At 39.8% G+C, this 72,089-nt stretch overlaps 3 protein-coding genes across 6 annotated transcripts; 2 read left to right on the top strand and 1 right to left on the bottom strand.

Moving 5' to 3' along the window:
* Positions 1 to 24,850: 24,850 nt before the first annotated feature.
* LOC138907767 (uncharacterized) lies at positions 24,851 to 33,316 on the top strand. Its single transcript, XM_070198377.1, has 3 exons — positions 24,851 to 25,103; positions 25,208 to 25,600; positions 33,132 to 33,316. The coding sequence occupies exons 1-3, from the start codon at positions 24,851 to 24,853 to the stop codon at positions 33,314 to 33,316; spliced, it is 831 nt and encodes a 276-aa protein (XP_070054478.1).
* Positions 33,317 to 50,080: 16,764 nt separating this feature from the next.
* On the top strand, positions 50,081 to 60,548 carry LOC104106697 (glutamyl-tRNA reductase-binding protein, chloroplastic). Its single transcript, XM_009615298.4, has 12 exons — positions 50,081 to 50,427; positions 50,571 to 50,627; positions 50,713 to 50,799; positions 56,342 to 56,440; positions 56,779 to 56,874; positions 56,970 to 57,035; positions 57,135 to 57,225; positions 57,580 to 57,647; positions 57,738 to 57,803; positions 58,401 to 58,451; positions 58,759 to 58,823; positions 60,359 to 60,548. Exons 1-12 carry the CDS (start codon positions 50,194 to 50,196, stop codon positions 60,405 to 60,407), a joined length of 1,029 nt encoding a protein of 342 aa, XP_009613593.1. The 5' UTR covers positions 50,081 to 50,193; the 3' UTR covers positions 60,408 to 60,548.
* Positions 60,549 to 65,576: 5,028 nt separating this feature from the next.
* LOC104106696 (uncharacterized) lies at positions 65,577 to 67,916 on the bottom strand. 4 transcript variants are annotated; one of them, XM_009615297.4, is made up of 6 exons: positions 67,621 to 67,916; positions 67,463 to 67,503; positions 67,194 to 67,379; positions 66,287 to 66,563; positions 66,101 to 66,178; positions 65,577 to 65,867 (listed from the first exon to the last, which is right to left on the bottom strand). In XM_009615297.4, exons 3-6 carry the CDS (start codon positions 67,376 to 67,378, stop codon positions 65,817 to 65,819), a joined length of 591 nt encoding a protein of 196 aa, XP_009613592.1. In that variant the 5' UTR covers position 67,379; positions 67,463 to 67,503; positions 67,621 to 67,916; the 3' UTR covers positions 65,577 to 65,816. The 4 variants fall into 4 exon arrangements, with proteins under 4 accessions (XP_009613592.1, XP_009613591.1, XP_018629827.1 ...); XM_009615296.4 differs by having other exon boundaries at positions 67,194 to 67,383; positions 67,621 to 67,880; XM_018774311.3 differs by having other exon boundaries at positions 67,463 to 67,539; positions 67,621 to 67,755.
* Between the last annotated feature and the right edge of the window lie 4,173 nt (positions 67,917 to 72,089).

Raw genomic sequence — 72,089 nt, forward strand, 5'->3', positions numbered from 1 at the left:
AAACTTTTTGAGTAATTACCAAACTGACTTTTGAGAATTTGGGTATTATATGAAGGACTAATTCAACAAATTTTGTTTTAATTTGAAAAAGTCTCTGGGGCTTACTCCTTACTAAAAACTCGTGCCCCGAACGCCCGGACGTACGCCCCAAATTGCGGGGCATACGCCTCTTAAGACTTTCGGCCCACACCATCACCCCGGGGCATTTTTGGTATGCCTCGCCCTAGGGCTCGCCCCAGAAACGCCTTTTAAAACAGAGCTTAAAACTTGAAAATTCACTTTATGACATTTAATACAAAAATCCTCAATAGAGTACTTTATATTCACTGGACGAATCAATGAATCACGATAGTGAAAATACGATCGCGATCGCGAAGAAGAAAAATGTACTACCCCCAAAAATACTCTATGCGATCGCGGATCAACCTTTGCGATCGCGAAGAACGAAAGCCACTGCCACCAAAATGCAATACGCGTTCCGATACTAGCCACACGAACGCGATGGCCACAGACGTCAAAGCTCCGCGAATGTGACCCATATAACACGATCGCGTTGAAAAATTCTTCATCTCTCAACTGCCAACTCTCAACACTACGCGACCGCAATTCCTCATCCGCGAATGCGGACAGTAACCCGCACAGTCCTACATGAACGCGGTCATCCAGTCGCGACTGCGATGAAGAAAGTGCCCAGCTCCATATTTCCTCTACGCGATCGCATCCTCATATTCGCGAAGAACAATCAAGGCAACAGAAATCAGTAGCAATCAGTAGTGAAAACATGAAGAAAAATAGTCCGAAATCAATCTGAAACATGCCCGAGCCCCTCGGGACCCCGTCTGAACATACCAACAAGTCCCATAACCTAACACAAACCTACTCGAGGCCTCAAATCACGCATAACAACATCGAAATGATGAATCGCACCTCAAATCAAACTTAATGAACTTTTGAACTTTTAACTTCCAAAACACGTGCCGAACCATATCAAATCAACTCGGAATGACCTCAAACTTTATACACAAGTCCCAAATGACATAACGAATCTATTCCAATTTCCGGAACCACAATCCGTATCCGATATTATCAAAGTCAACTCTCGGTCAAACTTATGAACATTCCAAATCTCCACATTTCCAACTTTCGCCAATTAGTGCCAAAACCGTCTAGAAATATACAAATGCAAATCAGGGCATACGCCCGAGTCCAAAATCACCATCCGGACCTAATGGAACCATCAAAACTCTTATCCGAGGTCCCCCTTTTTCTTTTCCTTCTAGACAAACATCATAAATCACTCCCCGACATAGCCCACCTTGTCTCGCCATGTGTGCAACAATAAAGTAAATGCCCGCCTTGTCTCGCCGCACGCGCATAATAATATTCCCACCTTGTCTTGCCACATGCGCAAACCCACATATATAGCCCGCCTTGGCGCGACCGCGGAGTTGACCGCGAATTGGACCGCGCACTCGAGGCAGAACATCGACTGAAATCTGCGGCCGGATCCGCGGCCACGGACGGGCGGACGGAGGCCAACAATGTAGGGGCAATTATGTAATTTCTAAGGCGGCTAACCTAAACCTATATGAAGCCTAATTCGCCCAGAAGAGAAGAAGAGCTGTTTTAAGGAGATTTTGGAGGCAAGAACAAGGGAGAAAAGACAGAGAATTTCCTAAGAGTTTTTATCTTCTTTTTCTTACTTTCATTGTTGATTATGAATTGTTATAGTGAATTTTTATCTATTAGTATGAGTAGCTAAACCCATCATCTAGGGATTGATGGAACCAATTATTGGATGAAGTTTTGACTATGTTTAGATAAGGAGGACTGAGTGACTGTTACTCTAAGAGGATGCATTGATTTCATTATTTGCTGCATTTCAGCTGTCATATATCACTATTTTGAAGATTTTGGAAAAAAAATATTATTTTCTGTTTCGGTCAAACTTGATATGAAATTTCAGTGAAATCTTAAATGTTGAACTTGAGAGCATGCCTACTCTTTTATATTGGAAAGTATTGTATTTGGACTTAGCTGAGACGCTCGTCACACGCCACATGTGCAAATATCGATAACAACAATAGCACGGACAACTCATATGTGAACACAGGGGTGAAAATCCTCTCAACAATACCACGTGTTCCAAAACATACCAATACAATAAAATGACTTTCACAACATGTGCCCATATGCCACAATAATTCCTCAAACAGTTTCAATACCACAACTACGCATAGCCCTCGGCTCGGCAACACCGAGTACAACAGCAACAACAACAATAACACGAGAGTATGGCAAGTAAATCAACACAAGAACTTTAGATCACAAAGAAATAGAAGAATGAGCTCACAACGAAAGACACAACAGAGAATAATTGTTATAACAAGAATTTCTCAACAGGGGGAGAGATAGTGTGCAATAATGATTCCACATAAGTACAACTCGATGATAAGAGAGATATCATGAACCAATGGATCCAAATAAGGATAAGTCAACAATGGAAGGGATTACAAAACTTCAGTTAAGGTTAAGCAATTTACGGAAGAGATAATAATAACTTCAATTAAGGTTAAGCAATTATGGAAGAGATAATAATAACTTCAATTAAGATTAAGAAATTACGGAAGAGATAATAATAACTTCAATTAAGGTTAAGCAATTACGGAAGAAATAATAATATCTTCAATTAAGGTTAAGCAATTACAGACAAGATAGCATGGCAATAAAAGAGGCAACAACTTCAGTTAAGGCACATAATAGTTTGATTGGCAATAAGGGTAGAACATGAATCAATTAATTCCAAATATGACACGTAAGGGTGAATTTTGTAAATGAGGGATTTAACATGACAAAAAAACTTCATATCTAATGAATATAAGAACCTAAGATCCCTAAACAATCAAATTTCCACAATTAAGCCCGAGTACGTAGTCGTCACCTCGCGCACACGGCCTTCGCATGACCCAATTAGCACAAATGACTCAAATCCTAAGGGGTAGTTCCCCCACACAAAGTTAGGCAAGATACTTACCTCAAAGAATCTAGACCGATACTCTAAAATGACCTTCTCGAGTGAGACAACCTCCGGACGGCTCAAATCTAGCCAAAATAACTTCAAATCAGAAATAAACCTCATAGGTAACAATTCCGGATAATAAATCTTTGATCTTTAATTAAAACTAAAAAGTCAACCCCGGGCATGCACCTCGGAACCTGATAACATTCAAACACCCATTTCGATACGAGTCCAACCATACCAAAATAATCAAATTCCGATATCGAATCGCCCTTCAAATCTTCATTTTATATTTTTGAAAGATTTTATAAGATTCCCATTTTCTTCTATTTAATTCACTAATTTAATGATGAAAATAATTATGGAATCATAAAATATAATCAATTTCAGATAAAGAACACTTACCCCAATCAAACACGTGAAGAACCCTTTAAACATCGCTCAAATCTGAGGCCTCTAACTCAAAATGTGATAAAAATGGCAAACCCTCGAATATAACCTTTCTGTCCAGGACTTTCCGCATTTGAGACAAATGTTGCGCATCTGCACTTTTTATTTGCGAGAATCACCGCACCTACGGCCTTCACTAATCAGCCCAATCCTCGCACCTGCGATTCCTTTTTCGCAGTTGCGCTTCCGCAGAAGCGGAAGGTCATCTGAAGGTTCATTTTCGCATCTGCGGTCAATATCCTGCAGGTGTGATTGCACACCTGCGATCCCTTACCCGTAGAAGTGAAGCAACTGGACATGCCCCATCTCGCAGAAGAGACCAACAATTTCACAGATGCGGATCCGCACCTGCGCTCCAAAATGTCGCAGGTGCACAGCACCATAACCAGACCTGCCCAAAGCATGAAAATGATCTGAAGCTCGTCCGAAACACACTCGGGGCCCCATCCAAGCATATCAACAAGTTCCATAACATAACATGGACCTACTCGAGGCCTCAAATCACATCAAACAACGTCAAAACTATGAATCACGCCACAAATCGAACTAATGAATTTTCAAAACACGTTTTGAAATATAACAAATCAACAGAAAGGACATTGAATTTTGCATGCATGTCCCAAATGACATAACAGATCTAATCCAACTCTCGGAATTGCAATTCGAGCTCGATATCAACCAAGTCAACTCCCGGTCAAACCTTTCAACCTTCTAAAACTTCAACTTTCTAATTTTTTTCCAAAATACTTCAAATTATCTTACGGACATCCAAATCCAAATTCATACGCACATCTAAGTCCAAAATCACCATACGAAACTATTGGAATCATCAAACACCATTTCAAATTCGTCTACACAAAAGTCAAACTCTAGTCAATTCTTACCGCTTAAGCTTCTAAAACAAGAATCATTCTTCCAAATAATTCTAAATCATCCGAAAACTGAACTAGACCACACATGCAAATTATAATACATAATATAAAGCTGCTCGAGACCTTAAGATGCCGAACTGGATGCTAATTCTCAAAACGACTGAATGGGTCGGTACCGTATCCTCGGTTTTGGTTTTCAGGTTATTTGAAATTGATTTGGAGGAATGATTATCAACTAAGAAGCTTTAAGTTGGAAGAGTTGACCAAGTTTAAATTTTTACTATTTGATCTCTGTTCGGAGTTTTAAAGGTTCTGTTAGGTCCGGATGGTGATTTTGGACTTGGGCATATGTCTGTATTTGCAATTGGATATTTCTAGAAGGTTTTGGCACTAATTGGCGAAAGTTGGAAATTTAAAGTATTGGAATGTTCATAGGTTTGATCGGGAGTTGACTGTGATGATATCATGTTTGGATTGTGGTTTCGGGAATTTGAATAGCTTTGTTATGTCCTTTGGGACTTGTGTGACAAATTTGAGTTCATTCCGGGTTGATTTGATAAGGTTCGGCACGAGTTTTAGAAGTTGAAAGATTCAAAGTTCATTAGGTTTGATTTGAGGTGCGATTCATGGTTTTGATGTTGTTATGCATGATTTGAGGGCTTGAGTAAGTTCGTGTATGTTATGGTACTTGTTGGAATGTTCGGATGGGGTCCCGAGGGGCTCGGGCGTGATTCGGATTGATTTTGGACCATTGTTTTTTCATAATTGCATTGCTGGTTCCTGCTGATGTCTGGTGCACCAACTGTTCTTCACGATCGCGAACTTAGAGGTGTGATCGCGTAGAGGAAAATTGGAGCTGAGTTTCTTCTTCGTGTTCGTGAGTAATTGTCAGCGTTCGCGAAGGTTGGGCGCATGTGTGCTTCACGTTTGCATTGCTAGTGCCACGAACGCATAGAGTTTTTTGGTGGTAGTGGATTTTGTGCTTCGCAATCGCAATGTTTGTTCCGCGATCGCAAATAGTATTTCTGGGGTAGTGTTGTCCATACCTATCTTTGACAGGCTATAGGGCATTTAGGATAAACTTCCCATCTTTCTTTCTTTATTATGTTGCATTGATTCATCTTGAAGCGTATCGCTTGAATTCCTTCCACTCACTCGTATGCGTACGTGAGCGCTCGGAATCAATTGTGCATCGACGGCTTGTGATTCCATGGATGAGATGCTGGGTTTTGACTGTATCTTGAGCACGGTGATTTTGATTGTGTGAGCACGTGCTTTTGGAATTATATTTCTGGTATTGTCCCTATGAGTGGAATTTGTGGCTCGATTAGTGTTTGGATGGCTATATGACGAGTATGATGTGACTGCGGAAAGTGTTCAGATGGTTAGAATGTGACGAGAAAAGTTTGCTTGATATGTGAAAAGGATTATTGGGTGCTCGATTTATGTGGATATGTCATACAATCTTGAGTTATGAAGGTTTTTGAGAGATTCTTTTGTGTTATTTCACTTGTGGAACGAAGTAGATTTTCATGTCTTGTTGATGAGTTCAGACTCAGGAAGATTAAGTGATTGCGTAGTAGTTGTGGTTGTGAAGGGGTATAGAGAGATGTCAGTTTGAGGCTAAGCAGGTGGGTTATCACCTGCGGGGTAATCTACGGATCGTGATCCTTATGATGTTGTGTGGAGGGTTTCTTTTCTACCAATGAGTTTTAAGTGTTGCGATTTGAGTTTGGATTGGTTGAGAAAGTTGACCTGACCGTCACGAGGATGAATGTGAGCTTAGCAGAGGATTTGAGGTATTATATGGTTTGTGTTACATGAGCTTGTGAAGAATTTAGTTAAATCTCACTGCGGTATTATGGTAGTAATAGAGTATGGGCATTGTGAGTTATCGAGTGTTTTGATCTATGGCTTTGAGCCAAGTGGGGGAGTCTACTATCGATGATTTGATCACATGGTTATGTGTTAAATATTAGTTTTGGTCTGAGGCATACTTGTGGATCAGTTATGACTTGCAGAGGCTGGTTTGGAGGGTGACTTAAGCAAGGAAATTTTTGGATGCATGATGTATTACACCTTATGGATATATGGAAGTCTTGGGAGTGGTTAGGGTTACTATTCATGATGGATGTAATGTACTAAGAGAAGGGGATTCACTTGGTTGCTTAGAGTTGTGGATTACTTCTCTTGGGTGTTGTTGTGCTAATGAGGCACAAATCGTTCGGCCCACTTGGGTGGTGTAATTAAGATTTGAGCAGAGTGGATGACTCTCGAGAGGGTTCTAATGCATTCAAGATTTATATGTGGCAACTGAGAGTTTTTTGGATTTGTATATGGCTAGAATTTGAGATTTGCATTGGATGGTGTCAAGACTCTCTATATTTATATATCATTATGGATTCTACATTTGAGTATCAGAAAGGTGAAGGAAACGGCTTTAGATTCACAGAAGGTCTCTTTAGAGTGGGTGTCTCAGTTGTGGTGCTTTTGGGGTTCTTAAGAGGGAATACAACCACGTATGGGCCTTAGGGCAGTGTGGTTTTATGTTAGGATCTCTTGTGGTGGGCTTTGGGTAAGGATCGTGGTGTTTTGGCAAGGAGAAGTGTCAACTCGAGGATAATTCAGAAGGAACTCAGAGAAATAGGGCAGCTTGGTAGCAGGTTGGATCAGTATGGCAATGGTATGCTCGGTTCTTTTGGTTCTTATGATGTGATGAGGCTTTACATGTGTTTTGTGGTAATACTCTTGGGTTTAGCGACCTGTGTGACTTGGTTGAGTTAGAGGAATTCAATTATGTTGGCTTGGTTATGTGCAAATGAGTTTCGTAGAGTTCTCGATGATTTCTACCACAACTTGGGATGGATATTTTCCATAACACGGGGAGTTTGTGGTGCATTGCAATTTTCTCCTGGATGGGATCAGGTGGAAGGTTTCTATCTATTTGAGTATGTATTCTGCTTGTGATTTAGAGTTGGTAATGAGGTCTTCATGTTTTTATATGATGGACTCATAGAGGCGATATGTCGTGTGAGATTGAGATTTGCATGGGCAAGTATACGGTTTAGTTTCAAAAGGAAGGTTATGAATTCTTAGACAACATAGAGGGTTTCAGATGACTAGATGACTGCTATTACTACTTGGGTGAGCATTTCAGAAGGCGCACTGTGTTTTGACTTAAGGATACTTCATTAGTATTGCAGTATTTGCCTGGTTGATCGACTGCTAATGTTCAGATGTCGCTATGTGGCATGGAAGAATTATAGAAGTATTTATCGTAAGGATGATTTTCATATGAAAGGTGTGTTAATCATTCGAGTGGTGGAGTTGGGATTGACTATGGTGATTCATGAGATCTATGGAATTGGAGCTGGGAGTTCTCAGAAGCAGATTGTTTCGGGGTTGCGGACTATGAAGATGTGGCCAAAGATAGCTAGATGGTAGTACGTGCTATGGTTAGGTCATTGTGGATATGTTCTATGTGTTACTCTTCTATGCTACGAGGGGTTGTGATTTGTTGGTCATATGCACACATGATGTGGTTCTATTTAGGCCTCGTAGCGGAAATTGAGCGAGATGGTTATTAGGGTGTGGAATGGTTGATTGTGCCTTGTTTATGGCCTTTTCCAAGCTGTGGTATATTGTGTTATTTTCTTCTCCATAGTTATGGCCATGCACTTCGTGTACTTGATGTCGAATGGCGTGTGATTGTTGATTTTGAGCATTGTGGCTTGAGTTATTTCATAGGACCGGTGTTTGGATGGGGTCACACATTGCAGCGGAGTTATGTTGAGATATGACCTTTTGAGTTAGATTCATGTGTTTCGATTCTACTATGTGTGATGGATTCATAGCATTGCGTTGTGATGGCACTTGTTGAGCTTGCGGGACGTTTCCCTCATTTGAGTCATTTTCCATGTTTGAGTACACTTGAATTGTTGCTGGTTGCACGGTTTGTGGCTTTAGGTCTTTTGGTGTGGCATGTTAATAGAATAGTTGTGTTTGATGAGATAAGGTCATTGGACTTAGAATGGATACTATCGGATTTGATTACGGTATATTTGGATGAATAATATCGGAAGTCAGCTTAGGATTTGGCTTTGGTTCTTGTTGGACGAAAGAGAGAGCTCCATGACTTGTTGATCTGATGAGTGGTTATGAGTTTCTGTATGTTTCTTTCATCATCGGCAGTGTACGAATGTCTTGAATGAGGTTTTATTTAATATGAGGTTCATTATACCGGTATTAGGTTTGTTTGAGCAGCTAATGTGATCGAGAATTGTTGCTACGAGTATGTGAGTTGTGTGGTATATCATGTGATTGTATCTTAGGTTATGGTTATGGATTGATACAGCTTGTTCAGATTTATACAGTATATAAATGCGAGATTCGGGTCTTGTAAGAAATTTCGAATGTTGGAAATTGGGTTCTGAGGCTTAGGGACTAAGGTTAAAGTAGTGATCTTCAGTTATGTTGTGTTCTCATGCTTACATGAATTGGGGTGACAGGGGATCACCCCCCGGGTATGTGCATGGAAAGGTTACACAGTGATTTGACGGCTTCAAAACGACTCTGGGCACATTCGAGGATGAACGTATGTTTAAGTGAGGGAGAATGTAACGACCCGACCGGTTGTTTCAAGAATTTGCATTCCGTTTAGCTATTTGAAATCTTTAGTAGCTCCGTATGATGTTTTATGACTTGTGTGAACCGTCGATTTTGGTTTTCAGGTGATTCGGAATTGATTAGGAAGAATGATTCTCAGCTAGGAAGCTTTAAGTTGGAAGAGTTGATCAAATTTGACTTTTAAGTATTTGACCTCGGATTAGAGTTTTGATGGTTCCATTAGGTCCGGATGGTAATTTTGGACTTGGACGTATACCCGGATTTTCATTTGGATATTTCTAGAAGGTTTCGGCGCTAATTGGCGAAAGTTGAAAATTTGAAGGTTTGGAATATTCATAAGTTTGACCGAGAGTTTGACTTTGATGATATCGGGTTTAGATTGAGGTTCCGGGAATTGTAATAGCTTCGTTATGTTATTCGGGACTTGTGAGCAAAATTTGAGTTCATTCCAGGTTGATTTGATATAGTTCGGCACGAGTTTTGGAAGTTGGAAGTTCAAAAGTTCATTGAGTTCGATTTAGGGCACGATTCATGGTTTTGATGTTGTTATGTGTGATTCGAGGCTGCGAGTAGGTCCGTGTTATATTATAGGACTTGTTGGCATGTTCAGATGGGGTTCCAGGGGGCTCGGGCGTGTTTCGGATTGATTCGGACCATATTTCTTCATGTTTTCATTGCTGGTTTCTGCCGGTTTCTGATGCCTCGATTCTCCTTCGCGATCGCGAAGATGGGGATGCTATCGCATAGAGGAAAAATCTGGTGGTGGGAACTTTCTTCATCGCGATTGGATTACTGCGTTCGCATAGAGCTGTGTTAGTTAATGTTCGCGTTCGCATGAAGGGCACCGCGATCGCGTAGAGCGGAGACGGGGAACTGGGAATTAGTGAGTTCTCCTCCGCGTTCGCATAGGTCAGTCCGCATTCATGGAGAGTTGGCATCTGTGGGCATTGTGTTGGCATGAGTAGGCTCGCGAACGCGTAGTGCATTTTCAGGGACAGTGCATTTTCTTCTTCGCGATCGCGATGGTATTTCTGTGATCGCGATTCATTAATTCGTCCAGTGATTATAAGTACTCTATTTTTGAGGGTTTCAGCCATTTTAACATATTTGGAGCTATAGAGCTCGGATTGAAGTAATTTTTGAGGCGGTTTTCACCACATGGATTGGGGTAAGTATTCTCTACTCTGTTTTGATTATATTTCATGAATCCATACTCATTTTTGGCATTTTGTTGATGATTTTAAAAGAGAAATTGCGGGGATTTTTGTCTAAATTTCATAAAGTGAATTTTTGAGTTTTTAGCATCGATTCGGAGTTGGATTTGAGTGAAACTAGTATGGTTGGACTCGTAGTTAAATGGGTTGTCAGATATTTTGAGTTTTAACGGGTTCTGAGGTGCGGTCCGGGTTTGACCTTTTGGTTGACTTTGGGCTATTAATTAAAGATTCCACCTTTATCGATTCGGTTTGTTTCCTTTGTCATTTGATGTTCTTATGTTGCTTTTGGCTAGTTTTGAGCCGTTCGGAGGTTGGTACGCATGGGATGGTGTTTTGAGAGTATTGTTTAGCTTGATCGGTATTAGATTCGACTTGTTCGAGGTAAGTAATACTTCTAAACTTGGTGCTGAGGGTATGAACTCTTGAATATATGTGCTATGTGTTTTGTGTTGAGGTGACGCACATGCTAGGTGACGGGCGTGTGGGCGTGCACCGTGTGAATTATGACTCGGTTGATTATGTGGTACTGTATAGTTACCTAATCTTGTTTTTATCCATGAAATTCCTACATTTTAGAGTAATTGAGTTGTGATCCATGTTAGAAATCATGTTTAGGTCATATACATATTCTGTTGGGACCCACTGAGGTCATTTCTGCTGTTGAGTGATTTGCTTAAATTGCAATTACATACTCAGTCATATTCATTCATTTGCATATCATATCTCAATCTTTGTTATCATTTGTTTTCACATCATATAATCATTGTTTTGGGTTGATTGGCATGAGGTTTGTGAGCCCGAGAGACTGGAGAGATTTATGACTGAGTGGTGCATGAGGGCCGGAGTGTGAGTGATATTGATGGGATCGGGCTATATGCGGCAGTAGGTATTATTGAGTCATGATGGGATCAGGATGCATGCCGCAACAGGTATTATTGATTCATGATGGGATCGAGTTGCACGCCGCATCAGGTATTATTAATTCATGATGGGATCGGGTTGCGCTCCACAGCAGGTTTTATTAGCGCTTGGGCAGGATACTCCTATCTGGAGTCTGACATACTAGCAGTGATCGTGGTATTTATTAATTCATGATGGGATCGGGTTGCACGCCGCAGCAGGTACCTTGCAGTACTGAGTGACTAGGTGTGCTGAGTGATTGAGCTTAATGAGTGGGAGTGTGAGACAATGATATTGAGTACTCTGAGAGTGTGAGTGCATGAGGTCATCACTATGACGCATTGCATTTGGCATGCATACTTGACATACATGCATAGAGATGCATTTCCTCATGTTACACGATTTTGTGACATTTATGACTTCACATGCACAGTGACATGTAGGCATAGAGATGTACTTTCCTCATATTATCTGAGATTGAAACATCTTATCTGTTGTGGAGAGTTTTTGGGGAAAAAATCACATATTTCTAACTTACTCACATTTTGGTGATTTCGGTGAAAGATTTGGGTTTTACTATTGTACCTAAAAAGCATGCCTATTTCCGTAACCGTGAACAAGCTGAGCATCATATCTTGGAGTTATTTCTTGTACTATTTTTATTATATTGTTATGAACTATCATTGGCTATTGGTGTTGGACTTTGATCGTTGTCCAAGCTCGTCACTACTTTCAACCTAAGGTTAGGTTTGTAACGTATTGAGTACATGGGGTCGGTTGTACTCATACTACACTTCTGCACCTTGCGTGTAGATTTTGGAGCTGAAATTGTTGTATATGGCGGGAGCTGGCATTGAAGATATACCTGCGTTCCGGTCATAGCTGCCTCTTGTTCTTGGTAACTTTAGAATTATTAATTTGTTCATGTATATTTCAAGCAGATATTTATTTCATACCAACTTTGTAAACTCTAAATCTTAGAAGCTCATGATTTGTACCACCAGTCCTTGCGAATTCTTTGTATAAAAGTTTAGTTATATTATCATTATTTCTCTGAGTAAATCTCATTTGAATTGTTTAATTGTTAACTGGCTTACCTAGTGGGATGGGTTAGGTGCCATCACGACTAGTTGGATTTTTGAGTCGTGACAACTTCGGAACCCATTTGTACATAACCAAGCCATCAGAATTGAATCCCTTTATCTCAACCAAGCCACGTAGGTCGCCAAACCTAAGAGTATTTCCATAAAATACCCGTAAAGCCTCACCACATCTCAAGGACCAAAAGAACCGATCATTTCCATTACCATGCCGATCCGATCTACCTCCAAGTTGTCCTATTTCCCCGAGTTCCTTTCGAATTGCCTTCAGGTTAATACTTCTATTTGCCATAACACAACGATCTTTAACCAAAGCTCACCTCAAGAGATCCTAGCATGAAACCACGTCACCCTGAAGCCCATAAACTATTGTATTCCCTCATAAGCACCTAAAATGCCGCATCCGAGTCACCCACTCTGAAAAGACCTTATGTGAATCTAAAGTTGTTTCTTTAACCTCGCAAATGCTAAAATGTAGAATCAATAATGATACAGAAATACCGCAAGTCTCAGCACTATCCAATGCAACTCATATCTTAGCCATTTACAAATCCTGAAATTCCTCAAATACTATATGTGAATCATGAACTTATTAGAACTTTCTTGAGAGTCATCCACTTTACATAAATCTCTAATGTTCCACCAAAACGGGCCGATCGACTTGTGATCCATTAGCACACACATACCTTAGGAAGTAACCCACACCCCTAAGCTACTGAGTAAATCCCTACTCCATGCATACTACCTCCACCATGAATAGCAAACTCAAATCATTCCAAGATTTCCAATGTTCCCATAAAGTATAATACATCATGCATCCAGAAATTTCCTTACTCAAGCCATCCTCAAAATCAAACTCTTCAAGCCATAACCGATCCACAAATATTCCTTAGACCAAAACTAACATAACATATGACCATACAATCTAATCGTCGATAGCAAACTCTCCCACTTGGCTCCAAGCCATAGATCATAACACCTGATAACCCACAATGGCTTTACTTCATAAATGCTAAGATCGCACACCGTAATTCAGCAAAATCCTTCATAAAATCTGGTAGCATTAGTCATACAATACCTCAAATCATCTACGAAACTCACATTCATCCTCGCGACAGTCAAGCCAATTTCCTCAAGTGATTCAAACTCGAATTGCATCACACATAACCTACTGATAAAAGGAAACTCTTCGTAGAGACATCATAAAAATGGCACATCCGTAGACTACCCCGTAGGTGACAACCCATTGCTCAGCCTCAAACCAGTATCCCGTTATGACCTCATCCTGGTCGGAACCACCATGCAATCACTAAATCTACCCGAGTCTGATCTCATGAACAAGACATAAGAACAAACTTCATTTCACATACGAACGACTGAAAAATTCTTAACACACTCGTAACTCAAGACCGAACAATACATCAAAACGAAAGTCAAGCACCCAGTAGTCCTTTCCACATCCCAGGCAAACGCTTCTCGTCATACTTGAGCCATATGAACATATCCTGAAGTCACATCATACTCATCATATAAACATCCAACCACTCATTGAGCCATCAGTCTCACTCCTAGTGACACTACCGAACATATGAGTCCAAAGTACATACTCACACAACCAAAACCATCGAGCCCAAGCTGTGGTAAAAACTCGGCCTCAAGTCCTCCAGACTAGCCCAACTCCAAAACATAAAAAACACGTTTCACACCTCATCCATGGAAACACAAGCAGTCGATGCACAACTGATACCAAGCGCTAACATACACATATGAGTGAGTGGAAGGAATTTAAAGAGATACGCTTCAAGCTTAATTAATGACACACGATAAGGAAAGAAAGATGGGAAGTTTATCCTAAATGCCATGTAGCCTCTCGAAGATAGGTATGGACATCATCATACCGATCCGCAAGACTCTACTAGAAACTTGCTCATGACTCGTAGAACCTATGAACCTAGAGCTCTGATACCAACTTATCACGACCAAATATCCAGCCAGTCGTAAGGGCACCTAACCTAACCCTCTAGGTAAGCCAAATGATAGACAACACAACTAAAATAGGATAACATGAATCAATAAATAAAATAACTGAGTTTTCTATGCAAAATCTCAAGGATTGGTAGTACAAGTCATGAGCTTCTGAGACATAGAATTTACAAAGTTGGTACTAAATAAATAAATCATCTATTTGAATTATACATAAATAGATTTATAAATCTAAATCTACCAAAAACAAAAGGCAACTATATCCAAAACTCAGGTACCTCTTCAATGCCAGCTCCCGCCATATACAACAACTTCAGCTACAAAATCTGCACGCAAGGTGCAGAAGTGTAGTATGAGTACAACCGACCCCATGTACTCAATAAGTAACAAACCTAACCTTAGGTTGAAAGCAGTGATGATCTCGAAAAATGGTCACAGTCCAACACCAATAGCCAAAACCAACCCGTAATACTATAATGCAAGCAGTACAAGTGATAACTCAAAAGATATTATGCTCAGCTCGTTCACAAATACGAAAAAATAGATATGCTTTTCAGGTATATAGTTAAAATCCAAATCTTTCACCGGAATCACCAAAATATAAGTATATAAAAAAACTGTGATTTTTCCCATACTTTCAACAACATATAAGATATTTCATTATCAGATAGCATGAGGAAAGTACATCTCTATGCCTACATGTCAATTATGCATGTCAAATAAATGATTTCACGGTGATATTCCCGGGTTCCCTCACCCTCAACATACTCAAGTTGTCTGACTCATTTTCCCACTTCATGACACACACACACAATCATTCAGCACTGGACGGGTGCCTGGCTCATAAGCCCCTCACCAAAGCACGTGTATATATATCAATGTGTCTGCGCTCACTATTGGTATGTCAAACTCCGGCGGGGCAGATCCTACCCAAGTGCTAATCAAAAGCCTATAAGGCCTGCTTCAGCATGCAACCCGATCCACAATAATAATAGTAATAAAGCCAATATGGCCTGCTGCGACGTGCAACCCGATCCACAATAACACTCATAACACGGCTCTCAAGACCACATCAGTCATCCATCTCTCAAGTCTCGAGAGCACACAATCTCGTACCACTCAACCCCAACAATAACAACATGTGATGTAACAACGAATGATGAACAAAGACAGAGATATGATATGAAACTGAAAAATCTTGACTGAGTATATAATTACAGTTAGAGAAGATAACTCAAAACAATAGATATAACCTCATTAGGTCTCAATCGAATAAGCACATAGCCTAAACATAATTTATAACATGAATCACAGCTCAATTACTCTAACAAGCAGGAATTACATGGATAGAACAAGATATAACAGCAAAACAAGTCCGGTTATAGTCCAATAGTCAACTTGAATCATGATTACCTTGTTGCACGCCCACATACTCGTCACCTATCATGTGCGTCACCCCAATACGAACTCTTATAACATAGTTCCCAAGGTTAAGTAACCCTCAAATCCAAGTTTAGATATGTTACTTACCTCGAACAAGCCAAATCCAATACCGAGCAAGCCAAACAATACTCTAGAAATACAATCCCATCCGTATCAACCTTCGAACAACTCGATACTAACCAAAAGAAACTCAAAAACATCAAATAATGCCTAAGAAAACAATTCCAAATGATAAAGTTCGAGACTTTACGCATTTACTCAAAGTCAACCAAAAGGTCAAACCTAACCCCGCACCTTGGAACCCAACAAAACTCACAAAATCCAAAAACCCAGTCAATTACGAGTCCAACCAAACTAATTTCACTCAAATCCGACTCTGAATCGATGTTCAAAACTCAAAAGTTCACTTTTGGAAAGTGTAGAAGAAAAAACCCAATTTCTCTTTAAAACTCACAATCCAAATGCCAAAATCGAAGATAGATTCATGAAATATAATCAAAACTGAGTAGAGAACACCTACCCCAATCCATGTGGTCAAATTCCTCTCCAACATTTCCCATAACCGAGCTCCAAATCCCAAAAGGGGGATAAAATGAACAACCCTCGAATTATATACAGTCTGCCCAGCATTTTCGCATCTGCAAAATATCGGCCACTTCTACGGTATCACTTTTGTGACCAAACTTCGATTTTGCAGACTCCACTTACCAACTGACATGTCGCACCTGCGAAAAAATGTATGTTTCTACGGCATCACAGGTGCGCCCCTTTGCCCTGCTTTTGCGCTTCCTCTCGCGTTTGTGCACCATCAATCACTCCTACGCAACCGCAGGTGCGCCCTCTCTTTCGCATTTGCGAAGTTTCCAAGCTCAGCCCCATATTGCTTCTGCGACCTCGTGACTGTATTTGTGGCTCCTCACCTGCGCACAAATTTCTGTTGGTGCGATCACATAAGAATCCAGCCAAAACTAGCTTCAACAAACATGATCCCAAATGATCCGAACCACCTTTGAAACTCATCCGAGCCCCTCCAGACCCCTTCCGAACTTACCAACAAGTCCCAAAACATAACACGGGCCTACTCGAGGTCTTAAATCACTCATAACAATATCAAAACCATGAATCACACCTCGAATCAAACTTTTGAACTTTTAACTTCTAACCCGTGCCGAACCATATCAAATCAACCAGGAATGACCTCAAATTTTGCATACAAGTCCCAAATGACATAACTAAGCTATTCCAATTCCAGGAACCACAATCTGAACCAAATATCATCAAAGTCAACTCTCAGTCAAACTTATGAACATTCCAAACCTTCAAATTTCCAACTTTCGCCAGAAAGCCCTAAAACTTTCTAAAATATCCAAACGCAAATCTGGGCATACGCCCAAGTCCAAAATCACCATTCGGACCTAACGGAACCATCAAAATTCTGATCTGAGGTCAAATACTCAAAAGTCAAACTTGGTCAACTCTTCCAACTTAAAGCTTCGTAGTTGAGAATAATTCTTCCGAATCACCTGAAAACCAAGACCGACGATTCACACAAGTCATAATACATCATATGAAGCTACTCAAGATTTCAAACAGCTGAACGGAACACAAATGCTCAAAACAATTGGTTAGGTCATTACAATGGCTGTGATGGCGCCTAATATCGCTTGCTAGGCAAGCCGATACTTGTCAGTCAGCTATTTAACTTTAAAATTTTAAAGCAAATGATAAGAATATAAGTTTAAAATAATTCCATTATAATAAAAATCTAAAACCAACAATGTCTAACCTAACCTAGAAACTGGTGTCACAAGCACATGAGCTGCTAAAAGCACTACAAACAAGGTCTGAAATGAAAATACAACTATCCGAATAAAATAAATAGAAATAAATATAAGAAGGGGACTTCAGGGTTTGTGAACATCGTGCAACACTACCTCAAGTCTCCAAATAGTGAAAATCCGAGCAAACCTCCACTAAGCCCCGCTGGAACCAATACCAGAATCTGCACAAAAAGTGCAACAGTGTAGTATGAGTACAACCGACCCCATGTACTCTGTTAGTGTCGAGCCTAATCTCGACGAAGTAGTGATGCAACTATAACAAGGCACTCACTATAAACCTGTACGAGTATAAGTAAAAGTAATCGCAGAATAGAGAAACAACGATTAACATGAAAATCAAAATAGGAAATACATAACAGAGGGCCCAAAATTTCATCTATACTCAAATTCACAACTCAATACGGATACGGAACCAACAACCAAGAACAATCATAATATATCTTCTCTGTTGCGGCACGCAACCCGATCCACATATTTATATATACCAATACCGTTACGGGATGCAACTCGATCCTATATACAATACCAATATTCGATGCGGCATGCAACATGATCCCAAATATCATATCAATATCTTTTGCGGCATGCAACCCGATCTCAAATACTATATCAATATTTGTTGTGGCATGCAACTTGATCCCAAATATCATATCAATATCCGTTGCGGCGTGCAACCCGATCCCAAATATATAGTGATACTACAAACAACTAAGTCATAGATCACATCATACGAAAAAGATCCAAAATATGTAAATACTCCAAGTCAAACTGATATAACAACCCGAAATGATATGAAAGCAAGTGAAGGCAAATAGATAATTAAAGGCATATAACAAGTAAGAACGGACAACAAGTAAAAACATGGATGCATGAAACATGTAGCAAATGGAGGCATGTAACAATGAAGACATGTATTTAGCAAGTAAAGTCAGGTAACAATAAAGGCATGGCATGAATAGTAACACGGAGCAAAAGAAGGCATGATATAATTGAAATAGACAACTAATAGCCATCCCGGCATGCTTAACCCATGACATCGTATATACACTCGTTACCTTGCATAAACGTTGTCCCCACAAATTAATCACGTAGCACATAGTCCAATCAAGTTCTAACTCCCTCAAGTCAAAGTTAATGACGATACTAATCTCTTTCTGAGATCAAATCAATAACTAACTACGGCCTTTCCTTTAGAGCAGGCCTCCAAACCAACTGAATCTAGGCAAATATTATTCAAACAATCCAAAACAACCTTTAGAAACTACCCACGAATGAAAAAAGTTCAATCTTTAGATAAATTAAAAAAGTCAACAAAAGTCAACCACGGGCCCACGTGGTCGAAATACGAGATTCGGGCCAAATCTCGATTACCTATTTACCCCCGAGCCCGGTTATGTGATTTGTTTCAAAATTCAACCTCAATTCGAGGTCTAAATCTCAATTTTATAAAAAATTTAAATTCTACACAAAACCCCTAATTTCTACCTTGAAATTCATAGATTTGATGAAAGAATTCATGGAAAAGTAATGATACTTGATGAAAAACTAAATATAGTTGCTTTCCTATGAATTTGGGATGAAACAACTCTCAATAAATCGCTTCAATAGTGTCTAGGATTGAGAAATAGTGTAAAATGAACTAAGTCCCATTTTTTCAACTTTTACCCAGCTGCAGATGTCGCAACTGCAAACTCTTGTTTGCAATTACGACCATCGCAAAAGAGAACCACTAATCGCAAATGCGATCAGTGTCCTAGCCCATCTATAGTCACAAATGCGACATATACCTCGCATTCGCGAAGCCCCTAGCCCTCGCAAATGTAGTGCAAGCTTCGCAAATGTAAAGCTGACCAAAGTCCCCTAGTCATCGCAAAAGCGAATAAAGGGTCGCAAATGCAAAACACTCCCAGTCCACAAATGTGAAGTTTTCTTCTCAAAATCAAAAACCCAACCCCTAATTACCTATTCGCATTTGCCAGCCTGACAACGCAAATGTGAGGCTTGCAATTGCGATCAGGTTTTTGCAAATGCGACACCTACAGCTTAACACCAGCAGTTCCAAAATCAACCAAAACTCATTTAAAACCCACCTGAGACCCCTGGGATAAAATCCGAACATGCACACAAGTTTAATAATATCATATAACTCGCTCGCTCACTCAAATCATTGAAGGAACATCAAATATCAAGAATCAATCATCAAAACTCAAGGATTTCAAGTTTAAAACCAAATCTTACAATCTTTCACATAAATGCGCCAAAACGCCCTCAGGTAACTCGAGTTCCCAACCAACATGTGTACAAGTCCCAAAACATCATACAAACCTACCAAAATTCTCAAAACACTAATTCAAGGTCGTTTACCAAAAATGTTGACCGTGGTCAACTCAAATATTATTTTAAGTCAAAAATCATATTTTCTTCAAAAGTTCACATAAAAGCTTTATAAAAATGACATTGGCCATGCAGACAAGTCATATAACATCAAATGAAGCTATTAAAGTTCTCGGAACATAGAAAAAGGAGCTAGTGCTCAAAATAACCTATCAGGTTATCACATGTATCAATTTTAATCATTTGAGATAATTATGAATGTAAGAGGCATATAAGTGAGAATTCTTATATGGGTTGGTTCGCTAGGCATATAAGTGAGGATTTTTATATGGGTTGGTTCGCTCGAGTCAAGTAGTTTGTTAAGTGCTGATCATGTAAATTTGGGTCATGATAAGGGAATATGAGATAGTAATAGTTTTGTGAACTCCTTTAGGTCCATATTATCTGTTTTAAGATTTTTGCACACCTATTTAATAAGATATTGAATAGCTTTATTTATACGAATATATGTCTATATTATAACTTCTTTTCTTTTAATATGTTACTTCATTAATGTTTTATTAATTAGAAGAATAAGGATAAATTTATAAAAAATAATTAAAAAGTAATAAATGATTCTTCCAAAATACTAACAGCTCGTTTGGATGGTTGTTATGTATCATTTCATAATGTATCGTATTGTATTATGTTGGATTGTATTGTATTGTATTGTAGTGTAGTGTAGTGTATCCTTTTGGTGTATACAATGTTTGGATAAATTATATTGTTTGTCGTCATTTCATGATGTCATGTACCAACAATAAGAAGAACAAACTTGCAATATTACCAAAAAAAAATATGGTACGAGATAGAATTATTATATAAGAATGTAGAATAAAGGATAAATGAAATTATATAATAATAAGAAAGGACAAGATGAAAGGGAAAAATAAGATAATGGCGTGACCACACCAAATTGGTGGTTACATAAAGTAACACTTTTCGTCGTAACTGTAACGACTCGGCCGGTCGTTTTGAGAGTTGTAGTCCCGTTCCCCCATTTATTGCTCATTTTGTACTTTATAGCTGTTATGTGACTTGATGGGGTAGTCGGTTCGAGTCCGGAGTGAATTTAGAATGGAATGAGGCACTTAGTCTCCTGGTTGAAAGCTTAAGTTGAAATAGTTGACTAGATGTTGACCTATGAGTAAATGACTCTAGAATGGAGTTTTGATGGTTCCGTTAGATCTGTTGGGTGATTTTGGACTTAGGAGCATGTCCGGATTGTGATTTGGAGATCCGTAGTGGAATTAGGCTTGAAATGGCGAAAGTTAAATTTTTGGGAAGTTTGACCGGGAGTAGACTTTTTGATATCGGGGTCATATTACGATTACGGAAGTTAGAGTAGGTCCGTAATGTCATTTGTGACTTGTGTACAAATTTTGGGGTCAATCGGACGTGATTTGATAGGTTTCGGCGTCGTTTGTAGAAATTGGAATTCCTTAGCTTCAATAGGCTTGAATTGGGGTGCGGTTCATGTTTTTGATGTTGTTTCAGATGATTTGAGGGCTCAACTAAGTTCGTATGGGATTTTAGGACTTGTTGGTATGTTTGGTTGAGGTCCCGGGGGCCTCAGGTGGATTCCGGATAGTTAACGGATCAAAATATGAAGTTGAGTGATTGCTCAACTTGGACTTTTGTTGGTGTAACCGCACCTGCGGAGCTTTGATCGCAGGTGCGAGCTCGCAGGTGCGGGCTGGCTTGCGCAGGTGCGAGATTGGAGGGGAGTGTGCAGGTGGTCGCAGATGCGAGGAGTTTTCCACACCTGCATGGCCGTAGGTGCGGTGAGAGGTGTGCAGAAGCGGAAGGCGCACATGTGCGATGGGTAATTCCGCATCTGCGTGACCGCAGATACGGCATGGGGACCGCAGAAGCGAAACTGGGCAGATGAGCTTGGTCCATAGAAGCGGCTTGGATGCTCGTAGAAACGAGTCCGCAGAAGTGGAGTGAGGGACCACAGGAGCAGAATGAGCCACAGATGCGTGTGTGATGTCGCTTCTGCGATGCCGCAGAAGCGGTTAAGTGTCATCAGAAGCGGAAAGCCAGGGCAGATTATTAAAACAAGGGACCGTAATTTTGGCTTCATTTCAAACATTTCAAGCACAGTTTGGGCGATTCTTGAGAGGATTTTCGAGGGGTTTCTTGAGGTAAGTCCCTTGTGTTCATTTTTTATCAATAATCTTGCTTTCCCATTGATTTTCCCACCTAGTTGGTGTGTATTTAAGGTGTAAATTGGGGTTTTGAGGCTAGGGGTTTGGAGAGTTGATTTGGGGATTTGGGTGACGATTTGGTGTCGGATTTTCATAAAGTTGGTATGGTTTGACTCGTGGATGAAAGGGCTTTCAGGTTTTATGACTTTTATCATATTTCGAGACGTGGGCCCGAGGGCTGACTTTTGAGTCGATTTTTGACTTGTGATTAAATAACTTAGTATTTGTTTATTCTGGAATTGATTCCTTTAGCCCGTATTAATTATATCGAATTGTTTATGGCTAGATTCGAGGCACTCGGAGGCCGTTTCGTGAGGCAATGGTGTGTTGGAGTAGAGATTTTCTCGGATTGAGGTAAGTAACACTTCTAAACTTGGCTCTGAGGGTTCGAAACCCTGCGTTACGTGCTATATGATTGGTGTTGAGGTGACGCACATGCTAAGTGACGGGTGTGTGGGTGCGCACCGTACGAACTGTGACCTGGTCGATTCCATGAAAATGTAAAGTGGCTTTATCTTGTTGCTATCCGTATTTTCATCATGTGATAAAGTAATTGAGTTGTCAATCATGCTAGATATCATGTTTAGGCTATTGCCGGTACTGTTGAGACCCATAGTGGTTGTTCCCTTGTTGTTGACTTATTGATTAAATTGATATTTTGTACTCAGTCATATTTATTCATTGCATATCATTTCTCACTCTCTGTTGCTATTTATTGCTATGTCATATTATCATTTTTGGGCTAGTTTCACGACATGGTGAGCCCGAGAGAGAGAGACTAGAGAGATTGATGGCTGAGTGAGGCCGAGGACCTGATTGAGAGTGACAGTTATAGGATCGGGCTGCACGCTGCAGCATGTTTATTGATTTATGCCTGGATCTGGCTTATTTTAGCGCTTGGGCTGAAGGAGCCCCTCCGGAGTCTGTACACACCCCTAGTGAGCATAGTTGATTTTGAGGGATGGATCTTTCCTGGACACGGATCTTGTCCGAATCATTTATATTCGGGGATGGATCTTCCCTTGGCCTGGATTGTCCTGATACAGTATTGAGTGACTGACTATCAGTCGGGATATATATATATATACATGGGATGGATCTTCCCTGGGATGGATTGGTCATATACAGTACTGAGCGATTGAATACTCTGAGAGTGTATGTACACGAAACTTTAAGTGTGGTGAATTGCATACATCATGTGCATTTGCATGTAGATTTAGAGAGGTCATACTCCTCATATCATTCTAATTTGATCTATTTTACTTGAATTGAGTTTAACTGTTGAACTTGGAAGCATGCCTATATTCCTGCACTGTTATTTCTATCTTGAACTGTACATGTTGAGTTCGTCACTTGCTTTCAGTCCAAAGGTTAGATTTGTTACTTATTGAGTTGGTTGTACTCACGCTACACCCTGCACCTTGTGTGCAGATCCAGGTGCTTCCGGTCACGGCAGTTGCTGAGTTGTGGAGTTCAAATTCTCGGAGACTATCGAGGTAGCTGCTTGGCGTTTCGCTGACCTTGTTTTTCCTTCCCTACCTTTCCACCTATTGTATTTAGTTTCAGACTATCATAGACGGTATTTTCTAGACTTGTGATGAACAGATGCTCATGTACTCTGTGACACCCCGATGGTTGGGAACTTCCGCGTTGTATTTTGGGTTTTTATCCCATTTATGAGAACTTTTATTATCTAAACTGCTTTAATTCGTTTTTCTATTAAAAGTGTTGGAAATATTTTAAATGTTGGCTTGCCTAGTACCACGATAGGTGCCATCACGACAGGTTAGGATTTTGGGTCGTGACAAGTTGGTATCAGAGCCTAGGTTACATAGGTCTCACGAGTCATGAGCATGTTTAGTAAAGTCTTGCGGATCGGTACAGAGACGTTTGTACTTATCTTTGAGAGGTTGCCGAACCCTTAGGAAAACTTCACATTCTTGTATTCTTGTTATGTGGATTTGTTGATTCTGGTCACTAAATTTTTGTTGTTCTATTCTCTCACATATGGTGAAGACACGTGCCACCGGGTAGGATGGACAGCCACTACTACAACCAGCTAGGGCCATAAGAGGTCGAGGTCACGGTAGGGGTAGAGGTGCAGCTCATACAGCAGCTAGAGCAGCACCTGCAGGTCCACTAGTTGCTCCAGCTCATAAGCAGGTTCCGATTTTGGTTGAGCCAGTGGGGCCAGCTCAGGCACCAGCTGTGCCCATTGTGATCTCAGGCCTTCATGAGGCATTGGTCTAGATATTGACTATTTGCACTGGCCTTGCTCAGGTGGTTTCGGCTCAAGACGCACCAGCCACTTCTCAAGCCGGGGGAGGTACTCATACCCCTGCCACACGTACTCCAGAGCAGGCGATACAGGGACTTCAGACACCGGGGGTACTACCAGCCCAGCCAGTTGTAGCTTCTCAGGCCTAGGTGGTCCCCGTTATGGCTGATGATGAGCAAAGGAGACTTGAGAGATTTGGGAGGCTTCAGCCTCCATCATATGGACCCCATTATCCTTAATAATATGTGCTGAGACAGAGGATGATCATGGTTTCTTGGATAAGTTCCAGCAGATTCTTCGCACGACTGATATTCTAGAGACCAGTAGGGTCTCGTTCACTACTTTTTAGTTCACTGGGGCTGCCTTCAGATGGTGGGAGGCATATGAAAGGCGCAGGCCGATCGGTGCAGCACCACTTACATGGCAGGAGTTCTCTGTTCTCTTCTTATAGAAGTTTGTGCCATAATCTCGCTGGGAGGAGCTGCGCAGATTGATTGAGCAGTTACGACAGGAGGGCATGTCTGTGACGCAGTACGAGATGAGGTTTTTTGAGTTGGATCATCACGCAGTTTGGTTGGTTCCCACTGATAGGCAGAGGATTAGGATGTTCATTGATGGCCTCACGTATCAGCTGAGGTTGCTTATGACACGGGAGAGGGTGTCCTGTGCTACTTTTGATGAGGTGGTCAACATTGCTCGGCAGATAGAGATGGTCCGCAGTCAGGAGCACGGAGAGAGGGAGGTAAAGAGGCTTCATAGCTCGGGTGGTTTTAGCGATGTCCCTTCTGGGGGTCAGTTCTACCACTGCAGGGGTCGTCCTTATAGGCACGCTCAAATGGATCATCTGGTTCACTGTAGTGCATTATCCAACCATGGTTCATACAGTACTTATTAGGGCCACTCATCTCTGAGTTCCCTTCCAGCTCAGAGTTCGTCCCATGCTCCTTCAGTTCGGGTTCATCTACACTGAGTGCTTCTAATAGGTTTTCTGGCTCTTGGGGTCCGCCTCAGTACTTGCCGCCATATTCAGAGAGGGGTTGTTTTGAGTGTGGAGATTTGGATCACATAAAGAGATATTGTCCCTGCCTTTCGGGAGGTCCAGCTCAGCGGAGGAGTCAGACTACGACTTCAGCACCAGTTACTTCACCACCCGCCCAGCCAGCTTGGGGTGGGGCTCAGTCTGCTAGGGATCGCCCCAGAGGGGGAGGCCGATCAGGTGGCAGTCAGGCCCGATTCTATGTTATTCCTGCCAGACCAGATGCTATTGCTTCAGATGTAGTGATCACAGGTATTGTCTCAATATGCAACAGGGATACCTCTGTATTATTTGACCCTGGTTCCACTTATTTGTATGTATCATCGTATTTTGCTCATTATCTATATATGCCCCGTGTGTCCTTAGTTTCATCTATTCATGTATCTATGCCAGTGGGCGATACTATTATTATGGACCGCGTATATCGGTCGTGTGTAGTGACTATTGGGGGATTGGAGACTAGAGTTGATCTCTTGCTGCTTAGTATGGTTGATTTCGACGTGATCTTGGGTATGGATTGGTTATCTCCATGTCATGTTGTTCTAGATTGTCACTCTAAGACTGTGATGCTAGTGATGCCGGGATTGCCAAGGATCGAGTGGAGAGGTTCTCTAGACTATGTTCCCAACAGATTGATTTCATATTTGAAGGCCCAGCGGATGGTTGGGAAGGGTTGTTTATCTTATTTGGCCTTTGTGAGGGATGTTAGTGCTGATACTCGTTCTATTGATTTTGTTCCGGTAGTGCGAGATTTTTCGGATGTGTTTTCTGCAGACCTGCCAGGCATGCCACCCGACAGGGATATTAACTTTGGTATTGACTTGGTGTCGGGCACTCAACCCATTTCTATTCCACCGTATCGTATGGGACCAGCTGAGTTGAAGGAATTGAAGGAGCAGCTTCAGGAACTCCTTGATAAGGGATTTATTAGGACCAGTGTGTCGCCTTGGGTCGCACCGGTACTGTTTGTGAAGAAGAAGGATGGTACTATGGGGATGTGCATTGATTACAGGCAGTTGAACAAAGTTACAATCAAGAATAAGTATCCTTTATCGCGCATTGATGATCTATTTGACCAGTTTCAGGGAGCAAGGTGTTCTCTAAGATTGACTTGAGGTATGGGTATCATCAGTTGAAGATTTGGGACTCGGATATTCTAAAAACGGCATTCAAGACCAGTTATGGTCATTATGAGTTCCTTCTGATGTCTTTTGGGCTGACCAACGCCCCAACAATATTCATGCATCTGATGAATAGTGTATTTTAGCCTTATCTTGACTCGTTTGTCATAGTGTTCATTGATGACATCCTGGTGTACTCTCATAGCCAGGAAGAGCATGCCCAACATTTGGGGATTGTGTTGCAGCGGTTGAGGGAGGAGAAGCTTTATGCAAAGTTCTCCAAATATGAGTTTTGTCTTAGTTCAATGGAGTTCTTGGGGCACGTGGTGTCTAGTGAGGGGATTCAAGTGGATCCGAAGAAGATAGAGGTAGTTCAGAGTTGGCCCAGACCGTCCTCAACTACGGAGATTCAGAGCTTTCTAGGCTTGGCCGATTATTATCGTCGCTTCGTGGAGGGTTTCTCATCTATTGCATCACCTTTGACCAAATTGACCCAAAAGGGTGCTATTTTCAGGTGGTCGTATGAGTGTGAGGAGAGCTTTCAGAAGCTCAAGACCGCCTTGACCACAACTCCAGTTCTAGTTCTACCTTTAGCTTCTGGTTCTTATACAGTCTATTGTGATGCTTCTTGGAGCGGTATTAGATGTGTCTTTATACAGGAGGGTAGAGTGATTGCTTATGCTTCGCGTCCGTTGAAGACTCATAAGAAGAACTACCATGTCCATGATTTGGAGTTAGCTGCCATCGCTCATGCATTGAAGATTTGGAGGCATTATCTCTATAGTGTGTCTTGTGAGGTGTTTACATATCATCGGAGTCTCTAGCACTTGTTTAAACAGAAGGATCTAAATTTGAGGCAGCGGAGATTGTTGGAGCTGCTAAAGGACGATGATATCACTATTCTATATTATCCCGGGAAGGCCAATGTGGTGGCCGATGCCTTGAGTAAAAAGGCAGTGAGTATGGGTAGCCTTGCATTCATTCTTGTTGGTGAGAGACCGCTTGTAGTTGATGTTCAGGCCTTGGCCAACCAGTTCGTCAGATTAGATATTTCGGAGCCCAACCGGGTTCTAGCTTGTGTGGTTTCTAGATCTTCCTTATATGATCGCATCAGAGAGCGCCAATATAATGATCCTCATTTACATGTCCTTAAGGACACGGTTCAGCATGGTGATGCCAGAGATGTTAATATTGGGGATGATGGGGTATTGAGGATGTAGGGTCGGATTTGTGTGCCTAATGTGTATGGGCTACGCGAGTTGATTCTTGAGGAGGCCCACAGTTAGCGGTATTCCATCCATCAGGGTGCCGTGAAGATGTATCAGGACTTCAGGCAGCATTATTGGTGGAGGATAATGAAGAAGGATATAGTGGGTTTTGTAGCTCGGTGCCTTAACTGTCAGCAAGTGAAGTATAAGCATCAGAGATTGGGAGGCTAGAGATTCTAGAGTGTAAATAGGAGCGGATCACCATGGATTTTGTAATTGGGCTCCCACGGACTTCGAGGAAGTTTGATGTTATTTGGGTGATTGTGGATCTGCTGACCAAGTCTGCGCACTTCATACCAGTTGGGACTACCTATACTTCGGAGCAGTTGGCTGAGATTTGCATTCGAGAGATTTTTTGCCTCCGCGGCGTGCCAGTGTCCATCATTTCAGATCGGGGCACGCAGTTTACATCGCAGTTTTGGAGGGTCGTGCAACGAGAGTTGGATACCCAGGTTGAGCTGAGCACAGTGTTTCATCCTCAGATGGACGGACAGTCCGAGCGCACTATTCATATAGTGGAGGACATGCTACACGCTAGTGTCATTGATTTGGGGGGTTCATGGGATCAGTTTCTTCCACTCGCGGAGTTTGCCTACAACAACAGCTATTAGTCGAGCATTTAGAAGGCTCTATATGAGGCTTTGTATGGGAAACGGTGTAGATCTCCGGTGGGTTGGTTTGAGTCTGGTGAGGCTAGGCTATTGGGTACTGACTTGGTCCAGGATGCCTTGGACAAGGTTAAGATGATTCAGGAGCAGCTTTGCACGACGCAATCTAGACAGAAGACTTATATAGACATGAGGGTCCGTGATGTTGCTTATATGGTTGGGGAGAAGGTACTACTCAAGGTTTCACACATGAAGGGTGTTATGAGGTTCGGGAAGAGGGGCAAGTTGAGCCCTCAGTATATTGGGCTGTTTGAGGTACTTCAGAAGATTGGGGAGGTGGCTTACAAGCTTGCCTTCCCACCTAGTTTGTCGAGTTTACATCCAGTGTTTCATGTTTCTATGCTCCGGAAGTATGTCGGTAATCCGTCTCATATTTTGGATTTCAGCACAGTTCAGCTGGATGGTGATTTGACTTATGATGTGGAGCCGGTGGCCATTTTGGGTCGGCAGGTTCGAAAGTTGAGGTCAAAGGACATAGCTTCATTGAAGGTGCAGTGGAGAGGTCAGCCAGTTAAGGAGGCTACTTGGGAGACCGAGTGGGAGATGCGGAGCAGGTATCCACACCTATTACTCCAGGTACGTTTCTAGACCCATTCAAGGACGAACATTTGTTTAAGAGGGGAAGGATGTAACAACCCGACCTGTCGTTTTGAGACTCGTAGCCTCCTTCCCCTATTTACTACTCATTTTGTACTTTATAGCTGTTATGTGACTTGCCTGGGTAGTCGGTTCGGGTCCGGAGTGAATTCAGAATGAAATAAGACACTTAGTCTCCTGGTTGAAAGCTTAAATTGAAATGGTTGACTGGATATTGGCCTACGAGTAAACGACTCCAGAATGGAGTTTTGATGGTTCCATTAGCTCCGTTAGGTGATTTTGGACTTAGGATCGTGTCTGGATTGTGATTTGGAGATCTGTAGTGGAATTAGGCTTGAAATGGCGTAAGTTGAATTTTTGGGAAGTTTGACCGGGAGTGGACTTTTTGATATCGGGGTCGTATTCTGATTTCGGAAGTTGGAGTAGGTCTATAATGTCATTTGTGACTTGTGTGCAAAATTTGGGGTCAATCGGACGTGATTTAATAGGTTTCGGCATCATTTGTAGATGTTGGAATTCCTTAGCTTCAATTGGCTTGAATTGGGGTGCGATTCATGTTTTTGATGTTATTTGAGGTGATTTGAGGGCTTGACTAAGTTCGTATGGGGTTTTAGGACTTATTGGTATGTGTGGTTGAGGTCCCAGGGGCCTCGGGTTGATTCCGGATGGTTAACGGATCAAAAGTTGAAGTTGAGTGATTGCTGAAGTTGGACTTCTGCTGGTGTAACCGCACCTGCGGAGCTTTGATCGCAGGTGCGAGCTCACATGTGTGGTCTGGCTTGTGCAAGTATGAGATTGGAGGGGAGTTTGCCGGTGGTCGCAGGTGCAAGGAGTTTTCCGCACTTGCGTGGCCGCAGGTGCGGTGAGAGATGCGCAGAAGCGGAAGGCACGCAGGTGCGATGGGGAATTCCACATCTGTGTGACCGCAGATGCGACAGGGGACCACAGAAGCGGAACTGGGCAGATGGGCTCGGTACGTAGAAGTGGCTTGGATACTTACATAACTGAGTCCGCAGAAGCGGAGTGAGGGACCGCAGGAGCGGAATGAGCCGCAGATGCGTGGGTGATGTCGCTTCTGCGATGCCGCAGAAGCGGTTAAGTGTCTGCAGAAGCGGAAAGGCTGGGCATATTATTAAAACAAGGGTCCGTGATTTTATTAAAACAAGGGTTCGAGGGGTTTCTTGAGGTAAGTCCCTTGTGTTCATTTTTGATCAATAATCTTGCTTCCCCCTGGATTTTCCCACCTAGATGGTGTGTATTTAAGGTGTAAATTGGGAGTTTGAGGCTAGGGATTTTGAGAGTTGATTTGGGGATTTGGGTGACGATTTGGTGTCGGATTTTGATAAAGTTGTTATGGTTGGACTCGTGGTTGAATGGGCTTTCGGGTTTTGTGAATTTTAATGAATTACGAGATGTGGGCTTGGGGGCTGGCTTTTGAGTCAATTTTTGACTTGTGAGGCAAGGGTGTGTTGGAGTAGAGATTTGCTCTGATTGAGGTAAGTAACACTTCTAAACTTGGCTCTGAAGGTTCGAAACCCTTAGTTATGTGGTATATGATTGGTGTTGACGTGACGCACATGCCAAGTGACGGGTGTGTGGCTGTGCACCATACGAACTGTGACCTAGTCGATTCCATGAAAATGTACATTGTATTTATCTTGTTGCTACCCGTATTTTCGTCATGTGACAAAGTAATTGAGCTGTCAATCATGCTAGAAATCATGTTTAGGCTATTGCCGGTACTGTTGAGACCCATAGTGGTTGTTCCCTTGCTGTTGACTTATTGATTTCATTGATATTTCGTACTCAGTCATATTTATTCATTGCATATCATTTAGCAGTCTCTGTTGCTATTTATTGCTATGTCATATTATCATTTTTGGGCTAGTTTCACGACATGGTGAGCCCGAGAGAGAGAGAGAGAGAGAGAGAGAGAGACTGGAGAGATTGATGACTGAGTAAGGTCGAGGGCCTGATTGAGAGTGACAGTTATGGGATCGGGCTAGACTCCGTAGCATGTTTATTGATTTATGCCTGGATCTGGCTTATTATAGCGCTTGGGCTGAAGGCGCCCCTCCGGAGTTTGTACACACCCCCAGTGAGTGCAATTGATTATTTTGAGGGATGGATCTTCCCTGGACACGGATCTTGTCCAAATCATTTATATTCGGGGATGGATCTTCCCTTGGGTTGGATTGGCATGATACAGTACTGAGTGACTGACTGTCAGTCGAGATATATATATATATATATATATACATGGGATGGATCTTCCCCGGGCTGGATTGGCTATATACAGTACTGAGCGATTGAGTACTTTGAGAGTGTAAGTATACGAGACTTTCAGTGTGGTGAATTGCATACGGCATGTGCATTTGCATGTAGATGTAGAGAGGTCATACTCCTCATATCATTCGGATTTTGATCTATTTTACTTGAATTGAGTTTAACTGCTTACTTGGAAGCATGCCTATTTTCCTGCAATGTTATTTCTATGTTGAATTGTACATGTTGAGTTCGTCACTTGCTTTCAGTCCAAAGGTTAGATTTGTTACTTATTGAGTTGGTTGTACTCATGCTACACCCTGCACCTTGTGTGCAGATCTAGATGCTTCCGGTCACGGCAGTTGCTGAGTTGTGGAATTCAGATTCTCAGAGACTACCGAGGTAGCTGCTTGGCATTTTGCTGACCTTGTTTCTCCTTCCCTACCTTTCCACCTATTGTATTTAGTTTTAGACTATCATAGATGGTATTTTCTAGACTTGTGATGCACATATGCTCATGTACTCTGTGACACCCCGATGGTTGGGAACTTCCGCGTTGTATTTTGGGTTTCTATCCCATTTATGAGAACTTTTATTGTCTAAACTGCTTTAATTCGTTTTTCTATTAAAAGTGTTGGAAATATTTTAAATGTCGGCTTGCCTAGTACCACGATAGGCGCCATCACGACAGGTTAGGATTTTGGGTCGTGACAAGTTGGTATCAGAGCCTAGGTTACATAGGTCTCACGAGTCATGAGCAGGTTTAGTAGAGTCTTGCGGATCGGTACAAAGACGTTTGTACTTATCTCTGAGAGGCTGCCGAACCTTTAGGAAAACTACACATTCTTTTATTCTTGTCATGCGGATTTGTTTATTCCGGTCATTAAATGTGGTCGCAACTAACCGCTGAAATCGAGGAGATCACTCCCGATATGGTTGTCCTCGAGAGGTCTACTCCTGGCGCGGCTACCGATGAATCGGCTATCGAGCCTCCCTAGAAAATGTTCGTTCACAGGGGTTGTTCCATTGCCGATGACTTTAGGTTGAGAAGCCCTCGTCTGTGCAGGGTTGGGGTTAAGGAGTATCAAGATATATATGCTCCATTACCGAAGACGTCCTCCCCGCGGTCCGAGAGGACTGTAACTGGGCGGGTAAGGACGTAGTAGTCCCTGGGCCTGCAGACACCATCACTATCCACGTGGAGGGGTATCTAAGTGTTTACACTTATCCCTTCACATTAGGCCCGGTGGACCCGGTTATCTTAGATTTCTGTAAGAGGTACGAAGTATGACTCGGTCAAATCCATCCGTCGCTGTGGAGGATCGTGATCCTCCTTCGTTTTTTCATGAACAAGACTGAATCCCGTCGGTTCACAATCGATCACTTACTCCACCTATACAGTCCCCAAATCTTTCGAGGGAGACTAATAAAGCTCACATGCCGGGCCAGCAAACCCTCATTCTCGAGCAACGATGAGGATCGAGACCGGAGCTGGAAGGGATATTTCGTTCGGGTGAAGACCAAAGACTTGGTTCCCTCCGAACTCATGCCACTCCTCGAGAAGTAGAACGCATCTCATAAGTATGGTTTCCCTTTGAAATCCATTTTAACTTCATCTCCTCTTTTCTTACTTGTATTTGTGGTGGTGCGGCCGTCTCTCGAGTTCCAAACACTATCCCTCGGCTCAAGGAGTGGATCGAGGGCATTTGTTCACAGATGCCTTATTCTGAGCGCACATGGCGCAAACTCTTGAAGGGCCGCTGGGAGGCCCATTCTCACGGTAAGACCCTTCCTCGAATAGGTGACATCTAGCTCTCTTATTCACATCATACTTACCCTCTTCTCTTCACTTTTCCTTTTGCAGGTTTGCCTAAGACCATTGAGCTTAGGCCTTCAGAAGGGATAAGGATTCGTCCGTCGACCCCTCCGCTTAGGGGCAGCTTGGGGCTGCAGCAGGAGAAAAGAAGAAAAGGAAGGCTCCGGGCTCCCCGAGATCAGAGAAGAAGAAGCCAAAGAAAAGGTTGGCCCATAAGCCAAAGGAAAGTTTAAGCTCTCGAGCACCCAACTCGGATTTGTTTTATCGGCTTAGATATGAGCCCGAAGAAGACAATTTTTTCGTGGCCCACGGGTCGACATCCCCCAAGGAGAAAGAAGCCGTTGAAGAGGAGATCTATGAGGCTGATCCCCCTCAGGCCCGGGGGGTCGATGAGGAGACCGGGGCCTAGACTTCCCGAGATGCCGGTCATACCCCGAAGGAGGCACCCGATGTAATAGATATTCCAGGGTCGCCTTCCTATACCGATTCCATGCTCGAGGAGGCTCGAGGGGAAAGGAAAGGTCTAACGAAGGGACTCATAGCATACATGATCCCCTTAATTCCTTTTTTGATGGTATGGACTCGTCCGTCTTGGAGGAATTTTTCGGGCTGGCCGACCTGGAAGTGCCGAGAAAGGAGTTGTCTTCAGAAATCGGTGAGCTGAATTCAAGCCCGAAGTTAGTCAACCAATTCCCTGCCCCGAGTGTAGATCCCGACCGTAAGAGGTCGATAGTCATCACTATCCCGGAGGATGCCCGGGTTCTTTCGGCTCCTATGGGAGTAGCGAGCCACCTTCGATGCCTAGTGACCGAAGAAGACCGGGCGAAAATGAATGAAGTGGACGTACCGTGCCTATTCAACGAAGTGTAGCAGGCACTGAATCGGGTATGGTATCATTACGATCTTTCAACCTTTGACTTAGTCCTTGATATTTCTCATGTTTTCTTTCTTTTACCCTTTCGCATGCCTCGGTACTCCATCACAAAAGCTTTTTTTGGTACCGGGCCGAGGTTAACTAGCTCGAGGCTGAGATCAAGGAGCTTGCCGAGAAAAGAGACATATATAAGATTCTCAGCGAGCAACACGAAGGGGTGAGCTGGGTGCGGCTTAGAAGGAGCACGCCGACTTTGTCGAAAAGGTAAAGGTTTTTGAAGTTAGCAATGAAGACTTAGCCATGGCGAATAACGACCAAAACTCACAGGTTTAATAGAATATTGACCGGATCGACCAACTCCAAGCTGAAATGAATGAGGTCCAAGCCATGGCCGATGTTTGGAAGGGAAAATTGGACCGGCTGGCTTAGGAGAAGGAGACCGCCCAGGCACAGCTGGCATCGGTATAAGGTCAACTCCGAGTAGAAAAAGAGAAGGCAGATAAGCGAGCCCAGTTGAACGAGGAACTCCGAGCTCAACTAAACTCAGCCCTGGCAGAGCGGGATGCCCTCAGTAGTGAATGTGAAGTTGTAAAGGCCCAGATGTGCACAACCTTCGCTGATACTGAAGAGATGGTGGACCAGTATAGGACCAATGTCGAGGCATCCGAGGCCCGCCTGAAATCCACTGTTAAGTTCGTGAAGGGAGACCCTCGAAGAGATCCATGCCCGAGTCTTCGACCTATCTATCGAGATCAAGAAGGCGAAAAGGGTCGAGGTCGACACCAAGAAACTAGCTGAACCCGAGGATGAAGAAGGCTCTGAGGGATCTGACAAACCCAAAGATGAAGAAGGCCCCGACGGCTCTGGTGACGAGGCGGGTTCTAGTGAAGATCAGGCGTACGTTCCTTATGAATATTTGTATTTGTTTTTGCACCTTGTACATTTATTTTTTTGAGGCCATTTTTATTGGCCTTTGTAAAGACATTCTGGAATGTATATATAAAGTTTTTCCCTTTTGGAAATTTTCAAGTCTATTACCTTTAGCATCCCTTTTACAATTGCAAAGATTTGAAATGCCTTAGCATGGAATAAAACACAGTAATAAGTTGCTTTTTGGAGGTCCGAACAAGACTTGTCCTCGATGCAAGTTTTATTTGAAACATATGGGGGATCAGAGTGACCGGAAGCTTTCCCCAAGATGTTTGTTTAAATGTTTTTAGACTATAATTTTGCTGAGGGTGACCTTTGAACATGTTTGGAACTTTGTTGAAGGCCTTACGCTTTGATTACGGGCTTCGGAGGTCTCCGAACTGTTTTAGGGTGGTCGTAGCCTTTTAGGTTTGGGCACTGCCTAATAGGTTTTGTGCCTCCAGGTTTCGATAACCCAAGCCCTCTGAACTTATCCAGGACGGCAGTTCCCGAGTGGGGGTAGCCCTTTGGGCCCGGATAGGGGTGGCCCTTGGGCTCGATAGTTCTCGGGTAGGAGTATCCCTTAGGCTCGATACTTTTAAGAAGCAAAAACTATTTGTTAGCAAAGTAGAAACTTTCTTTCATTTCTGTGCGTAACGTACAAGATTGTATAAAAGCTCGTATTGTGGCTGGTGTGACCTACTTGGGCATGATTCATTTGACCGTTTGGCCCTTACAATAAATTCTAACCACCAAGCCTAGACTATCCGAGCACAGAGTTTCCTTCCTTGCTAAAAATCATGACACGAGGGTGATGGGCCCCAATATTCAAGATCGATCTTCGAGTGGACTCGGATACTGTTGATGTGACCATTGACTTTGATTTAAAATCGGTCTTTGACTCTAAGTTAGCATGATTTATTGTTGCTTCGTTAATAATCTTGTCGGAAAACCCATTTGGGACAAAACTAGTTCAAGGGAAAAAGAGTGTAACACGTGCTTTTAGGCCTAATCGGCTACATTCTCCTTCGGTTGTTGCCTGCAAGTGTTAGCCAAAATAAAATAAAATGAATGATGGTGTACCTTAGTAGTAGTATCATTTTAAGTGGGTCACGTTCCAGTAGTTTGGTAGTTGTATTTCGTTTCCCGCTTCGAGTTTGTACTAACTTTTATCGGTAATCCCGATGACTCGATACGGACCTTCCCAGTTTGGTCCTAGATTCCCTTCATTCGGGTTCCGGGTGTTCTGTGTCACTCTTCTTAATACTAAGTCCCCGATGTTGAAATGTCAGAGGTTGGCTCTTCGGTTGTAATATCTTTCTATCCACTATTTTTGGGTGGCCAGCCTGACTAGAGTGGCCCCGCATCTCTCATCCAGTAGTTCTAGGCTCGTGCTTATGGCCTCGATGTTAGATTCTTCGGTTGCATACCGGAACCTAAGGCTCGGTTCTCCCACCTCGACTGGTATTAGTGTTTCGGCGTCGTAGACCAACGAAAATGGGGTGGCCCCGGTACTGGATTTTGAGTTTATGCGATATGCCCACAAGACTTCGGGCAGGATTTCATTCCATTTACCTTTGGCATCAGCCAACCTTTTCTTAAGGTTTTGAAGGATTGTTTTATTTGTCGACTCCGCCTGCCCGTTCCCAATAGGGTGATAGGGTGTTGACAATATATTCTTGATCTCATGGTCCTCGAAAACTTTGCTTACTTTATTGTCGATGAACTGCTTCTTGTTATCACATACTATCACAGCCGGTATACCGAACCGGCATATGATGTGGTCCCAAATGAAGTCGATGATTTCTTTTTCCCGGACCTTCTCAAACGCTTGAGCTTTAACCCATTTAGAGAAATAGTCAGTCATAAATAGTATAAATTGAGCCTTACCGGGTGCCCATGGTAGGGCACCGACGATGTCCATTCCCAACTTCATGAACAGACAGGGCGATAGGACCGAGTGTAGTAACTCCCCGGGTTGATGGATCGTTGGTGCGTGTCTCTGACAGCTGTCACATTTTCGCATGAACTCCTTCGCATCTTTATCCATGTCGATCCAGTAAAAGCCGGGTCTGATTATCTTACGAACTAACAATTCTTCCCCCGAATGGCTTCCGCATGTGGCTTCGTGAACTTTCCTTAAAATATATTCAGTGTCTCCCGGCCCAAAGCATATGGCGAGTGGGCCATCAAACGTTCTTCTGAACAAAATATTATCTTCAGACAAGCTAAACCTGGCCGCCTTCGTGTGCAGAGTTCTCGATTCTTTGGGATCCGAAGGTAGCTTCCCGATCTTCAAGTAATCTATATACTTGTTTCTCCAGTCCCTGATTAAACTTGTCGAGTTTATCTCGGAATGGCCTTCTTCCACTATCGATTTCATGAGTTGTACGTCCGTTCCCAAGCTGAATTCATCATCCTCAATCGATGACCCCAAGTTGGCCAGAGCATCGGCTTCGCTATTCTGATCTCGGGGAACGTGTTGTAGAGTCCATTCCTTGAATCGAATTAGCGTTACCTGTAATTTATCCAAGTATCTTCGCATTCATTCCTCGTTCACTTCAAATGTCCCATTGACTTGATTTACCACAAGGAGGGAATCGCATTTAGCTTCGACCATTTCGGCCCCCAAGCTTTTAGCCAATTCGAGACCTGCAATCATGGACTCATACTCAGCCTCATTGTTAGTCACTATTCTTGTCACACCCCGAACCTGGGGGGCGAGACCGGCACCTGGTGCCTCACTTAACCTAGCGTACCAAATTGCGACTGAGGGACTCTGAACATACAATGTCATAATTTGGCCATGGTGCCACATTGCAAAATAATTTGCGAAACAAAATATAAAACTGAATGCAAAATTAGATCTGACTAAACATCAATATAAAGAAGCGCCGACAAGTCCGTCATAACTACTACAGCTGACAAACCAACAAAATATACATAAAAGGCCTACAAGTCCAACATACTACACTAACTGACAGGATATGTCTACAAGCCTCTACTGATGGATGTATTGTGGTCGGAATAGGGCCTCGACCTACCAATAATATATATACATATATACATTATATGTATTCAAAACCCTAGACCCGACAATTCCGAAGGACGTGGAGCTTACCGATCAAGCTGATCACGGACAGCACCTACGGAGGAGGTTTACCAAGATGTTTATCTGAACCTGTATGCATGAAATGCAGCGTCCCTAGGAATGGGACGTCAGTACGAAATAATGTACCGATTATGTACGACAATAGAATAATTAAAAGCTGAAACTAAACTGATAATATAATAACTGCAAGTAACTGGGAGTCAAACATGATCTGGAGATATACTTACCTGCTGATACTGACTCAACTCTCTCAATATAGTAAGTAAAATAGTTGTCCAGCCCTATAAGGCTCGGAACGTGTAACTGCTCTACCGTAGTAGGCTCGCTGATAGGTGCTTGGCCATACTAGACTCTGTATCTCAGCCATTCTAGGCTCGCTCATAGGTGCTCAGCCACAGTATGCTCGGTATATAACTTACCATCTGATCAGAGGTTGCCCAATAGGGGCCTGCCCATCGATTATAGCTCGATGGTTGTGAAAATACTGTATATATATATATATATATATATATATATAGACCCTCTGCTCTCCTGACTGAAAAAAAAAACAATACTTAACTGAATATAAAGTCCCGATAAGGGAGAATACTGTAACTTATGAGACTAGGATAATGTACATAAGTTCAGGAATACGAACTTCTCTTTATGCCTCGTTATCAAACTCATGTAGTTACGGGATCATGCCAAAATGAAGGAAAGGTTTAGCCTTAACATACCTTATCACAATATTTCCAATCACCAAGTTGAACTCGCCTATTCGCACCTTAATCTACAACAACGATAATAATACTATCATTAAGTTACGAAAGGTGCAACTATCGCACAATGAACGACAAGCTTATTTTGTAATAAAACGGGCAGCATCTCCCCTATAATCCTTACTCCCTCCAAATTGAAGATAACACAGAAAATACAAGAACACAACAATAATAACATATATACATTGTTTTCCAACCTTATATACACCACAAAATACTACAAAACAGCCCAAAACACCCCAATCTCTTCATACACAAAAGGACCACCATAGTAGTGTCAAACATCTCGAAAATGTTACGACAAATGACCAGCCCACCACCCTGAATTTATGTGGTATTTATCCACACCCTTTCTCCTCTAAAATGCCATAAAACAGTATCAAAACACACAGTCCAACAGCAACACAAAACAATCCACGAAATAGTCCGCTACAAGTGAATAACTCGAACTCACGACTTCCGATCACCGTCTCGTGAGTTCTTACAATTATAGAACGATTTTCCATACATCTCCAGCAGAAAAAATGGATGAAAGAGAGCCGTAAACTTATATTATTAGTTGAATAACTCAGCTCATATCTTGGTTCTTCAAACTCTAGGTTTTACCTCCAACTAGAACTTGAAAAGGAGTGAAAATCAATTAGGGTTTGTGTGCAATATTTGGGAGGATTTTTGCAGGAGCTTATGTCTGGTTATTAAGACCTATTATCATTGTAATATATGAAGTAAATAGGCCTTTAAAATGTCTCTTTGGACGACCCAAACTGGCCCATTTTCGGACATATATAATCCTCTCATTTAAGCAAGTAGGTGACATACCTACTTGTCACCTAGCAATCTGCGCAGTCTCGTAAAAACATATATATCTCTCTACTCCGATGTCTTATTGACAAATGGTTTAATGCATTACAAAATAGACTCATAGATATTCAATTTTATGGATAGAACACCCCGTAACTCTAAGTATATTGGGAGAAAATTACAGATACATTTGACCCCAAATTTCAGTAAAACTTATGAACGTAACTTGTGATGACTTCCATCGACTTTTGTTCCACAACTCGCTTGACCTCAAAATATAACACACGACTATCATACAACTAACATAAATCATAACATAACCTTCTTATCATGTTAAGAACCCTAGTCTCACCCCAAAGGTACGGGTTATAACATTCCTAACTTGCCGACTTTCGACGAAACATTATTTTCTTCAATTCCTTAGCTTCTGAACCTTCCAACCCTTTTTATACTTGTTGTTTATGATCTTCAATATTTATAACCTCCGAGGTAACATGATAAATTCTTTATATACTCCCAAATATGATTTCATTTTTTGTCTTACATTAGTTTGCTTACGACGCACTTTTACATATGAAAATATAGGGTGTAACATCATTCCCCTCTTAAGAACATTTGTCCTCGAATGTCTACTCTTAGAGACTTGGGAAACTTTTGCCAGAGTATCCTCCGTACTCTAGACTAAAACCAACCTGCACGCAGCCAGAAAACATACTATACATGCCACACATGGCCAATGTCTATAAATAGCAACACTTGGCCTCACACATCAGTCAATTATAAATACTGAAATTCAAAAATAAGATCTTACCTAATGACCTACTGGCCTGAATAGAGCTGTGCTGAAGTATCCCATCTCGAGCCATATCTTCAGTTTGAAATAGGTGGGGATATTTAGACTTCATTTCATCCTCCGCTTCCCACGTCATCTCTTTCACGTTCTTACTTCTCCATAAAACTTTCACGGAGGCAACCTCCTTATTTCGTAGTTTGGGGATTTGTCGGTCTAGGATGGCAACCAGAACTTCCTCGTACGATAAGTCCTCCGTGATCTGTAAATCATCAGTGGGCACTGCTCGGGTAGGATCCCCAATGCACTTCTGTAACATAGATACGTGAAAAATCTAATGGACAGACTCCAATTACGAGGGAAAATCTAACTCATAAGCTACTCGGCCTACTCTTCGAATAATCCTATATGGCCCAATATACCGTGGGCTAAGCTTGCCTTTCTTGTCAAACCTCATCACGCCCTTCATAGGTGACACCTTTAATAATACCCAGTCATCAACCCCGAACTCTAAGTCGCATCGCCGCACGTCAGAATATGACTTCTAACGACTCTGAGTTGTCAACAGTCACTCCTAGATAAGCTTTACTTTCTCTACAACCTGCTGAACCAGGTCCGACCCCTGTAACCCAGATTCTCCAACATCAAACTACCCTATAGGAGATCTGCACTTACGCCCATACAAAGCCTCGTACGAAGCCATCTGGATATTGGAGTGGTAACTGTTATTATATGCAAACTCGATAAGAGGTAGATGTCCATCCCAACTTCTTTTAAAATCCAACACACATACTCGTAACATATCCTCGAGCATCTAAATTGTGTGCTCGGCTTGTCCATCAGTCTGTAGATGAAAAGTTGTGCTGAGATTCACCTGAGTCCCTAGACCTCTCTGAAATGACCTCCAGAAATGTGCTATAAACTGGGCCCTATAGTCCGATATAATAGATACTGGTACTCCGTGTAGCCACACTATCTCCTTAATATATAACTTCGCATAATCTTCGGCTGTATATGTAGATATGACTGGTAGGAAATGGGTTGATTTTGTGAGCCTATCGTCTATCACCCATATATAATTGAACTTACGATAAGAACGAGGCAAACCCGTGATAAAGTCCATGTTTATCGCCTCCCATTTCCACGTCGGGATCTCTATAGTCTGAATTAGCCCTCCGGGCTTTTGGTTCTCTACCTTCACCTGCTGGCAACTAGGACACTGGGAGACAAACGCAGCAATGTTCTTCTTCATATCGTTCCACTAGTACACATCCTTAATATCATGATACATCTTCGTCGACCCAGGATGAATGGAGTACCACGAATAATGTGCCTCTGACATAATCCTGTCTCGTAGCCCTGTTACATCTGGGACACATAAACGACCCATGTATCTAAGAACCCCATCTTCCTTGAGATCTAATAACGACTTCTTCTGCTGCGGAACTCGCTCTCTCAACTCGACCAACTCTGGGTCTTCGTATTGCCTTTCCTTGACTTCAGCTATGAGAAATGATTTTGCAGTGTTTTGGAGTACAACTCCACCATCGTCATAATCTACTAACCGAACCCCCAAACAATCCAATTAATGAAGCTCTCTAGCTAATTCTATTTTCTCAGCCTCTACATATGCTAAGCTACCCATAGATCGGCGACTTAAGGCATTTACTACAACATTAGCTTTCCCTGGAAGGTAGAGAATGTTAACGTCATAATCTTTCAATAACTCTAGACATCGCCTCTGTCGCAAATTCAACTCTTTTTGCTTGAAGATATATTGCATGGTTTTATTATCTGTAAATACATCAACATGAACAACATATAAATAATTCTGCCATATCTTAAGTGCATGGACAGCCGCAGCTAACTCGAGGTCGTGGGTCGGATAATTCCTCCCGTGCTTCCTCAACTGCCTTGAAGCATACGCAATTACCTTCCCATGTTGCATCAAGACACATCCTAACCCGACACCTGAGGCATCACAATACAAGGCACAACCCTCTGGACCCTCTAGAAGTGTTAGAACTGGCACTGAGGTCAACCTGTTCTTAAGCTCTTGGAAAATCCGCTCGCAAGCCTCCGTCTACGAAACTTAGTTGATTTTTATGTCAACTTTGTCAATGGTGCCGAAAGGGAAGAAATGCCCTCTACGAACCTCCGATAGTATCCTGCTAAGCCTAGAAAGCTACGAACCTCTGTCAGAGTGGTAGGTCTAGGCCAAGATTTCACGGCCTCAATCTTCTGAATGTCTACCTTTATACATTCATCGGATACAATATGCCCCAAGAATGCTACAGACTTTAACCAGAACTCAGATTTAGAAAACTTAGCATACAACTTACGATCACGGAAGGTTTGGAGTACAGCTCGTAGGTGGTCCACATGCTCCTCCTCTGAACGTGAATAAACCAGAATATCATCAATAAATACTATCACGAACAGATCTAAAAATGGACGGAATAGGCTATTCGTCAAGTCCATAAATATGGCAGGTGCATTTGTCAACCCGAAGGACATGACAAGGAACTCGAAATGGCCATATCGGGTCCTAAAGGCTATCTTCAGAATATATTTCTCCCGAACTCTGACCTGGTGGTACCCCGACCTCAAATCTATCTTTGAAAAGCATCTAGCCCCATGCAACTGATCAAACAAGTCATCGATCCTTGGAAGTGGATACTTATTCTTAATAGTTACCTTGTTCAGCTACCTATAATCGATACACATCCTCAGCGAGTCATCTTTCTTCCGAACAAACAGTACTGGTGCACCCCAAGGTGAGGTACTGGCCCTGATGAAACCTTTTTCCAGCAAATCTTTTAACTGCTCCTTCAACTTATTCAATTCAGCAGGTGCCATTCTATACGGAGGGATGGATATTGGTTAAGTTCTCGGAAGCAAATCAATGCTAAAATCAATCTCTCGCTCTGGAGGAATACCTGGAAGCTCATCTAGAAACACATCTACGTACTCTCTGACTACTGGAAAAGACTGAAGCATAGGTATCTCAGCATCTGCATCTCTAACTCACACAATATGATAAATACACCCTTTTGCGATCATTTTCCTTGCCTTCAGATAGGAAATAATCCTACCTCTGGGTGTCGCTGTATTACCTACCCATTCAAGGACTGGCTCGCCCAAAAAATGAATTATGGTGCCTTTGCTCGGCAATCAACTATGGCATAGTAAGCTGCCTACCAGTCCATGCCTATGATAGCATCAAAATCCATCATCTCTATCTCAACTAGGTCGGCTGAGGTCTGACAACTACAAACTGTCACCGTACAACCTCAGTAAACCCATCTAGCAATAATCGGTTCTCCGACCGGTGTAGATACCACAAAAGGATCACTTAGTATTTCAGGCACTATACCAAACTTCCCCGCGACAAATGGGGTAATATACGATAAAGTAGATCCTAGATTTATCAAGGCATAAGCATCGTGAGAGCAAATGGTCAATATACCTGTCACAATGTCTGGTGAAGACTCCTGGTCCTATCGACCCGCTAAAGCATAGATTCGGTTCTGATTACCACCTGAACTGGAACCTCTACCTCTGCCTCGACCTCTACCAGCCGAAGACTGAGACTCGTGCCCTGAAGGATGCACAGACATAGATGATCCTGATGTTGAACTTGTTGGTTGTGCCATACCCCCAGAATCTTTATTTGGGCAATCTCGCATCATATGCCCCGGACGCCCACATGTATAACAAGCATCAGAACCTGCTCGGCATTGGCACAAGTGTCCTCTACCACATATGTCACACCGTGGCGGAAATGACCATGTCTTCCCTGCACCTCACTGTCGCTGCAAACCCGATGTCAGTGAGCTCTCACTTGGTCCTGACTAAGTATAGAGATCATACATGTAACCCTGTAACTGAGGCGGTGGAGGCCTAGGTGGTCGTCCGAAGTACTTGGGCCTATAACTACCCTGATACTGCTCTTGAGACCTGGCAAGTCTCATCCTCTTACGCTGCCCTTGCTCAGTCCTCTATGTACCCTGACGCCGACGCCTACCCCTTTCTATATTCTTGGCAAATGCCTGAATCCAGGAGATATCCATACTATCCTGCAATGCAACAATGGCACATGCCTCGGTCAACTCTGTGTCCAACCCTGCTATAAACCTGTGGATCCTGTCCCGCATAGTAGCACTATGGATGGAGCATATTTAGCCAATGAGTCAAAATGGAGACTATACTCTCGAACACTCATATTGCCCTACTTGAGGGCTAGAAACTGATCGACTCGAGCCTGTCGGATCTCCCGCAGTAAGTACTACTCAAGGAAGGCATCTGAAAAATTCTCCCAAATAGCTGGAGGTGCATCACGTCCCCTGGACCTCTCCCATACCTCCTACCAAGAACGACTATATCTCGGAGTCAAAAAGCTGCCAGCTCAACTGCCTCTATCTCCGTGGCATGCATAACCCAAAAGATCCTGTGAAACTGATCTATGAAATCCTGTGGGTCCTCCCTCCCTCTGATATGTCCCCGTGAACTCTAGGGGACACAAAGCAATAAACTCTCGAACCCTTGAACTCCCAGACCCCTCAGAAGATCCTGCACTAGCTGATGCCATAGCCTGTTGTTGGGTAGCTACCAACTGTGTCAACAAATGCACCACACTCCTCAAGTCTTGATCCGATGGAAGTGGAGAGGGAACTGGAGGTGCGGTATCCCTAGGAATCTCCTCAGGTGGTGGAGGAGCCGGTAATGGCTAAGTAGGGGTCTCGCCCTGGGCCTCAGACTGGGACCCATCTACTGGGGGTACCCTGTTGGTCCCCTCACCTGCTGCTATATCTCTCCTCTGGCTAGCCGTAGTCTTCCTAGTCACCGCCATTTGTGTATGCAAACACCAACATATAAGTTTAACTCAAATTTCCTATAACTCAGTTCTATAGTATGATTTAGATTTGTAAGAAGGGTAACCAACTCCTAAATGTCCTGTAGTTCCCTGCTTATATAATGTGGTGCAAAACACATCTATAAGCAAGACCCTACTAGACACGGCTTATAGACTCCCTAGGATAGAACTGCTCTGATACCAAGTTTGTCACGTCCCAAACCTGGGGGGGCGAAACCGACACCCGGTGCCTCACTTAACCTAGCGTACCAACTTGCGACTGAGGGACTCTGAACATACAATGTCATACTTTGGCTATGGTGCCACATTGCAAGATAATTTGCAAAATAAAATATAAAACTGAATGGAAACTAGCTCCGACTAAACATCAATATAAAGTCATAACTACTACAGCTGAGAAACCAACAAAATATACATACAAGGCCTACAAGCCCAATATATTGCACTAACTGACATGATATGTCTACAAGCCTCTACTGATGGATGTACTATGGTCGAAATAGGGCCCCGACCTACCCATAATATATATATACATATATACACAATATGTATTCAAAACCCTAGACTAGGCAACTCTGAAGGACGTGGAGCTTACCAATCAAGATGATCACGGATAGCACCTACAGAGGAGGTCTACAGGCTGTTTATTCGAACCTGCATGCATGAAATGTAGTGTCCCCAGGAATGGGACGTCAGTACGAAATAATGTATCGAGTATGTAAGGCAATAGAATAACTAAAAGTTGAAACTAAATTGATAATATAAAAACTGAAAGTAACTGGGAGTCAAAGATGATCTGGATATATACTTACCTGCTGATACTGACTCAACTCTCTCAATATAGTAAGTAAAATAGTTGTGTGGCCCTATGAGGCTTAGAATGTGTAACTCCATAGTAGGCTCGCTTATAGGCACTCGGCCATACTAGGCTGGCCATACTAGGCTCTGTATCTCGGCCATTCTAGGCTCGCTCATAGGCGCTCGGCCACAGTAGGCTCGGTAGATAACTTACCATCTGATCAGAGGTTGCCCAATAGGGACCTGCCCATCGATCTGCTAGTTGGAGTCCCTATTCCTGAAGTGATTTTTGGCTCGATCACTCAAACATTCTCGGAGGTGTCCGTTATTGAATAACCGGGCTACTTCTTCTCTCAGTCGTCGGCAGTCTTCGGTTCTATGGCCGTGAGTGCCATGATACTTGCACATTAGGTTGGGGTCCCTTTGGGTAGGATCGGATTGCAACAGTCGAGGACACTTAGTATCTTTGATGCGTCCGATGGCTGATACGATGCCAGCCTCATCGACGCTGAAGTTGTACTCCGATAACCTTGGTGCCTCCTTAGACCCGATGGGTCTGTCGAAACCATTTTTGCTCATGAGTCCCCAATTATTATGAGCTCGATCGCTTCTTCTTTCACTCCTCGCAGGGTTGAGCCCTGACCCATTACCCCTTTGATCTCCATTGTATGGTTGATACCGATCTTTGTTCGATCTTGGTTCATGATCCATGGCTCTTTTGGATCTGTCACTAGTTCTAACGGGATAAACGGACCCGGAAGGGGCCCCGAGCTAATCGTCTTCGACCCGAATTTTTGATTGGTACCTGTTATGGACATCGGCCCAAGTTACTGCTGGGTATTCTATCAAATTTTGTTTCAACTGATTCAAAGCCAATGAGCTTTAGGGGTTGAGTCCTTGGGTGAATGCCTGAACGGCCCAATCATCCGTGACCAGAGGCAGATCCATCCGTTCCCTTTGAAACCTCGACACGAATTCCCTGAGCATCTCGTTATCTCTTTACTTAACTTTGAAAAGGTCTGACTTTCTGGTCTCGACCTTGATGGCCCGGCGTGTGCTTTTACAAAGGCATCTACAAGCATAGCAAATGAATCAATAGAATTAGGGGGTAAGATGTGATACCTTATCATAGCTCATTTTGACAAGGTCTCTCCGAACCTTTTCAGCAGAACATATTCGATTTCGTCATCTTCCAAGTCTTTCCCCTTGATGGCGCACGTGTAGGAGGTCACATGTTCATTTGGATTAATTGTTCCATTATACTTCGGAATTTCGGGCATACGAAACTTCTTTGGGATCGACTTCGGAGCTGCGCTCGGAGGGAAAGGCTTTTGGACAAATTTATTGGAATCCAGGCCCTTCAGTATCTGTGGCGCTCCTAGGATTTGATCGACCCTAGAGTTATAGGTCTCTACTTTTTTGTCATTGGCTTTGATTTTCTTTTCTTCCGATTCCACCCATTTTGTCAGTTCCTCAAGCATCTTTATTATCTCGGGGTTGGTCCCGAGTTCTGCTTCACCCGGTCTTTCTGTGGCCGGTTCATTTATGCGAGCGTTTTCCTGGGATGGTTCGGGCTCAACTCTGATGGGGGCGAGGCTTTGGTTCTGCAACTGGGCTATTGCTGCCTGTTGAGCCTGTAACATTTCGAAGATCACCCACAAGTTGATCCCATCACCTTCGCCGTCGTGTGTACTCCGGGCTATCGATTGGGTTCCCACGCGAATGCTGTTTTCGGGGTTAGTAGGCAAGTTTGCTTCGATAGCCACGTGTGAGTTATCATCGATCGGATCCGCGACTGGACTCCATTAGGGTCAACAGAGGGCACCTCGTTGCTAGGCACCACGTTGTTGTTCTCGCCATAGTGGTCGAACTCAGCATCAACGTTCAAATGGGCAGATTAGGAGTTTGACATTTTATATTTGACCTGAAATTAAAAGCTCAAAAACAAGTGTAAAATAGAGTGTGTTATGGAAATTTGTATCAACTCACCACTATTATCCTTAGCCCCACGATGTGCGTCAAACTGTTTACCCTAAAAAATGGATAACAATTAAATTTATATGTGGTTTTAAGGATATGCTGATTAATTCAATACAAATGATAAATAACGTTAGATTAAACAGATAAAGGATATAATAAATTACCAAATCAATTAAGGGGAGTGATCCCGGACTTAGTAACTTAATGTAATGCCTGTCTTCGATCCCGGGCTCACAACAATGAAAAACTGATGAACAAAAGTAAGATTTTTGAATAACAGAGAAAATAAGAATATATTGCCTTGATATGCGTGTTACAATGTGTCTAATGAATAGTTACACTCCCCTTTATATAGTAGGGGAGTTTTACCCTAAGTACAATTCCATAAAAGGTAAAAATCTCCCGTTTTGCTAATTACAGATTGTGTGCCGATACGTGTCGAGATTCACGCCGTGACATCCGGCTGGGCGCAGATATCACATCCCTTTGCTAGTCGTGCTCGATTATATGGTAATGCTCTCTGAGGTTTCGGGATTCGAATCGGGCCTGGGGGACGTGGCCCCGATTCTTCCGAGGGAAGGTGTTTTGCCCGGACCCCGACTCGAGGGGCTCCTTGCCTCGATTCCGATTCCTTACGATCATGTCTCTGCTTCGTTTACTTCATCGAGAACCGAGGTGTCCAAATGGGCTCGATTTCACCCGTATACAAGTTGAAAGACCGAAAACCTGCTAGTAACAAACCAAATTTACTGATGCTTTTTTTTTTTTTTTGGGAGAAACAGATATTTATATTAAACTACTAAGGTGGCATTACATCACTAGTACTATTAGTAGCGACAACACTTAAGTTTCCAAACATTGTCAGTTTGTTGCATATGGAATTTGATATAAGTCTAGTAGTAGCTAGTCTATCCTTGTCTTCTTGGACCATTGTGTTGACAGGATCTGGGGGTGAGCTAGCAATAAGAGTTGGTTGTTTGGAGCCTATTTTACTCTAAACGTGTGCCACCTTGTTGCCTTCGCGAAAATTATTCCAGACCATTGGATTCCCTAATCTCTTCAATAAGCACCTATTCAAGGATAGCGTTAGTATATGCTGGATAGCTATTATGCTCAAGTAACTGGATTATCTCTGTGGAGTCAATTTCTATTTCCAGAGGAGTTAATCCTCTATCATCTGCGAGTTATCTTCATCATTTCCAAGACAACAACACTAGCCTCACGACAATTCTGGTTTTAATTTTTCCAACCCTCACATGGTGCTGCTGCTTTCACCAGATTCACCCCTAGTTGGGAAATTCAACTACGTATGATTTAAAAAAATACTGGAAGGTCAACATGTATGATTAAAAAAACATCTTTATCAATGATTGCTCCATGTAGATAGCTTTTGGTTTTTCTTTTTAACGTTTCGCCATTAGTTTTTAGATGGATATGCATTTTTCTGTTAATTAGACTAAACTATTGTTTGAACATATATTTAGTTGAAACTTCAAAAAAAAAATTAAATATGTTAGAAAAATAATTTTTGAAAGTTAAAATTGTATTTGGATATGTATTTCATTTGAAAAATACATAAAATTTTGTGAGTGGAAGAAATATTTTTTACCCCAAAACTATCCTAAACTAGTTTTTGGAAACTTGAAAAAAAATTAAAATATTTTTAGAAACTGATCATGTTCCATGAATAAATAATATTTTTAATTTTTTTATTCTTTTTGAAAAAATATACCCAAAATATATGGTCAAACGGGTGCTAAATGTACTTAAATTTTGCAAATTTAAAGGATAAAGTTAATTTTGGCCAAAAAATTAGGAGTAGTAGTGTAAGCTTCTGTTTGGACATAAATTTTAGCTCGTTTTTTCAAAAAATAAATTAAAAATATTGTTTGTTTATTGAATTTGATTATTTTTTGAAAAATTTTCAAGTTCCAAAATTTGTTTGAGATAATTTTTGGGTAAAAGTTTTCTTCTACTTATAAAATTTTAATTAAATTTCAGCTTTTCAAATACAATTTTATTTTTTAACGTAACCATAAAAATTCTTATTCAAGTTTGAAGCAAATTTATGTGCAAAAGGTTATTTAGGCACACAAGTCAGCTGCACCCTGCATCTCACGTCTAATATCTCGCGGGTGAGCACTGAGCCACCATTACTGCACCAAAGTAACCGAAAAGTTTGGAGAGCGAGCCAGTGAGTTGAGTGTCAAAGATGAAGTCTCTTCTAGTAGCTCCACCTCTACGCACCTGCTCCTCCCTTTCCCCATTTTCACGCTTTCTTTATTCTAACTCTAGTATTAATCACAACGATTACAAAAATAATGGTACCCATAATTACCTTTCTCCTTCCCTTCGTTTTCCATCTAAGCCCTTTTTCTCACTAACCTCAACTGTTCCTCTTCTTCCTTTTCTTGCCATGTCTTCTTCCACCCAAACCCCTTCTCAGGTACTTCTTTTTTTTATCTCTCTTCTCTGGGTTTTTGTCAAGATTTAATTTTTTTTTAAAATCAATGTTCAGTTTTTATAAAGATTTTGTTGATTAATTTTATTGACTTTGAAGACTATTTTGAATTTATTTGTTTTGTTCAGAGTATGTCATCTGGTGGTGATGAAGTTAATATTTTTCAGTTGATTCAAGCTCATCAGGTATCAAGATTTATCTTTTAATAGGTTTTATGTTTAGGCATAGAGGAATCAAGGGGTTAATTGGGAATTTTTATATATGTTGCAGGAAAAGGCTGCTAGGCTATCTCCTATTGAAGAAGTTAGAACAGTTCTTGATTACAGCCTCCGCGGTGTGCTTTCTACTTTCTCTCAGGTTCACTTTCTTTGTCACATCATTCTTGGTTTTAGATTAACATGGGAAAAGTGCAATCTTTTTTCTTCTGTTATTGGTGAATGATGGTTTTATTTAACATTTGTTTTATCAATGCCTGAAGATCGACTTCATATCTCTCTTCTCTTAGTGTAAATACCATTTCTGGAATATCCTTTAACGAAATTTTCAATCGTAAAATGATAAGCAACTAATATTATGTATGTACAACGAAAAAGAGAACATAGTACAATCACAACATACGTATTAGGTACATCTTAGGTATGCTTATTGTGTCCCATAATTCTCATTTGTGATTCTGAGTGTCAAATTATCTTGAATAAGAGTGTCATGTTTCAGCCAGATTGTTTCATTTAACGGATGAAATCTTAGCTCTATTGAGTGCATAATCCGATACTTTGAAGGGAAAAGTTGTTTTTAGTTATTACTAGTCTTTCGGTACGCGCGTTACGTGTGTACCCAATCTCTATGAGTATAAATTGCTTAAATAAGAAACTGAGTATTTTAGAATGTTTCATTTCTATTGCGAATTTAAACATTTGGAATAAAAAAATTGAAAACGTCGAGAAGAGATCTTTATTATGTCACCAAGGTGACTTAGATGAAATAATAACTCTTAACTTTTAATAAAACACATATATTCTTAAATTGTTAATTGTAGAGTTAAAGTTATTTTTCACAAACATTTGGCAAAAACAATAAGTATAAATTTCTTACTTAACTTTTGTGTTGCAATTTCAAAATGTTTCAAAATATATATGTAATAAGGATTTGCTAATTATTTGCACATTATGGTTTCCTAAATATATAAAAGATGAATATTTCTTATTAAGAAGTAAATATAAATAACAGATCGTTTGAGAATAATTTGGTAATTACAATGTTTTCAAAATAAATTTAAATTTATTTAAGAATTTAAAATAAATACTATTCAATCCATTCCAATGCAAATTAAATTCGCCTTTCAAAAGGTTTATAGCGTTGATGTGGATAAAATCTTTTAAATAATTTTCACATACATCTCCAGTATGTATGAAAGTTAATTTTTTTTGGGGGTTAAATATCTAGAACAACAAATCCTCATTTTGTTCCCAATAAATAAGTTTTGGCTTTGTCCATATTTTTGTGGAGAAGGAGATTGTAGAAGAAGAAATAATATGCACATAGTTGTAGACATAAATTGAGAGAGGAACATTAAAGATTGAAAAACGCACCAATAGTAGTCTAAAATTTGTCGTGTCTTGGTATTTGTCTCAAATTCAATTAGAACACCTTATTTTGAATAGTAAAAAAATTTCGGTTTTGAAGTCCCAAGTCATAGGACCTAATCTATACATAGTTTAAATAAGGAAAATTTAATAATTAAAACTTTAGTTGATCAGTGAACAGAAAAAGATATAAGGAAGCTAGGAAGGAGGCTAAATTAGTGGTCACGGAGGCTAAAACTGCTGCGTTTGGTCGGCAGCATGAGGAACTGTGGGGCAAAGGTGGGGACAAGAAGTTATTTCGGCTGGCCAAAGCGAGAGAGAGGAATGCTCGTGACCTGGATCAAGTGAGGTGCATCAAAGACGAAGAAGGTGAGTATTGATGGAAGAAGCCCAGATTAAGCAAAGATGGCAGTCGTTCTTTCATAAACTTCTAAACGAAGAGGGAGACAGAAACATCGTGCTAGGGGAATTGGGGCACTCCGAGAGTCTCCAAGACTTTAGGTATTGTTAGGCGTATTAAGGTTGAGGAGGTCATGGGAGTGATGGAAAGATGAGTCGAGGCAAAGTGACCGGACCAGACGAGATTCCAGTAGAATTTTGGAGGTATGTGGGTAGAGCAGGTTTGGAGTGGCTGACTGGGCTGTTTAATGTTATTTTTAGGACGAAGAGGATGCCAGATGAGTGGAGATGGAGTACGATGATTCCGCTGTACAAGAACAAAGGTGATATCCATAATTGTAACAACTATAGGGGTATCAACTTACTAAGTCATACGATGAAAGTTTGGGAGAGGGTCGTGGAAGGGATGGTAAGGAGGGCGGTGTCTATATCAGAAAACCAGTTCGGGTTCATGTCTGGTTGTTCTGCTATAGAAGCTATCTACCTTATCAGGAGGTTGGTGGAACAGTACAGGGATTGGAAAAGGAAGTTGCACATGGTGTTTATTGACTTAGAGAAGACGTATGACAAGGTCCCTAAGGACGTTCTTTGGAGATGCTTAGAGGTGAAAAGTGTGTCGGTAGCTTATATTAGGGCGATAAAGGATATGTATGATGGAGCTAAGACTTAGGTTAAGACTGTGGGAGGTGACTCAGAGCTTTTTCCGGTGGTTATGGGGTTACACCAAAGATCTGCGCTCAACCCGTTCTTATTTGCCCTGGCAATAGACGCACTTACACATCATATTCAGTGTGATCAAACAACCTGGAAAAGTCTCCGTCCTTTAAGCTTCTCTTTGGCATTGCTAGGATTACTGGTTTTCCCACAGAGGAGAGAACGAATCAACATCAACTTGCTGGCTGTGGTCTTGGCAACATTTCGGGGAAATCTCCAAGTCACCTTGGTGCCTATGATATTTGCGGAAACACTTCGAGCATTGTCTGCATGTTCCAGAGGGTACGACTTCTTCAAGGGAAGGTGCAATGGTGTATGTTGTTCGCTGATGATATAGTTCTGATTGATGAGACACGAGGCGGTGTTAATGAGAGACTGGAGGTACGGAGGCAGGCCATGGAGTCTAAAGGTTTCAAGTTGAGTAGGACTAAGACTGAATATCTGGAGTGTAAGTTCATCGACGTGACGGGGAAGTGTTCGTGGAAGTGAAGCTTGACTCACAAGTCATCCCCAAGAGAGAAAGTTTCAAGTATCTAGGGTCAATTATCCATGGAGATGGGAGATCGATGAGGATGTCATGTATCGTATTGGGGTGGGGTGGATGAAATGGAAGTTAGCATCTGGAGTCCTGTGTGATAAGAATGTGCCACTGAAACTTAAAGGTAAGTTCTATAGAGCGGTGGTTAGACCGGCCATGTTGTATGGAGATAAGTGTTGGCCAGTCAAGAATTAACATATCCAGAAGATGAAAGTAGCAGTAATGAGGATGTTGAGATGGATGTGCGGGCACACTAGGTTGGATAAGATTAGGAATGAAGATATTCGGGAGAGGGTGGGCGTGGCTCCCATGGACGACAAGATGCGGGAAACGAGCCTTAGATGGTTCGGGCACGTGCGGAGAAGCCTAGATGTCCCGTTTAGGAGGTGTGAGCGGTTGGGCTTTGGCAGATACGAGAAGAGGTAGAGGGCAGCCTAAGAAGTATTGGGGCGAGGTTATCAGACAGGACATGGCTCGACTTCAGATTTCCGAGGACATGGCTCTTGATAGGAAGGTGTGAAGGTCGAACATTAAGGTTGTGGGTTAGGGGGTAGTCGAGCGTCTTTCCTCTTTGTACCGATTAGTCCGATAGTGTTTTGTCTAGGAGTGCTAGTTGTTTATGCTGTGTTCACACTTTTCTTTTTCTTTTTGCATAGCATTGTGTTATTTCCCTTCCATTTATTTGTTGTCGCTTACAATGCTGATATTATTTTTCTGATTTTTGTTGTTACAGATCTATTGTTTCTGAGCCGAGGGTCTCTCGGAAACAACCTCTCTATCCCTCCGGGGTAGGGTAAGGTCTGCGTACACTCTACCCTCCCCAGACCCCACTAGTGCGATTCTACTGGGTTGTTGTTGTAGTCAACCTCAAAATCATAAATATTAGAAAAATAATTAAATGACTATTTTGTCTAGTGTGAAATTAATTTTTAAAGGGTAAAAAAAGCTAACAACATTTTGCTGAGGGGTTTCGTGCTTTTAATACAATACAGATTTGTACTTAGGGGCTGGGACAAAAATTGCACATATACCCTCATGTCAATCACATGTAGTACTATGTCACAGATTATGGTTGATCTTAGAATCTGTGCTGTCCTCTAGATATGGTAATACATTTGATGATGCCAAATACATGATTAGAACATAAGGAAGAGTCTGTTTTCCTTTATTTAAAACTTATATTAAGACTCAGATTCTCAAACTATCACCCACAAGTAGGGGTCCATACACCATTGGAAATCACTTCATATCAAAGACAAGGAGTCCATTTCCCAGAAGATCATTGAACTCATGGAAATTGTTTATGAAAATCACTTTACTTTGTTTTGTAACCGGAAAGTCATCATACTTTGCACATTGTAACTCAAAAGTCACTCAACACATTTAGGCCATATTAAATATTATTTTCCACCGAGTTTCGAAGGCTGCGGTTGGTCCAAAGGATCGGCCCCAGACGGATTTCTCGGTCATCAAAAAACAAAAAAATTATTTTTCATATTTTTTTTAACTCAATCATTTAAACAATAAAAAAACACTCATTTAAACCGTGACTCAACCCGCTCTTTGACCCCCGACCTACTTTCTCTTATTTTTGTTACAAAAAACGTAAATATTACTTTGCTGTTAATTATCTTGGTTTTCAACATACTGGTTTAAGCAAAGTATTAAATCAGTTCGACTAGAAATGGTCGTCCAGTAACATTATCTTTACTATAAGCAATGCGCGTTCTTGTTCTAAAACATCGAGGATATTGTCTTTTAATTTACTCTTATATTAATATTTCTCAGTCAAAATTTCAAGCATAAATACTTTTTTCATTTTTCCTTCCTCCTTTATATTTTCTTCCACTTCAACGCTGCTAATTTTCTTGTTTCACTTTCAAATCTAACTCCTCTAGTTTGTTAAGATTAATTCCTTATTCTCTATTTAATATTTTGCTTAAACCAATGTATACATTCAGTATAACTATATTGAGAACCAATATAATACACTGCAACAAAGTAATATTTATGTTTTTTATAACAAAATAAGAGAAAATGGGTCGGGTCATGGAACGGTCGTGTCATGATTTAAATGAATTTTTTGATTATTTAAATGGTTGGGCTGAATGAAAAGAAAAAAGGAAGAAAATATATAATTTAAATAAGTAATAAAAATGGTTTGCATGAAGAGAGGAAGTATCAAGATGAGAAAATAAAATAAATTAAGAAAGGAGCGGAGAAAAGAAATAAATGAAAGAAAAAAGAATGAGGGAGCAAGTAGGGACAAAGATAAATATAATATGGTTATTTTATGACTTGGGTGCCACTTCTTAAATATATCAACATTTTTGTGTGAAATGCCAATACACATGAAAATTTATCCGAGTGTCCGGGTGCCGTGCCACCCCAATGCCCTACATAGATCCATCCCCGTGTTCAGTGCCCCATCTTGGGCCTATTCCATCATCTTTCTTTCTATCAAACTGTGCAAGTGCATGAAATGAAACAGAAGAACATATTGGGTCATTATCCGAATGTTTCTTTTTTGATTAGTGATCTGAATGTTATGTACTTGTTGCTCCATAATTTCACAGTTGACAGTCATTTCAGAAAAAGTTTCAAAGTTAACAATGGAATCTTTATAAGACGCTCTTATTCCGACAATGCCTTCTATCATGTGCAGAAGTATGAAGGCTATCCTTCAGGTTCCATGGTTGATTTTGCATGTGATGCTGATGGATCTCCAATATTAGCAGTTAGCGACTTGGCAGTTCACACCAAGGTTCATTTTATCATCTCTGGTGGTTAGAAGTGCTTAAATTTCTGCAGTTACCGAAGTGGAATGATAGAAACTTTATTCTACAAATGTCTGATCTCCTTATATTTTGGTTTGTTTATTAAGTTTGGATTTCAATTCTACGCCTATTCAAGATATTTGAATTTGTAAAAAGAAACAAAAATGCTGACATCAATATTCTATTTTCTATGTCATATATCACTGATTATCCTGAAAATGTTGAGACTCTATGTGCTATTCTTCCTGTATTTATATATTTTTACGCTTTTCCATTCTCCTTTTCAGAACTGTGGTTTTGATTTGAACCTCGGTGATTAGTGCAGGACCTATTAGCTAATTCCAAATGCTCATTGCTTGTTGCAAGGGATCCTGAAGATAGGACTGACTTAGTAATAACAGTGCATGGTGATGCTGTTCCTGTAAGCTGTTAGTTCGAGAGAAATTTCTTTCTATGAGCTCTTTCTTCATATGCCAAGAAATTCATGTCAATTTATTCTTTTGATGGATATCATAGGTACCAAAAACAGAGAAAGAAGGTATTCGAGCTGCATATTTGGCTAGGCATCCCGAGGCATTTTGGGTAACTTTAGTCACCTCTTTCTAGAATGTGGCGTTGCGCATTTCACATAGATGTCCCTTTTTCTGTCCATCTCGTGTAATTAGCTGAACCTTTGTGAAGGTTGACTTTGGTGACTTCCAATTCATGCGCATTGAACCCAGAATTGTACGTTACGTATCAGGAGTTGCAACCGCTATATTGGGATCTGGAGGTTTGTGTTGACTACTGATGTCGCCTCCTTTTTGTTACTACTGTCTCTCCCTTATTCCACATAGCATTCTGCCGTTCTCCCCCTAGCCCCACAATTGATATTTGATTTGGGGCCTCTTATTACATCCCTTCGACCATATGGGCTGAAGAAGAGCTGGTAAAACATACATCTGATTTGCTAATGCTAATTTGTCAAATCCCATTAGATTTCCATGTTCCCCTGCGCAGTATTCGAGGAAATGCAAGACAGTGACAAAATTGTGAACTACTAATATTTGGCATTTCTTTTTGTTGCTTTGGGGTGCAATATTTATTTTTCCTTCTTGCACTAATTGTCTCTCTTGAATGCTCTCAGAATTTAGCAAAGAGGAGTTTAGAACAGCAAAAATAGATCCAATATACCAATTCTCAAAGCCAATCACGGTATAGAAATGCTAATGTTCATTGCCTACTTTATGTGCTTTCTTCTTTATAAATGGTAATTTCTTTTCATTCCTTTAATTTTCTTGTCAGTCACATATGAATAAAGATCATGCTGAGGATACCAAGCTAATTGTGCGGCACTCAACATCGGTTCCGGTAATATTTGGAACTTTTCTATATTTATTCTCCAATGATGCTCAACTACGAGAGACCTGGGAATCTTTTTTATACCAGGAACTTATGATGAAATCCACACAAAAAAAAAAGTTAATTAAATACAGAGCCAACACCACAAGATTGGATTTTTCACTTGGAAATGCAAAGATGCATTATTTCACTTATCACTGGACAGCCTGGGAGAATTTTTAATACCAAAATGCTTATGGATTCCAAACTAAGTTTGCCTAATTAACAAATGACTAGAGCGAACACCCAAAAGATCGCGTTTTTTAAATGGATTGGAAATGCAGGAATGCATTATTCCACAAAGGCTCTGATAACTTGATTGTCTTCCATCTGATTAACATAACGTTTAGCTTGCCCCAAAAATGAGGTATGCCCATGTATCGAAATTTTAGGTGCTGTAGGGCCTTTGAGGATTTGGTGCCTGGAAGTGATGCATGGTTTTTGTTGCACTTGCAGACCATTGAAATTTCACATTACTGTCAATTAGTTACGATTAATTTAGTTTTACTGGACATAAGTTGTAAGGCGTTCACTCCTAAAATAAGAACTTTTGAGTTTGTTGTTCAGGTGGACTTTGCGTACATGTTGGATGTAGACAGTCTTGGTATTAATGTCAAGGTGAGGCTTCTATTACCATCTCCAATGTTATTTATGTTGGGTCTGTTTTAACTTTTTCTATAAATATTTTGTTCCCTTTTATTTAAGTAGTGGAGAAGCCTGCGCTTATGAGATTCTACGACTGTGTCTGTTTCAAAATATGTAAATTGCATCTCAAATCCTTTTTTTAGGAAAATTGGCTGTTAAATATCAAGAAATGCCTATCTGAGGAAGTGCAGATGACTCTTTTCTTTTGCTAATACAAGTGGTTTTTGCTGTTCAAGTATGAGCCTGAAATGTATAGTTATACTTTGATTTTTAATTTCAGGCTGGCTACCAAAAGAACACTTTCAAGCTTCGAGTTCCATTTCCCAGACGTGCTGTAGACAGAAAGTAAGTCCAGAAAGTTCTATCACAAAATTTTTGTAATGAGTCTGTGAGTGTATAATTCACATAGATCGCCTTTTCTGCTTCCTTTTCTCTTCCCCTTATCTGATGCAATATGTCTAATTTATTAAATTTTATTTGTTGCTCTTGTTTTCTTTGGATTGGGTTCTAATGTTTTAACTAGTGTGTTCTTGATAGTACTTTGAGTAGACACATGTAGGATCGTGTCCTAGTCTCCAGAAGGTTGGAACCACTTTGAGCTTGTTCACAAGACATGCTATTTCACTCTTGAAGAATGTCAAGTTATTAAAAAAAAAAGTATTTGTCCATGATTTTGTGACCCACTACGGTGATATTTCTAATAAAACCCCTGGTAATGAGAGCGTTAAAACCGTCCTGGTGAATGTGAAATAAACCTTTCACATTAGGAGCACAAAGAAGTAATGATCTATTATCCAGGCATGGTAGTCTCCTCTTCCTGTAGATAATTCTTTTGATTGATTGTATGGATTCTTTTAGCTACAACCAGTGTTGTCAAAGGCGAAAAGCTCGAAAAAGTGTTCTAGGTCTATTTGGGCTTTAAGCGCAAAGCGCACTTAAAGTGTGAGCTTTAGTTAAAAAAGGCGCAATGAAGGAAATAAATAAAAATCTATATGTATTTCAAGAACAAAGTAACAAATTCATTTATAATGTTTCCCTTAGCAGCTAATACACTTATTTCTGATTATAGTTGTTTTTTAGTGCTGCTTGATTCAAGAGAGAACTCATGGGCAATGAGGCGCACGCTTTAGTGCCTTGCCTTACACTGAAGCGCAACTAAAGCGAGGCGAAGCGCCCTCCTTGAGCTTTTCTGAGTTTCAGGGCTTAAGCGCACCTTAAATGAGCCTTTGACAACATTGGCTACAACATTGTTTATATTTAGTTCTGCGGCATTGGGTTGTCAGCTTGATAGCTTTTTGGATAGTTTATTTATCCTTAAGATAAACTCCATTCCAATAAACCAGACTTAATCGACATGCCCTATTATCAAGAGTAAGGTATTTGAATAGGAAAATTTTAAATATGAAAGGTAGAACAATTAGTTGGTAAGATGTCAATGAAGTTTGAATATAATTGTATTAGTTTATAGTATTAGTTTTAGTTGTTGGATAAAAAAGAAAGGTCACTTTTTACTGGGATGGAAACTAATGTCCAAAATAATCTTCAGTATCGGAAAGAGAAATAATGTTTAATGAAGAATCTCAGTATTGGAAAGAGAAATAATGTTTAATGATCACGAATTAGTAATTACGCTAGTGTTAAACAAACTACGAATTTATGTTCTCAAGGTTAGGCAGACCAATTCTAATTGCATAAATGAGCATAGGCGGAAGTTTGTTTGGGAAATTTTCTCAAGTTTCTCCTATCTCTCTCGTTGCTTTTGTTATAGACTCTGTTTTCTTAAATTGAGGTCCTAAAAAAAGCGTAATTTTGTCTGCTATATTATTTTTGACATGTCTACCATGTTTCCAAAGTAAATCTTCCCTATATCAAATTTGCAGGGATGTGAAGACACTTATTGTTGAAATGCTTCAGGCTGCCAGGAGTTAGGCTCACTGATTTGCCTTTATAATTTCCCATTCCAGCTTCATGTTTGTGTTAAAAACTCTATATCATGTATATATTATATACAAAGAGTTTTGTGGAATGCTTGTTTTAGAATGAGATTCTAAGATTCATAAGTTTCTCAAATTTCTCCCTGATATACATAATACATATCATAACCTCTGAGTTGAACGTGCTTTATACACTACGGAAAGGTGACAATTTCTTAAGAAGGAACTGGCTACTGTCACTGGCACAAATAGCAGAAGATTTAGCTCTTTGCTGTTTGAATTGAGGATAGTTTGCTTTTTGAATTGAGAAAAGCTAACTAGTACTTATGTATAGTTAGGCATTTGGTCATGATATGATTTATGTTGACCGACTTTTCATGAAAATGTAATTTTCCAGAAAATATTTTATAAGAAAAACACTTCCCACTAAAAAGAGAAATAGCTTCCCTCACTTTTATGGGAGAAAGTCAGGAAATTGAGAGATAAATGTCGAGTACGTGCTCTTTGCTGTTTGAACTTTGAACAGGCATTTGCTATCCGCACTTGTATATGAATAAGGTAATGGTCAAAAAGAAAAATTATTCCATGTGAAAAAAGGTTACTGTAGATGTTGTTCTTCTACGTTAAAAAAACGTAAAAATCTGAAGCCATGTTCGCGAACGAGATAATACTATTTTTGCTAGCATGATCTAATCTAACCTTTTTAAACTTTTACCTTGTTTTGATACTTTAAGTTCAATTGGTAACATTGTGTTCAAACAGATTCCTACACTTATTGGCATTAGGTCATGTTTGGGGCGTATAATGCACTGGCATATACGCCCTATGTGTCCTATGTGTCCATAGTACTCTCCACTCATTTTGCCTATCTTCTTCAACTTGTCTTCCATTTTTTCTCATCTTTAGCTTCCTATTTTAGATTAGCTATGTCGCTAGCGTCACAAAATTCACACGGTTCTATAGAACACGATCTTTGCGATTGTGAAGAGTACCATAAGTTGAAGACTTCAACGGTTGATAAAAATTTTGGGGTTGTAAACTTCCAAAAGTAAGTACATTTTCTGTAGTAATATATACCTATGATACGTGTTATTGACTAGTCAATGATAATTACATTTTATATGTTGTAGGATAATGGGGCTTGCGATTATTTTTAGGTGGAACGATGAGCCGGCTACTAATTAGCCGAACACCACAGTGTTGTCGCTACAGTTTAACCTCAAAGAAGCCAAAGATTTTCTGAAAACACTATTGAAAGAGTTGGAATAATATAGAGAACACTATGAGAGATATCATCTGAAAGAACTATTTAATGAAGATGAAAAGTAAGGTAATCGTCTAAAGCTGATATGTGATTTACTAATGATTTTTGTTATTTAGAAATACTGCATTGTTGAATAGATCTATCCGTGATATGTTATGTATTATGCATCATCACCCATTATTAGTTATCGATTATATATTATATGTTGTGAATAGGCTTTATTTTATAAATAAATATGACGTGTTATGCGAATATATGGTACACATTAATTTTGATAATTTTATTAGCTTTCATATTAAATTAAAACATCATACACTACAAAATCATAGAAATTCCACTAATTAATAGGATAGGAGCAACAACAACCCAGTATAAGAGGCGCGGTTTCTGATAGACCCTCGGCTCCCTCCTTCCAAGAACTCTCCGCCTTGCTCTTGGAGTAATTCGAACTCACAACCTCTTGGTTGGAAGTGGAGAGTGCTCACCAATAAAGCAACCCACACTTGTCAATTAATAGGATAGGAGCAGTCAATAATATATCCTCACCTGAAAGATAATCTTTGTTTGTTAGGACATTTTCTCCTTCCTCCTAATGTCAAAATTTCTACAAGTAGATGGTGCTTGTTCCTCTCCCAACTTAAGCATGTAGAATCGTCCACATCTTACTAACATTCGATTGTTCTCTTTTCTTATCCTCAACCTCGCATGATTCTCGATCAGTTCGAGGCATGATTGATGAGAATTTTGAGTAATTGAATATAAAAATCTTCCAATCACTTTAAGATTCATCGCACGCCTACTAACATCCATTTTCTTACATAATAAAGAGACCAGTGTATGGTATCCATTGAAGGTGCAACTTAATTGCTGGAAAACGAATAAGGTGCAACTTAATGCTAGTTGCTGGAGAACGATATTATGCACTGAATTATTCTTCAAAACAATCTCACTGGCCCAGTATATAACGCATCTCTAGTTCTGCATTCATCCGTCATTGTTGAAAGATTTAGGAAAAATGATAGATGAAGAACAAAGACAAATTTATATCAGATTAGTGGAAGATAATTTTTCATGAAATGAAATTCCATTTAAGTAGATGATGCATGTACAATTAGCCAAATATCGGATACGTTACATTAGTACCATATAGCGCATTAAACTTACGTGGTAATACAATTATCAGGCGAATCGTTTTAAAATTTTCAAAAACACAGCTACGGAAAGGACACCATAGCTCATACAATATCTGCGTTATACACCCCAAACCCTATTGAGGTTGGACGTTAGGCCATAAGGGTATACCGCAGGCACTGTATGCGCTATACCTACTCTTATTTCTTTCCCCATTAATTTGAATCTTCGAGTTGTTTTTTGCATTACTTTGGTTCTGAATATTAAAAACTCACCCGCACAAACCAAGGTAGGTTTGCAAAACCAGGATAAAATATGATTAATTATTCAAAATGCATTAACAACTCTCGTTGTGATTTTAACCTTGACTTTTTTAATCACTTTCGTAGTGCTTGTATTATCTAATAGATTTTATTTAAAAAAGAGTTGGTGTCTATTGAAACCGAATATTCTTATTTGATCATTCTTTTAGGATTAAATTTTATGGTAGGTCATTCAACTTTGTGTTCATTATCCAAAAGTCACTTTTTTTTGTTACGTTACCGTCATTCAACTTTGTGTTCATTACCTAAAAGTCATTTTTCTTTCTTTTGTTACACAAAAATCATTTTACTATGCTCTAGTTATCACAATAATCACTTTGACCAGATTTTACAAACATTTCACCTAAAAAGTCTATTATGTCCTTGACATTATAAATCCTCCCATTATGTAATACCTTTTATATTATATACTATATAATATACTTTTACCCAGATATTTTACTTATAATTAAAATAATTTAATATTATTTTAATTATTATTTTTATAATATATTCGTACATTTAATTTTTTCTTAATACTAATTTTCAAGATATATAAGTAGCATTATTAAATTTATCAGTAACATTACCGTGAACAAATATCAATTCCACGTTCTTAATCATAACAACAACAACAACAACAACCCAGTAAAATCCCACTAATGGGGTCTGGGGAGGGTAGTGTGTACGCAGACCTTACCCCTATCCCGAAGGAGTAGAGAGGTTTCCGAAAGACCCTCGGCTAAAAAAAAAAAAAAAAGACAAAAAGACCAAAGGACAAAAAGGGAGCAATATTAGTATCACAACAACAATCATATGATAAATAGGAACACCATAAAATCCAGAAGAAAGATTCAAAGCAAAGGGAGACAATATTAGTAAATATTAGTATCACCACAACAATTATATGAAAAATAGGAACACCATGAAATCTAGAAGAAAGATGCAAAGCAAAGGTGATAGCTAGTAAATAGGGCATGCACTGAAAAGCGAAATAGTAAGCCACAACATTGCCACTAGCTATCTTAGCCAAAAACCCTACATGGCTAGTCCCACAATGGTACGAAGTAAGGCACGACTCAACTGCCTCCTAGCCTACAACCCTAATACTCGACCTCCACATCTTCCTATCAAGTGTCATGTCCTCGGAAATCTGAAGCATCGCCATATCCTGCCTGATCACCTCTCCCCAATACTTTTTAGGCCGCCCTCTACCTCTTCTCGTGCCCTCCACAACCAGCTGCTCACACCTCCGTACCGGAGCATCTGGGCTTCTCCTCTGAACATGTCCGAACCATCTAAGCCTCGCTTCCCGCAACTTGTCATCAATAGGAGCCACATTCACCTTCTCCCGAATATCATCATTCCTAATCTTATCCATCCTAGTATGCTCGCACATCCACCGCAACATCCTCATTTCTGCTACTTTCATCTTCTGGATATGTGAGTTCTTAACGGGCCAACACTCAGCCCCATACGTTCTTAATCATGTTTAATGAAATATGTTTAATGAAAATTAAAAAATCAAAGCTCATTGATTTATCAGTCACACCATATCCATTAATTTAATAAATAAAATATCCACATTTAACAAAATGACACATCAGATTAATACTTTCAATTAAATAATATTAACATATAAAGCTTTAAAAAACTTAATATTAAACACAAATATCTTTAAAACTTCTTTTAAAATTTTTGTTGACTATAAAAAACTATCATTTGTTAAACAAATTTGTTTTTATTATTTTAAAGTAAAAATTAAATACTTTTTTTTATCATTTTTTATATTTAAAATATGTTTATGTTTAAATACGATTAGACAAATTGAGTGCCATGAAAAAATTAAATGTATGAATATATTATAAAAATAATAAATAAAATAATTTAAAATTATTTTAATTATAAGTAAAATATTAAAAATATATTATATAATATACAATGACATAATAGACTTTTCAAGTAAAAGTATTATAAAATCTGGATAAAGTGACTTTTGTGATAAATAAAGCAAAGTAAAATAATTTTTGTGTAACAAAAGAAAAAAGAATAACACAAAGTTAAATAATTTTTACGTTAAAATTTATTATTTTTAGTGTTAAGAATTGTTTGTGAAAAGGACACCATAGTTCATACTCCTAGTTCTTTTCATCAATGAGTCAACGGACTCTTTGCTCTTGTTGATAGTGAGAAACTTGAATCATCTAATTGGTAGTAGTGTAATAGAATGACTTTTTAGATCTCCTAAACAGTAAAGACAACGAAAGGACATTATTACATGCGCAAAGAGGCAGCTAGTCTTTGGTCAAAATTTTGATGCAGCAATATCCTTATCTCTTTGCTGATTTCAGACTGCCGTATAGGAGTCATGCCTTCGCTAGTAGGCTCATCGTATTTTAAAGTCCACATTTAAGTGATTTTTAAACGAGTCCAGTTTATCATAAAATTACTGCATTTAGGCTCGAAATTTGGGAGGGGGGAGGGAATTACTTTGATTTCACATAAAAAGGAATGGCACTAGAACTACAAATTGTGGATAGATTTCCAATAGATACAACCATGATTCCCCATGGACAATCTTCTCATCAACAGCAAAGTCGAGACAACCAAATAAATTGTCTGCCCCCTAAAATTGGCATGGAAGACAAAAACGTACCCCAAAAAAAAGGGAGAAGAAAGCTTAGAGCCAGTTCATATTGAGCCTTCGTCATTCGGAATCGCTCTCTACGCTGCCCATGGCTTTCAACCCTCTTGGTCTCTGCACCAAAACCACCATATAAATAAACCAATACCAATAAACATACACACACACAAAAAAAAAAAAAATTGTTTTAACAAAATGAAGGGAAAATTTTTTTTTTTTTAAACGTCAATAAAAGAGGTAAAAGAGCACCGAAAAGAAAAGAGGAAAAACTGAGGCAAACCCCAAAACACACAAAAAAGAAGAAGATAAAGCAAAAGTGAAGAAAATAAGAAGTCCTACTTTGGTACCTTTTTGGAAGTCTTCTTCTCTCTGACTTCATACCTCTCTAAAGACATATCCGACAACCATGCTCCCGGACTCACCAACTGTTCCATTTTCCGGCGCCGGCGCCGACGATGAAACAATAAGATTCAGTCTTTACCCAACCCATATAATAAAGGGAAAAAAAGAATCTCATAAAGAAGGGGACTTACAAGTAAAGTTCTTTGAATAAGTTTAGCCCTCTTCTTAGGTCTTTGAGGAAGTTTACAACCTTTCATAGCCATGAAATCTTCTTCTTTCTCTTTGCTTGACAAACTTATATACAACTTTGGCCAAACTATGTTATTCTCGCCGCCACTTACTGCAGCGCTATCCACCAGAATTTTGCCGTTCTCCTCCGCTGACCCTCTTGTTGTGTAACACCTTTCCTCTTTCTCCGGTGAAGAAGATTTTCTTGCCTCCGATCTAAGCATCGCCGATTCTGAATTCCTGTTACCAAAACACAATCCCAAAAAGTTATTAAGGAAAATGAACGAAAAATTTTGCAGACCTCCGCTTAAAGTTTTTTATTTTCCTATTTGGGATCTAAAAAAGAAGGAAACTTTCCTTAATTCCGCACTGACCATTTTTCAGCAAGATTTTGAAAATTCCTCGGGACCCAAATAAGGAAAGAAAAATATTGAAAATGTTTGTACTACGCGCTTTCTCTCCGGAGAGTTTTTTTTCAGTAAAATGTGAAGGAAACAGGAAATTTTCCAGATTGGGATAGAAAAAAGTTGCAAAAACTGTGCAGATTTCCCAATTTACTGAAAATTTTTCACCAAATATTTATATCTTTTTGGGTAACCAAAAGGAAAAAATGAGGAGAGAAGATAGATTTTCTTTCCAGTTTCTCGAAAATTTTCAGAAAATTTACGAACTTGAAGAAGAAAATTTTCCAGATATTTAAAATTGAGTTCCCAATTGGTATAGATACAAAAAAGAAACATTTCTGTATTTCCCAGTTGACAAAATTTTGGCACCAACAGTTTCCATTTTCTCCGGTACCCAAAAGTGAAAAAAAACGATTTCCCTTCCCTTCTCTCTGTTTCCAGATTTTCTCAGAGAGAATTGACAAACCTGGTAAGACGAAGAGGGGTAAGAGGGAAAAGGGTGTCTTTAGTTGTGGCGAAATGAGATGATGATATTTTGCGGCGAAATCTGCAAGGTTGGGGTCCTCTGACTCTCACACATCGGAGTCTCTTTCTACTTCCCCACTGCAAACAGAATACTTCTGTTTCCTCATTCTTCTCTTCCTTCTCCATCCTCCCTTTCAAAAAAACATTATTTAGACTTTCTTCAGATACAAAAAGTAAACGGGAAGAGATACAGAACAAACATCTAGTTACCTCAAGATCTCTGTTTGATACAGGAAATCCTCCGCCAAATCCTTGAAAATACAAACCACAAAATGAGGTTTTGAGGGCTGAAATAAAAGAGAATTGGAAGGGGGGGGGGGGGGGGTTGAACATGGTATAAGATAAGAAAAAGATGAAAACAAATATACCTCAAATTTGCAGATTTTTCATCAGAAATAAAATCTGAAAATGGGTTTCCCCAACAAGTGAAACTTTTTTATGAAAATCAGAAAATTCCAGCACCAAATTCTTCTCTTTCTTGGTCTATATGGCTATCAAGTTCGGATCAGTTCTTGAGTTTGAACAAGTGTTTTTTCCTGAGACTGTTTCTTTCTAAGAAAAAACTCTGTCTTTGAGTATGATGAAATTGGAAAGGGTGGAGTGGGTGGGGGTTTCTTCTTTTTCCTCATCTTCTCTCTGCTCTATCTCCATTTATATATACTCCAAAGAGCGCACTCGCAGCAGATTGCATTTTAGCCGTATGATTCTCTAGCGGACGGCTTTGATTCAGTTTTAACTGTGGAAACCCTCCAGGCCCATATAGATATAGGCCTAAACAGAATCAAACCACATCAAAAGCCCATTCTTTTTGGTTGAAAAAGGATTTTTACGCAAATAACTAGTCGAATTCACCATTTACCTTTCATAGCTAGTATATATAGATAATAAGACATTGATCATATATAAATATATATATAATTTACATAAATTATATATCTATACTAGTCTTAAGGTACGCGCTTTATATGTGTACCCATATTAATTAATACATAGTTTTATAAAATTAAATAAAATATATTAAAAAATGTATTTGAGTTATAAAATAAAAACTTTAAAAAGTATAAACTTAAAAATAATGAATCACATTTAGCTAGCACTATAACGAATAAAATCATGTCCTACAAAAGTTCTTAGAAGTTATACGGTGATTCTCACTACTTCCGTGGGAATATCTAATAAAAATTATAAGTATTTCTATGAGAAAAGTAAAAAGTCACAAAAAAAAATTATCACAATTTTTCAAAGATTTATCAAATAACACAAATTAAAATATTTTTTCTTGGTCTTTTAGTGATTCGAGAATATAGTATTGACTATATAAGATTTAAAAATGACTAATATTATTGAGTTAATAGTTTAAGATAAATAAATTAATATGTAAAAAAATATAGGAAAATGTCATTGGAATATATGCAACAACAATAATAACAATATACACAATGTAATTCTGTATAGTGGACGATAATGAAATGTATGCAGAAAGGAAAAAAATAAATAACAATTAATATGTCATCTTCCAATGTTTTATCCTTACTGCTTCAAGTCTCGCTCTTTTGTCTAGTTTCTTTTACCGCCATATTATTCTTATCAACATAAATTTATGTAGTTTATGAGTTTTGTCAACTTGAAAATATTTTTACTTAGTTGATGAATTTGGAGTATAATTGAATTGAGTTTTTTGCTAATAATTAATAAATAATTAATTTAAGAATTTAATTATTTATTCTCAACATTAAAAGAACCAATTTAATTTTTTGTTGATTCATTTTTAATAGTTAATATTAACTCCTCCCAAGTGTAAAATATTTTTCTGTAACATGAAAAAAATAAAATTACATTACTCAAATAAAAATTAAAATTTTAATGGATTTTAAATTACCAAATGTTACGTTGCTCATATATGTGGCTAAAGTGAACTTTTTTATAAATTTGCAGCGATGGTGTTTGGATATTTTCCAAACATGATAAAGGATATTCCCAACTGACATAGGACATGGTTGAAGAATTTGTATATAGTAGTAATGACATTAAGCTAGCGATTATTGTTGAACTGACATGCACCACTTCTGCTTTTATGTTATCTAAGGATTTATCTTATTCAAAAAAATTAAAATAGTTATTAAATTAGACAAAAAAATAGAAAACGAATAAAACTATGTACTACGTATGTTGTACAACGTGCAATATCAATGACAATTTGTTGAACGAAAGTGATGAAATGGTAGCATGGATCGTAATACGAATTAATTTCTAGCAAATTACCTTGGCTTCACTCATTGAAATGTGAAAAAACGATGCCAACGAAAACAGGTCTCCTTCATATAATGGGTTTTCTACTTTGCTAGATAACTTAGAGCCCGTGTGGACATAAGAAATTTTTCTTTTTTTAAAAAAATTTTTTTACTTTTTTTCTAAATCAGCGTTTGTTCATAAAATTTTCAATTTTCATTTGAAAATGCATTTTGAAAATTTTTGAAAATTTTAAATACTCCAAAAAACTATTTTTCAAAATTTTCATTCAAATCACTCACAAAACTTCAAAAATAACCCAAAATTATATTTATGTCCAAACATAACCCTAAATTTCAAATACCATTTTCACTTGAAAATTTTTTCCCCCTATTTTAAAATTTTACAATTCTTATGTCCAAACGCCTACTTAGTATGAATAGGAGACCTTGACTTGCATAAAAAGTAATTAACTTCATTATATAAAACTTAACATAAAGGTATAGATGAATATAAGGAAACAATAAAGTTGTCATAAGTTAAAGGTACAATGTAGTTGCAAATTAGGAATCCTACATATTTAAATAAAAAAGATTTAATAACCAAAATTTAGCGTAGCTATAGAAATCAAATAAAGTTTCATTGTTCATAGCCGGCTACTATCAAATTTACACATAAAACAAAAAAAAATGCATTTATAAGAACTCAAATTTAACTGTACAATATATTGTCAATTTAAATATGTATACAACAGATTTAATAAGAATATATAATAAAATCAAGAAACATTGCAGTAAGAGATTCACATTTATACCAAATCAAGTGAGAAATTTTATTAGAAAAGAAAATTAAATAAAAAGTTATTTATTGTTCATTTAATATGAATCTGATTTGAATTTCACATTAGTTCACATTAGTTCAATTAAAGGGTAAAAAAGACGAACGATATTTCACTAAAAGTCTTCGTGCTTTTAATATAGTACAATATATATATATATATATATATATATTAAAAGCACGAAGACTTTTTTATATATATTAGTCGATTATTTTTAGTTAGAGTGATTGATATGACGATTATTTAAGTTAATTATTCTTGAATAAACTTTAAAAGTGGCTTCAGCTGTCCATAACTATTTTGAGAAAACTATCCAGTTTGGCGTCCCAAAACATTTTGTTACTATTAGCTGAACTCATAAAATACAACAAATATTAGCTCTTAATATTTTTTTTATTATAAAGTTGCTAAGCTTTTAGTTTTTTCACCGCCATAAAAAATTGCATAATATAATAAGGAATTTTTACCTAATTATATTATATTATAAATTTATTTACTCTCACTAGAGGTTTTAACTTAATTATAATTTAATATATAATTTACTAATAATATGTACAAATTAGTTATAAATAAAAATACCTTAATATTAGACATTTAATAGGGAATAACTGATACACGCATCAGTTATCCCCACATAGGTAGCTTATCCCAATCCCCCAACGTAACCAATGACCCAAAATCCTTTTTTGAGAAAACCTATCGTCAACCTCAACCACAACGACAACGCCGACGCCTTTTCCCTCTTTTACTATCAATTTTTCCGATATACATGATTTCTGTTCTTCTTCTCTCTTTTTTTAAAAAACTTGTTTCCTTATTTCTTCTCTTCCTACTGTGAACCCCAAATCTCATGCCAAATTATAAAAAAATCAAAATATGCCACCATTAAAACCATTCAAAAAACAGCAACAAATTCTAAAAAAGTCGGCCCAAAATCTTTAATCACCATAGCTTAAGTCGGCGATAGAAAAAAGAATTAGAAGTATAGAAGGGAGGCAGCAAAGAAAGAGGGAGAGAGGAGAGGACATATGAACTAGAGTTGGTTTTAGTTGGCATTCAGATTGAAAGTTGTATACGGCCGAAATCGGGTTCGATTATCACATGACATATCGGACTCGGAACACGAAGGGTTGAAGATCGACCCTGAGTCTCGTCGAACCAGAACACGAGGTCAGAATGTCCGTCCTCAATAACATTAAGTCCATGATCCCGGAATCGACCCTGATCCTGAGTAAGCTCAAGAAAATATTGTCTATGTAATCAATAGAAGACTGGAATAACAGAAGGCCGAAATATCCGTAACCGGTCAGATATCACGGCGGGAATCTCGGCACGTATCGAGCAAACCAGGAGATTTTTACCTTTTATAGAATTGTACCTAAAATAGAACTCCACTACTATATAAAGGGGGTCTGATTACTTGTAAAGGGCATGGTAACACGTATCCAAAAGCAATATATTGTTATTTTTAGTTCTTATTAGTCTCTAGTCATTCCATTCTGATATCGATAAAAACTCTTTCGGCTCAAGGATGGTTAACCTTCCAAGGCTAAGACTGTTCAACTTGGTGGCTAATCTTCCAAGGCTAAGAGTATTCAACTTGTATGGTTTGCATTTACTTTCCTAGTTCTTATTTCAAATTCAATCTAATTTATTGTTTTATATCAAATTAGATCACTTATCCTTAAAACCATGTACAAATTCAATTGTTATCCGATTTTGAGGATAAACAAAAGTCAAGGAGGAAGAAGAACACACCATATACAAATC

This window comes from Nicotiana tomentosiformis, chromosome 3, assembly GCF_000390325.3.
Source record: "Nicotiana tomentosiformis chromosome 3, ASM39032v3, whole genome shotgun sequence".
NCBI lineage: Eukaryota > Viridiplantae > Streptophyta > Magnoliopsida > Solanales > Solanaceae > Nicotiana > Nicotiana tomentosiformis.

Bases quoted from the DNA above. Each gene is read 5' to 3' on its own strand.
- LOC104106696 (XM_009615297.4), bottom strand. From the start codon at position 67,378: ATGGAGAAGGAAGAGAAGAATGAGGAAACAGAAGTATTCTGTTTGCAG. The intron at 66,179-66,286 runs GTAAGTCCCCTT...AAAATGGAACAG, and splicing joins TTATTCAAAGAACTTTACTT to TTGGTGAGTCCGGGAGCATG. The intron at 65,868-66,100 runs GTACCAAAGTAG...GTTTTGGTGCAG, and splicing joins AGAAGAAGACTTCCAAAAAG to AGACCAAGAGGGTTGAAAGC.
- LOC138907767 (XM_070198377.1), top strand. From the start codon at position 24,851: ATGAGGTTTTTTGAGTTGGATCATCACGCAGTTTGGTTGGTTCCCACT. The intron at 25,104-25,207 runs GTCAGTTCTACC...AGTACTTATTAG, and splicing joins TAGCGATGTCCCTTCTGGGG to GGCCACTCATCTCTGAGTTC. The intron at 25,601-33,131 runs GTATTGTCTCAA...TTCCTTTTGCAG, and splicing joins TTCAGATGTAGTGATCACAG to GTTTGCCTAAGACCATTGAG.
- LOC104106697 (XM_009615298.4), top strand. From the start codon at position 50,194: ATGAAGTCTCTTCTAGTAGCTCCACCTCTACGCACCTGCTCCTCCCTT. The intron at 57,226-57,579 runs GTTTGTGTTGAC...GAATGCTCTCAG, and splicing joins CGCTATATTGGGATCTGGAG to AATTTAGCAAAGAGGAGTTT. The intron at 58,824-60,358 runs GTAAGTCCAGAA...TCAAATTTGCAG, and splicing joins AGACGTGCTGTAGACAGAAA to GGATGTGAAGACACTTATTG.